The 72,089-nt window shown below is 41.3% G+C and overlaps 1 protein-coding gene across 1 annotated transcript; it reads left to right on the top strand.

Moving 5' to 3' along the window:
* Positions 1-55,701: 55,701 nt before the first annotated feature.
* TRHR (thyrotropin releasing hormone receptor) lies at positions 55,702-69,247 on the top strand. The gene is made up of 2 exons (XM_009467534.2): positions 55,702-56,496; positions 68,840-69,247. Exons 1-2 carry the CDS (start codon positions 55,702-55,704, stop codon positions 69,245-69,247), a joined length of 1,203 nt encoding a protein of 400 aa, XP_009465809.2.
* Positions 69,248-72,089: the final 2,842 nt, after the last annotated feature.

The following is a 72,089-nucleotide window of genomic DNA, read 5'->3' as shown; positions in this document are numbered from 1 at the left end:
TGGGCACGGTTAGCAGAAATTATATATAAGTTTCTTCAGACAAAAGCTACAGTTACGGTAAGGGTTTTTTGGGGTGAGAAACATCATAGAAAACTGTTAAAAAGTACTTTCTACTTTTTGTAAAAACCAGCAAGACAAATTTGTCACAGCTAAATGTTATTTTCTGTAGCTGGGTAGGTTGTTTATTCCTTTCTAAGTGACAGCCTTCGGATGGTTTTCGATTCCTCGAAGAGCCCACCTAGTACTTAAACTCTCTCCTAAGGTAAATTTCTAAGAATTTTTAGCACCAAGGTTCACTTATTCCAGGTAACCAGGGACAGATACAAAAAGCCAAGCCAAAAACCCAAACAGCATCCAATGTTTGCTGAAAGTTTACTGAATTGCCTAAGTTACATGGATGTTGTGTGACTATGAATTGACTAAACACTCACTGAAGTTAAAAACAAAATTTAGCTGAGGAGTTTATCAACAGGGTCTTTCTGTACTGCAGAAAATCTTGAAAGCGCTGGAAATGGCTGAATTGCATTAGATACCTGAGGACAGAGCATGTCTTACACACCAGCTTTTGTTTTCAAAGCTAATTGAGCAGGGACTACTGAGAGGTTTGTATTGGCCTTCAAATTATCGACTTGTCTTTTTCAAATTTACTGCACATGCTGATTTTCTGGCATGGGCATGCTCAGGCCCATCTGCTAAAGTGCCGTTGTGCTTCTTCACATCATAAACTGATGCATCAGTTGCAGATGCGCAAAGCTCTGAGCCCGCTTCAATACATGTTCTGGGATAAAATGTGCAAAATGCATATACGAGCTTGCTGGGAACAATGAGATGCAAATTTTGTCTATGTGCTTCCTAAAAACGGCCACAGCATGAACACTTGGCCTCTTAAAATTAACAAACACTAACACTTTTTTACTTAGCTACCTTCGCTGTACATTCCTCTTTTCACGTTTTCACAGGAAAGGAAAAGCAGTACTCTGGGTTATTTGGGAGCTCAAGTCTCTGCATAGTCACTCTCTGTGACAACTAAAAATAAGTGAGTTTTCAATACATTTTTCAATACAGTCTTTCTTTGTCACTCTGCAGGATCACTTAGAATACCAAAGTTTTGACACTTTTGTCAAAATCAGAAAATGTCATAACATGACTATCACATGTTCAGGATGAAGCATGCCCAAATCCATGCCTTCCAGCCCCAGCTAAGGCAGTAACTTTCCTCTTCTTTATTCCCTCTGTCTCCTCCTCCTAGAAATAAGGCAAATAGTACTATTTTTCCTTTCTTCCTTTCCCTCTGCCCAGTATAAACTACACATTTCACAGATGGGCCACATCTGCACCTGCTCAATATTTCACCAACACAGAAATGAGACTTACAGAATTCTGCATAAACCAGCACAAAAACAAACAAATAAACAAATAAAACTGATTATCCTGAAATGCTGCATGCAAAATGAAAGAAATAAGGACAGTGAAATATAATCCAAATGGCATGGAGAAATGTCTGTCTGCTGACTAGCTCGGAGCATAACTCATTGAACTCCAATTCTGTATAAGAAAACCCTCTCTGAAGCAGCTCCTGAGATAGGCATTTAAGAGAAAAGACACCTCAGATAACCCCTTTGAGGAAAACTCTTTTCTGTCTGATTCTAAATGAAAAGGTTTGCATCAGGGGCTGGTGATATGCACCCAGGCTGACAGTTAAAAATGTGGGTGAAAAAACATATGATAGAAAAGATGGTGCTGGATGGATCAGGAAAAGATGTTAATGTATTTTTGCCAAAGCTCAAAACATGCTTGGGTGGCGTAGTTCTTTTATGGATCCTCTGCCCCTTTAGCTTGCTATGGGGAGGATCTCTGACTTGCTGCAATGAGTGACAAAACTCCCGTAGACTTCCAAGAGGAAAGGATTGCCACCCTTCAGAAAGGGGCTACGTTATCAGTCTGTGCAGCACATAGTACAGGGAGGCCTCAATGTCCTCAGGGTCAGTAGGTGATACAGTAGTACAGCTCAGAAATTAGTAAGAATAAGCAGAATCCAACTCCTAAGGCATCTACAATCCTACTTTTGCTAATTAAAAGAGTATAAAAGGGATAGAAAATGTTATCAGGCTTTGAATACATTTTCCAGCAGTCTTTCCTGGGAGGGCCAAAGGGAATCATTCTGATAAGAGGGAAAATATAAAGGATGTTTTTCTGAGGTATTTTTTGTATTGAAATATGCACAGAGAAAGACTAGTCCTGAAGAACAGAAGAGGGTTTTTAAAATTGATTTCAGCATATTATTTCACCCACTGACTAAACTCAACAGACTTCCCAAAATACCCTTTCAGACCCATATAATCAGCAGTGGCTTAAGATATACTGATTGAAAGACAGGGCAGTTCATTGGGAGGAGTTTGTCTAGCATGAGAAAGGCAGAGCGATGTGGTATTTCGCTTCGTTTACCTCCGAGAGAGATTATCTGAGCCATGCACTGTAGGGCAGGCACTGACATCTATTCACTGTCCATGGCTGTTTCAGTTGTTGGACTACCAATGGCACAACTAACAAATCACCGTCATGTCAGTGAAAAAGGAGACAAAAACAACACAGACTGGAAGACTCGATCACGTTTCTGCCTGTGATATTTTAATGGTTATACAATGTGTGAATACTGTTAGTTTTTTGTAGAAGCCCTGCGATGTTGTACGTGCTTGCCCATGGGTGTGACATTTGCTTTAAAACAACTGCCATTTCTAAAGGCCAGTGATTAACTAAGGTTTATTAACTCAAGACGTAGCTGATGCCAACTGAGGAAGTTGTAATTATCTCAGCCTTGAGCCTGGGATGTGTCTCATCATATTCTAACCTCTTTAGCTCAAATGAACCATTTTTGATGCTCAGGTAGGCTGGGCTGCCTAGGCAGAGGGGCAAAGGCATGCAGCGAGAGGTTAAGAACAGCAGCATGGAGCATGGTCCCATCACCACCTCCATCACCTCACCCGGCCATGGCCAACTCAATGGGGATAACCTTTTTGTAGTATGTAGACCTTGTGGTTGAAGTGACAACAGCCTCTAAGCTGGATGATTAGAAAACGTGTATGTAGGAGGCGAATGGTAAATGAGAAGGCAGAAAAGTGACTAGGCTTCACGTAAATTCTACCAATTAAACAGACTATCTGTCTGAGGAAAGCTTTTAAATCCCTGCTTGATTTTCTTCCTAAGCAGAACAATACTTTTTTGCAGCATGCTCTGGCTCTGCAGTAAAATACAGTTGTATCTGCTGAGCACTAAGAAGCATTCAACTAGCTTAAACGATGTGAAAAAGAACGATGTATTTACACCTCGAGGCTTAACTTCTCCTAATGTAAGACTTGTATTAAAAACACCCTCCACACTTAAAAGCCTGACAGTTGTCTTCATTTTTGCCCCGGCATTCACACCTAGGGGTCTGTAGTGGGGAACAGGAGCAGATACACAGCAAATTGTGCCTTTCCTTCCTGACGATCAGCAGGTGCACAGACAGGAAGGAAGGCAGTTATTCTATTTTTCCACAGTTTTATCTCCTTGTAATTTCCCAAGGCCCATAAAAATAATGATGAAGAGATCAGTGATCCATTGAACAATGAACTTACTGTTTTTTTCTAGTGAGGGAGCATCTGGCCTTTTGGATTTTACAAAACAGGAGAGGGAGATTATTAAAAAGGTACAGTTAAAAATGAAAAGATCAGAAATAACATAAAGCTTGCCACTTAACTCTTGGGTTTTATTATACTTAGGGTGTTCTCAAACATATAGCTTGTTCTTCTCCCTTGGATCTCACTAGTATACTACCAGATAATGAAGAGAAAAAAATAAATGACTACTGCAAGTCTTAAAGTGCCTCAAATTTGCAATGACTTTTGGAAAAGTGAGTAGACCAATAACCATCAAACACCAAGAGATGAATTACACTACCCTCATGCAGTTACTGTATCTATGTGAAAAAGCTGTGCAGCAGATGGCAACTCCAGCTAGTCTTTGTTATGTTTACTTTATTTACATACAAATGAATGGATTCTTTTTTTTATTTATTTTCTTTTGCATCGCTAGCTCTGCCCAGACTTGGCGAGTGGAGAAATACAAATGACTTTGCACTACAGATAGTATTTCTTAACATAAATGAAGCCTGCTGTGAACTCCACCTTCTCAGTTCAAGTGGGACACGGAAAAGTTAGTTAGATCTGTACCCTCTTCCCTGTAACACTGCTTGCCTATCTGTGAAAGATGTTGCATGCCCAGATCTTTTAGTGAAACACCTGAATTCAAGAACAGAAATTATTTTAACAGTAAATATCAAGCAAAGGTAATAGTGCAAAAACAACCCTCATTTTCTTTAGAGTCACTGTCACTTCTGAATATGAACATGTTAGTTTGCTCTAGTGACTTGTGCCCTTCTATTTTTGGACTGATGCATGGGCCACATATTTATTTAGAGGTTTCTCTCCAAGGAAATAAGGTTTATTACTGAGGTGTTATGAAAACCTGAACTAATAACGCACACAATGTGCAGAAACATCCTATACAATTACTTGGTCTTTGGTAGCCGTGAAATGCCCCAGAAAGAGGGAAAAGCCATAGTGGAAGAATTCTTCCTACCATGTACAGCAATGTCAGAAAGTCTCATTCCCTGTGCTTGGTTCAGGTCATCTCTGGTATGGATTTGTCTGGTGACTAAAGGGTTATTACCACCTCCTTGTCCCAAGGATTGTTCCCAGATTGGAGCTATTTAGTGTCCTCCTGTGTCACCAGATCCAACTGTGGTTATGCAAGCTCTGCATTTGTATTGTGGCTGCATCTTTTGTCTCTCTGCACCTCTCTTTAAATATTTTACCTGTTTTTCCCTCTTTGCCATCTATTCTGACTGGAAATTTTCAGGGCAGAAGCTCTCATTTGAATGTGCACAGATGAAATCCACATGAAGCTCCTTTTTATAGCAGCAACAGAACACTGATGCAGAAACATGCTCCAGCATCAGATTACTGTTGTTTCATTCCTCACATTCCCATTGAGCTCTCTAACACCAGCCGGGTACAACAATTTGTTTTAACACCTTCCTTGTCACTGTTTTTACTCTTTCACCCCTAATACATGGATATTAAAAATTCTCTCACAACTATAATTGATCATAGCTTTTTTTCTCATCTTGTTATTTTATCTGTTAATTATAGATATATATTGAAATTATAGGTTTCCATGTCAACAAAGTTCCTCTCTTTCCATCCAGCAAGTGAGCTCTTCTTGAAAGCTGGCCAGCTGGCTTTGGTTTTTTACCTTGGCCTGAGTTTGTGGTGGAAGTAGAAGGCTTGTATTACTTTCTTAACCATTCGCATGGAGGATGAGTGCATAGTTACAAATGCAGGCATATTACTTTATATGACATATTCATCATTAGCAGAGGACATAGGTAACATCTCTTGGCCTTAGCTGTCCTTGGCTTCAAGCATATATTTGAAGTTTGCGTACTGCTGTAGTGTCCAGAAAAGAGGAACGATCTCGCACCCAAGTGTGTGAGGAGCTGTAACTGTGCTTAGGTTCTTTATAAAGAGTGAGATGCACCTAGAGGGAAGGTTCAACAAATCTGTCCTCCCTGTTTTATATTATTCTCAAATTCTTGAACCATCTGTCCCATAAGAAATGTTCTCCATTCCAGAAATGAGTCTTTAAAAATACCAAAAGAGTGATAGGATCAAAAAAAATACACTCAAAACATTTCTTAGGCCCTTTTCCTAGGGTCAGCAGCTCTTGAAAGAAAAACATTTCCATTCAGTGTTGGATCAGGGATTTACAACCCGGAAAATATTTGTTTCATTCGTATCCAAATGGTATGTTAAGGCAGGCAAGTGGGAGAACAAGGATAAGGCAGGTCGGAGCTGCTGGGGGCCAAGGCGGTTCAGTGGTGCAGCAGAGCACACTGGAGGTCCTCACCCACACTGGAGGTCCTCACCCACACTGGAGGTCCTTGCTGGCACTGGAGGTCCTCTCCTGCTCCCAGCTGGCCGTGAAACAGGAGGAGCATCTAGGCACGACAGCCTGGTGGGAAGGGCAGTGCTCTAGGAGGGAAAGTGCCATGTGGGTCATCATCCAGCAAGGCGAAAGGCAACACTCAAGCAAAGAAAAGATATATATATATTTATTTTAAATCATTATTTAGTCATTTGATTTGATTCATTCGATGTTATTTGCAAAATGTAACCTCTATGCCTCACGCACCCTACATATGTTTAGTTCTCAGTATAGGTTTTGCCAGGCATCCAAGTTAAGGGGAGTGAAAGTGTGGGGCTTCTGAAATTATACCTTCTCTGCTAAAGCATGCTAGAAGACAAATGTTTTCATTCCTGCCAAAGGAACAGAGAGAGTTAATAGATTAGCACTCACAAATGCAGGATGAAGCCTATGAATAAACTCTCTATGCCATTGCATTTGTATGAACAGCTAATGTAGTTGAAAGCAAAATACATCACAAATTAGAAGTAGAGAGCTTACAAGGATATTCATAAATGTAAATAGCTGTAGAAAAAATGAAATCTTTCAGAAACACAACCGAGGAAATGAAAAGATACAAGTAATTCAAACAAGCATCAAAGGGCTGAATTTCTGAGGAGCTGTTGCTAATGAAAAAACAATTGACTTCACAGAGCAGCTATGCTAATGAACTGTGCTTTATGGATGATAATGAAATATTTTTTATGAATGCCTAATAAAGACAAAACTCGTGAAACAATGAATAATAATGAAAATGGAAAATCTCGTAGAAATTAAAGGAATTGTGAACAAATATGTTTATGCTGTACTGAGAGCAATAATTACTTATGTTCTTTTTGCATTTTCAATAGTAAGAAATATAAAGTCCCAATTCTCTACAGTATTTAAGCACAAGCTTAAAGTGGAGCACTGGATTAAATTTGGATAGTAGTAGGCAGAAGAATGGCTTGGTATCCATGGAGAGTAATATACAACCATAGAATCATAGAATTGTTTAGGTTGGAAAAGACCTTTAAATCATCAAGTCCAACTGTTAACCTAGCACTGCCAAGTCCACCACTAAACCATGTCCCTAAGCACCACATCCACCTGTCTTTTAAATACCTCCAGGGATGGAGACTCAACCACTTCCCTGGGCAGCCTGTTCCAGTGCTTGACATCCCTTTTGGTGAAGGAATATTTTCTAATATCCAAACTAAACCTGTCCTGATGTAACTTGAGGCCATTTCCTCTTGTCCTATCGCTTGTTACTAGGGAGAAGAGACCAACCCCCACCTCACTACAACCTCCCTTCACATAGCTGTAGAGAGCAATAAGGTCTTCCCTCAGCCTCTTTTTCTCCAGGCTAAACAACCCCAGCTCCCTCAGCCACTCTTCATAAGACTTGTGCTCTAGACCCTTCACCAACTTTGTTGCCCTTCTCTGGACACGCTCCAGCACCTCAATGTCCTTCTTGTAGTGAAGGGCTCAAAACTGAACACAGTATTCGAGGTGCGGCCTCACCAGTGCCAAGTACAAGGGGACGATCACTTCTCTAGTCCTGCTGGCCACACTATTTCTGATACAAGCCAGGCCTTCTTGGCCACCTGGGCACACTGCTGGCTCATGTTCAGCCGGCTATCGACCAACACCCCCAGGTGCTTTTCCACCCAGCAGCTTTCCAGCCACTCCTCCCCCAGCCTGTAGCACTGAGCCTTGTTGAACCTCATACAAGTCCTTCTCTGTTCACAAACAACAGGTCCAGTGGGGCGCCTTCCCTAGTTGGCCCACTCACCAGCTCTGTCAGGAAGTTATCTTTCAAGCACTCAAGGAACCTCCTAGACTGTTTCCTCTCTGCTGTATTGTATTTCCAGCAGACATCTGGTAAGTTGAAGTCCCCCATGAGAACAAGGGCTAGTGACTGTGAGACTTTTCCCAGCTGCTTATAGAATACTGCATCCACCTCTTCATCCTGGTTGGGTGGTCTATAACAGACTCCCATCAGGATATCTGCCTTGTTGGCCTTCCCCCTGATTCTTACCCGTAAACACTCGACCCTATCGTCACCATCATTAAGCTCTAGACAATCAAAACACTCCCTAACATCCAGGGCTACCCCACCACCTCTCCTTCCTTGCTTATCCCTTCTGAAGAGTTTATAGCCATCCATTGCAGCACTCCAGTTGTGCAAGTCATCCCACCATGTTTCCGTGATGGCAACCACATCATAGTTTTCCTACTGCACCATGGCTTCCACCTCCTCCTGTTTCCTGCCCATGCTGCATGCATTGGTGTAGATGCACTTCAGCTGGGCTATTGATCCCACCACCTTTTTCAGGGAGAAGCCCTGATTCCTACTTGACCATTCTCAGGCGCTTCTGTGGTTTCTAACACATCAATAACTCTTTCTAACACATCAATAACATATCCATGGATAATCAAATGCAGGGTCTAATATGAATAAGCATGATGTAAGGCTGCTATGTGGGGCCATATGGGAAGCCAGTGGGCAAATATACTATGCTGTGTGGTTGGCAATGGGCAGGGTCTGCCCCAAAATTTTGGCAACCACATAGATGCTATGGACAAGGGTAGGCAATGGCTTGCAAACTCCCAAAATACAACATGGTGTTTGCAGTCAGGAGATCTACAGAATTAAAATACGATGCTTTGAACACAGAAAAGATCATATAGACTCTTACTTGCAGACTGTAGATTTTATGATCAAAAGCTGTGGATTTAGGAAACATTAAGACTATGTACATGACATTTTACAAATTGTTGACATTAAGGTATTTTTCAGTGCAATTAAAGATATTTTTTGCAGCACCTATAAGCATGGGAGCAGTTACCTGATATTTCTTTCCCAGATTGATGTTCAGCTGTATTATTAACCTCCTTCTGTTTTTAAGGCTTCTCCCTTTAGAACCTCTAGTAAAAATATTGTTCTCTACATCAACGTTGGTTTCAAGCACTCCTCAAAAATAAAATAAAGCAAATCAAACCAAAAAACTCTCATAAAATAAAATAAGAAGAAAGCGAAGAATTTTGCAGTTACCCAGGTACGCCACGAGATGTCAGAATCTGCAAGTGCTGGTTTCATAACTACTGCCACAACTTGAAATAACACATCCCTTTTTCTCTTCCCTCTGGATATCTGGGTTTTTTTTATTTCTAATCTTTACCTACTCTTCTCTAGACACAGTTATAGCATAAATACAGAAACCTCTTACTTGGGAATAACCCTATATGAATTATTATGGCTACCAAAGGTAGAAATAAAAATTTGTTTACCAGTTAAATGTAGAAAATATATCATGTTAATGTGAGTTTTAAAATGTTTCTACTGGGAAGCCACTGAGCTTTTTGCTCCTGGTGCTGAATCATAATTCTTGTTTTTTTCTCAAAAAAGCTCAGTTAGTTTCTGGATTTTTTTCCTGTTACCTTGCAATGTGATTTTGAAAGTTTATTTGCTCCAAGCTTCTTACTCACCTATTGACGGGTTCTATTATTTTTCAAAAAAAAAGCCTCTACCTCTTGTTGCCACAAGCACCATTTCTGCAGAACGAGAGCAATGTTCAGTCTCTGGGCCCATTCACTTTTTTTCCAGCGCAGCGTTTATCCGTGCTGAGGAACGTAGGACTCAGCCTGTGATCAGAGCTATTCCTGCCTGCCTGCAGGAAAGGCCTCAAAAGGAGATGTAGTATCCTCTGCTCTTCTAGAGAGGGAAACTTGTTCCCCCCAAAAGATGTCATGCTAACCTTACAGGACACTGATTAAGTTCTAAAAGATCTCTTTTCTGTTCTTTCCAGGACGTCTTTTTACTGAGTCATACAACTGTAAGTATTCCTGTTGACTGTATGTACTTCCAACTGCTTTTAGTATTTTCCATCATTCTTAGTCCCTGGGATCTTGGCACAATCATGCTTGGATAACACACAAAATCTTCTGTCTGTCCCTTAGCAAGCTCACCTTTAAGCCTACTCGTACGGATGCAGAGCACATGAAGATACAGCCCATGCTCGGTTGGCTTGTAAAATCTGGTTCGTGTGAGCTAAGAATAGCACTGAGGGCTTGACAGCAAGGACATCTGCACAGGTTGCGTAAGTCTTCTGGAGAGGCACATCCCATGCTTTGCCAACTGAGGGCTTTAAGCACGTGCTGAACTGCAGGAGCGCACTTAGATCCCACCAGGCACAGATCTGTGCAACTTGCTGAAGATGAGAAGGCTTAAACTTGACCTTCTTCTTAATCAACTGCTTATGTGCTTTGCTGGGCTGGAGCCTCAGGCTTTGGTGTCTCCAGCAGCAAGCTTTTAATCTTTTATTTTGGCATCTGATCTAGGCCGTTCTCTGGTGTTATTTAAGGGATCAACATGGAAATGTTGTCATTTAAGAAAATAATGTAAACTTTTCTCTCCTGTATTTTGGTGTAGCTTCCTTATGCTGACAATGAGGGTGAAAAACGTGTCAACAGCTACTGTTATGCTCTAAAATCAACAATATAACCTTGGTCACATCATTGCAATGTTTGTTTATCAGAAATGTCACTCTATGTAGTATATGCTTTAAATTTGTCCCAAACACATATGAACATCATTCTGAGCTTCTTCTCAGCCTCCCAGTTGAGTGGGCAGCCATCCACTCTGTTCTGTTTGTTAAAATCACATTGCTTTTTTTTTTTTCTTTTTAAATCTAATGAAAGCATCCAATTAGATACTTGCTTTTCAGTCTGAGGGCAGCCTGGAAACAAATAAATGAGACTAATGGAATCCTAATGGCCTGTAAAAATGAACCTTTTATTGTGATATTTTAAAGCGCTTAATGGGTTCTGTTGCTTCTGTAGCTGTCTAAGTACAGTATATGGGCACAGTCCTCTAACATGTCAAATGAACTTGTTTAAGCAAATAAATAGAAATATATTTAATGTACATAGTTAAACTCTGAAGAGCTCTTATTTTGGCTTGAATGACTAATAGAAACCGAGATTATAATTGCTAATTGTCTGTGTTCACGCTTAAGATGAGTAGGCAGGACTTGGCACATGCTCACTATATATCCAAAAAGAAATACATGTGACATTTTAGATGTTGACAGCTTAAAAAAATAGACCAGGGTAGCCAAGAATTATAGTATGACTTCAGTTATTTGATTTATGGGCTGACTTGTCTAATGCCAAGCTAAAGTGGTGAAGCACTTAAGTAAGACAGATGGTCAGCGAATCAACATTTCTGTGGAGAGTGATGCTCTTATCCATTTTTCAGTTCCTTTAGCATTGTTATCACAGTATTGATCCAAGCATTGGATTTTGTATCAATTTACATCACCTGATATCATATTATCAGGATAAGAGCAAACATAATCTTTCTGCAAGAAAGATGCAATTTTAATAAGGCTTCTGGAGAAAACAGCTGTGGCAATTTTCATGGAAAACTAGAGGTCAACCCTCTGTTTACATACATATTTAAACCCTCTAAAAGCATTCTCCTGCATACACATTTCTGTTACATTACTTTTAAAAACATTTTGTTCCTTGCTGCTTAGGAAGATGTCACAGATCCATAATGCAGGACCTCCTGTTCTGAGCACCACTGTACTAAACAGTACCAAACAGACTGCTGCTAGCCCTGTTTTATAATTTTTCTAAAAGAAATTAATTTAGAGGTTGGAGGGTTTTTTCATCATCACAATAAAACATGCAGATTTTTGTGAATTAGTAGCTTCTAAGATGGAAAATGATATAACTGTATTTTTGTGACCAGGTTTACTGCTCAGATAAGTGTTAATCTCTGCCTTTTCCTGCTCTGGTGCTCATGGCTAGAAACAAACAAACATTTTTTTAAATTCTCCTCCACACCATGTATGTCGGCTCTCTGGCGATACAGATCACTTGTGTAAAACAGGAGCTTTGGATGCCTTCTGCAGCTGGTGGGACTGCACCAAGCGCCTGCAGCAAGTGCTCATCTCGGCCGTGCCTGAAACGGGCACTGCTCTCAGCAAACCAGAGCCACATTCATGGTCTGTAAGAGGCGGCCAGGTTACAGCACACTGTGCTATTTCTGCAGGGGGCTTGTCCACAATTTTTACTTTATTATCCCTCTCCTTCATAGGCATGACATCTTCCCGATGTGGGCTGGTGAGCCAGTCAGCCCGGGCAAGGAGTGACTTCGGTTTTCTCCCCTTAGTTCCATTCTGTCACATAATACACACAACCTTCTCCATTTTGATTTGTTTTACTTGCTCCATATTTGCATTTTTACAAATGTTTTTTGGTCAGAAAGGTGAAGAAGGGGATGCCGGAGTAGAGCTTTGTAATTGCAATGAACTGTCTTTACTGGAGCACTGCAGTTCACCCCCAGGGCTTTCACCTGGATGTAGGGAGAGCAGGACATATGCATTATATAGTGCTACAATAATTTTATGTCCAAACCACTGTGTGCTAAACTGCTTCCATTAGTATAATCTCATGTCATGAAGGAAAAAAACCCAACTGTCTCAAGATTAAGCACCTTTTCCTTTACTCTGGCATTTTAGTAGAATATCAAAGCTAATTTAGCATACAGGTCTTATGCTTTCAAGATATCCAACCGTTTGAACCTACTTAACTTAAAAAAATACCAGAAGTTCCAGGAAAGGTAAGATAATTTACTTTATTCTTATAGCACCCCAGAAGCAGAGTCTTAGGTGCAGTTCTTGCAACAGACTGTTACAGGTGCTAAAAGTTTACATGGGTTCATGATTTGACAACTTCGTGGAAGAGAAATCCATTGGGGTTTCCTAAATGCACGCATATCACAAGACTTATGAAGCTCGTAAGCGGCAAATGACTAGAGAGGATCCCTAAGATGTGATGTGTGTGCTTGTCCTATTCTTGTGCTTTTGCCTAGACATCTGTTTCTGGCTTTGGACTGATCCAGTATGTTTGCTCTTATGCTCTTACTCAGAGAACTTTCTGGAGATCCAGTCCAAGGCAGAGAAAAGATTTTTCCCACGAACGTGAAGCACAGTGTCCTACACCATCCTTACGGAGTGAATGGTTGGAAACATTTTTCAAACGCTGTGTGGTTTGGCCTCTGGAAAGCTGCTGTCACCCGTGTTGCTGTGGTTGTCCGCACACACACACACAAAATAAAAAAATCCCTAGGAATTCTTGCTCTAATCTAAACCCAGCAGCAACCTGCTCAAACAAAACAATTTTGTGCACTCCCAAATTAAACTGTTTGCATGGAAAACAAACATTTCTCTCTGAGGTAAGCTTCAGAAAATATATTATGGATTGATAGATTTTGAACACGTCACTTAAAAAGCTATTGAAAACAACTTGCTGAGAGTGATGAGATGGTGCTAGAACTCATAAACATCAGACCATGGCTCTGCTTTGAATAAAATTTCATGAATTAAAACTCAAGGAGAACAATAGGAGTTATTAAAAAGTGACTGTTTCTATGGAAAGAGTGTTTCCTGTAGAAACAATCCCAGCTGCATGCATAATCAAAGTAATGGCAACAAAGATTGCCTCCTTCTTAGTACTTCAGCTTTGGTTTTGCTTTTTGACCTTGCAAATACAGTGTTGAAAAATGACTAAACTCAGCAATTACTATCCTGAATCAACATAAATGTTTCTCAATTGAAAAACAAAATCTCTCTCTCTTCTTTGTTCTGGGGTTTAACCATTAAGATCTCTGGATGAGAAAGGTCCTACTAATCAGTGCTGCACTGGAGCAGCAGGGTTAGTTGTAGACTCAGTGTGATTTCTCAGCGGCCGTGCACCATCGGGGCTGAGCAGCACTACTGCTGTTATTAAAACATGAAATTCCAGCGGTATACACCGAGATGAAGCGATGCACTTCAGCACTGGGGCCGCCCTCATTCATTACACCAGTACAGGTAAGGCCCCCATTAACCCCCATCTCCACCAGGCTTGGCTGTCACTGCTGCTGGCCGGCAGCCCCTCCTCATGGGCCACAGCAGTAGCGGCAGTCAGAGGGGTGCAGAGGTATGACCCTTAGTTGGAGCTCCTGAAACCCTCCGAGGCTGCCTGAGACAGGCGTCTCTTTCACCTTGCCCTTGCTACAGCTCTTGATGCACAGTTAGAGAAATCAGACCATATCCCAGGTTACTGTAGATAGTGTTGTCTTCTGGCAGTGAATACATACTGCAATCTAAATTTAATGCTAGCGGAGCTAACAGAGGAATTCTGGATTTGAGTTGAGCCAATGCAGGATTTTGGGTGAAAAAATCCAGGGAGAAATTCCACACCTCTAACACCTACTGAGCTGGGACTGGAGCAACTCAGCCCTGCCACAGAGCTGCTCTTCACTCCTGAGGAATCATCTAGAGTGGGTTCAGCTCTGGACTGGAGACTCTCGACGCCAGGTCTCTGGTTGTAAGTGTCTGCCTGCGAGCTAGAGGCTGCTACAATTCCACAAGGATCGATGTTTGATGCCATTTGAGATGCCCTGGAGACTTCAGCATGGGGCAGGTAGGAGGGCAGTGCAGGACCTGCAGGAAGCCCCGTGCTCCTCTGGGACAGCAGTTGGGTACCCGACAAGATCCCAAGTGGCATTAGGCACCTACGCATGGGCTGCTCTCCACTGACTAGAGCGGGGGCTTAGATGGCTGGGTCACATACATCCTATATTTAAACACATAAATGTCTGCAAGCCAAAGATGAATCTCACCTCTAGAGTAACAGAGAAATGAGACACAGTAATAAATAATTTTGAGATTCATGTACTATTAAGTATTTCTTTTAAGTAGTTCCTGAGGTCCTAAATCCTTGCAGTGATGAGGTCAGATTTTGTACTAGTGATGCTTAAAAGCCAGGTGTCTCTATGGAAAGGGTTTTGGGTACCAGGAGAGCAAGGCAGGGAGCAGGCAGCGGCAGGGAGCGCAGAAGGAAAGGCACAGGTGTGTTTAAAAGCTTACAAGGCTGAAAAATGGTTGGTCCCTCCTGCACCTGCCTCTTCCTGAGGCAACCTTTAACCTGAGATATGCCTTCGAGTGTTTGGTCTTTCACACACAGGTCAGAATCTGGACCCCTTCGTGTCCATGGAAAGAGTAAAGTAAAGGATAATACGAGGGCGGGCCTTCGCTACCTACTGCAAAAATGACAGACAATGGGCAGGTCAGTCGTACTTCAAGGGCAAAAAGATTGCTCTTTTGAAAGCAAGGAGAAAAATCTCTTTAACTCAGGTCTGAGACTTTACTTCAAACTGACCTGCTGATTTGTAGGCAAAGCCACCCAACTATTGCACTTAAAAAAAAAAAAAAAGGCTCTGTATTTTTTTCTTGGCCCGTAGTACATTTTAGCTATTTTTTCATTACTTTTTCTTCCCTTGTTAGTTCTCCCAAACAATAGATTTTTTTCTTTTCTTTCCTTTCTAAAAGAAGAATTTATTTCCTCCATTTATTAGCATTCAGATGATTCCTTATTCCTGGCAATTTTTGTTTGTTTATAATCTTTCATAGCAGATAGAATATTCTCAAGATTCAGAAAGTATTTGGTTATAATTTTCTTCTTCTGGCCAATAGATGGGACTCTTACCTCTGATATCTCTTCTCTCTTTGATCTTATCTCATAGATAAATAGTAGAAAATCCATTCCTGAAATCTGAAACCTGAGGGATACATACTACCCTATATCTCTGAAAAACATATAAACAAAGGACTGCTGCAGCTGTTGACAACTCAAATAAGCCAGATACGCAGGATGCTGGAGACAACAGAACCTCGGATTAGAGCAGGTTTATCTTTTAGACAAAACGTTTCATGAACAAATTAAAAACACTTACCGTTCTGTTTTTTTCTCCCAGGAAGGATGCATATTGTAGGAGTCGGTTAACATGAAAAATAACAAAAAAAACCAGCGAACAGGTCAAGTTAGGGGAGTTAATCTTGACTTTGTTCCTGTTGCCTTTTAATCTTAGGCACAAGACTGTCACACACATTGCTAAAGCTTATCAGGAGCTGGCCTGCACTTGAAACACTGGATTTTGTTGGAAATGGTTAATGGAAATAGCAGTTTCAGCAAGTTTCTGGTGAAACATAAGGGGGGCATCAGTGGATTTCAGCCTAATTGGAAACCCACCAGCTCCCGGGGTAGACCTGAGGACTCCCGTGTTTCCGCCAGCTTTCCTGGCTGAGAAATTGATGGTGGAAAACCTGGGATATTATCAGTGGCTCTTGCAGTCTGTGCCCTGAACTCGGTGGCAGGGAGGCTGGGACCTCTCTGCTGGCTGCCCTGGCCTGGGGGAAGCCCTTTTGCAGACAGTGAGGGAGCTGAATGCCTGGAAGAGCTGCTACAGTTAACCTGGTGTTCAGAGATTGCCCCTCCAGGTGTAATTTCCATTGCAATTCTTTTTTCCAGTGAAATGCTTTGAGTACTTTAACTTGTCTTTTCAATTTTGGAATGGAAAAGAAAAGATGAAGTCCTGCAGCAGAACTGCAGTGTCCCACAGCGGAATACATTTTATTTTCTAACTCTGGAGATGGCTGTGAAATAGTGAGTAGTTTTGTCTGCAAGGGTGCGTTGCTCTCTCTTGCTCTTATTGCAGTATTATACCTGCACATTTTCTTTTAAAGTGTTCCCATGTGTTTGGATCCCCTGTGTATTGTGCTTTGAGGGGCGGAGGGGGGTGCCCCGCAGCCCCTGCTCAGCGGTGGCCTGGTTAACACCACACATTAGGATACGAATGTGAGCGTATGCAGTGTGTGTGTGCAACAAATACACAACGCTGCCTCAAAGGCATTTGCCTAAAATTGATCACATTAAAGAGGATGATGCCATCAGCCCCCAGCTGATGATGTTGAAGTGGGAGATGACCATCAGCCAGATTAAGCAGCAACCAGGGAATTATGCATGACTTTTGACACAAAGGAGTCACCCGGAAAAGAGATAAGAAAGGCGCAAGAAAATTTGTGACAGAGAAAGCAAAGAGAATGCAGAGCCACAATCAGACTGGGTTTGACACTGCCAGGAGCCACCCCACCAGCATCACCACCTCTGCCTAGGCCAGACAGAGCATCATCCCTGTGGGTGCCGTGGGGTGCTGTGGGGTGCCTGTGCCCAGCTGGCGAGGGACAGGACAGCAGCACTCTGGGGGAGCCATACCTGTGCCGTGCAAACCTGAACTCAAAGGGTGCTGATGTTTATGTGTTTATTAACATTTCGATAAGTGTCTAGCATTGTGGATATTACTGATACCATCCTAATTTTACAGGACACTGTCGGGAGGTTTTGCCTCAGTGTGTGTCTGGCTGGACCTTGTGCACAGAGCGCCCACTGGCAGCTGGAGCGCCACAGCTGCACCCCTGGAGCATGTCTTCTGCTTTAATTTCCTCCAGATGAAATCAGTTTCATGCAGAAAGAACCCAGCGCTCCAAAACCATTCCCAAAGCATGGACAACAAAGGCAACCGGGAGTGTTGCTGGGTCACCCAGCAGAGCAGCTAGTGCAGATGTGCCCTCAGCCAAGTGGACTATGTTACCATCACATGGATGTCTCAACCAGCAGGTCAGAGGGAAGAATGACCTGTGGCTGAGGGGTATGGAAAATCTGAGTGCCGAGCTGCCTGCAACCAGCACAGCTTTGAAGACAGCATGTCTGCCTATGCCACCCGTGTTTCTCTAGCAAAATGAACAATGATGTCATTGTGGCCTTATGTATTTCTGTAATAAAAATCCTAAATAAACTAGATTGATATTCTAATTTATTAGAATCTTATCTATTCTTTTTAATTTAAAAACAGTCCTATTTTTAATTACAGGTCATTCAAGTCCCAAATGGCAAGGAGGAGAATGTGAAGTAACACACGACGGCTACAATACATGGCAATTCCTTACTGAGCCATCATCACCTGTGACTGACTACTGTAGGCCCGCAAAATATGTTCTTTATGTTTTTTTGTAATAACCAGTATGTCACCTTATCCCATCTTCATGCAGTAAATGAATTATTGTAGTTCTATGCCACAGGCAAACCTGGCACTTGGTAAAATGAAATATTAATATCTTTGGGTTTTACAGTCTCAACAGATTTTCCTTACTTTGAAGCAAGCAAACTCCACCACCTGCAGGCTAACTCCCAGGCGAGCTGGGTGTGCATTCAACAAAGGGGTTTTGGCAAGTCGTGCAGCATCCCGCTCAGAGCACACTGAAAAGGGGTGGAGGCTTTGACCATCTACTGGTTAAAAAAGAAAAAAAAAAAAAAAAAAGGTGGGGGAGAAGGGAATTTCTTGATCATGTTGAAGTTCTGCAAATAAAATGTGTTATTCTCTTTAATAAGGACTTTCATTTGTCCCCAGGCTGTAAGCAGGCCTGCCAGACTGCTTAGTCAGATCAAATGTCATGTCAAATGATCAAAAGTTGTATTCGTTCCAGTTCCCTGCTCTCAGCTGCCCTTTGCAATGCTCTCTAACTGTTGTTTGGACAAAGGCTTTGCTCAGGACTTGATTTTGCAGGCAAATGTGAAAGTGTATGTTTTTTACAGGGCAGCTCAATGTCCCTCACCCAAGTACTGTACAGCAAGCTTAGGCAACATACGTGTCTCTGTCGTCCCTCAGAGGGAGCACACTTCCAGCCCACACAAACACCTGCTATTGCCACATTTTGTCTGAAATCATTTCGTTCATTTTCTGAACGAAGACAGCAAGGTTACAGAATATTGAATTTTCCTGAATCTCTAAGTTGTTGTTAAATATTTTTCTTCTGTCCCAAATGATGGATTTATTTCTCTCCTCCTAGTTGCCTCCCCAGCACTCCCCAAAACATGTTGAAATTGATGACCTGAACATTTAAAGAAATGAAAGGAAACATCTCCTTATGTTGCACATGATTAACCTCTAACTTCACCAGTGGAGGAGAGCATTACTTCAAACACTACAGGTGTACTTTGAAAAGGGCAGAACAATTTTAATGCCTAATAGCTTTACAGACAAATTTAATAAATTAAGAGCAATCTGTCATTATTTTTTGTATTTAGTACTTTGAGGTACTGCATGGCTGTATTAGAAGCCAAGAAGCAATATAGTTTCCTCCAGATAGAAAACTGCCCAACGTATTAGCAATTTTTCCATTATACTTTCTCCAAAGTATAATCGTCAGTGTTGATGACCTGAAGCTGAGTTTATTGAAAGAATAATCTGAAATGTAAGGGCAAACAGTCCTGCTTCTCATAGGGACTTGAAACCACAATGAGATGCTTCTGACCTATGATGCATCTGTGTACACCTTTTCTGGCTTCTACGCTTGAGAGAATGATGAGTAAAAGAGCCTCATTAAATTGCTTGGTGGTGGTGGCTATTTGGGTGAGTGGTTCCTTCTGTACTGTAGCTGCGATGGGAGCTGGAGTCTGGAAGCCCAGGATTCAGGCAGGCTGTGCTGCTTATCATCTTCTTGACTCTGTGCCCTTTGCTTCCCTCCAAGGCCTCCACACATCATACTCAGTGCACAGGGTTTGAGGACATTTTACAGTGTTTTGTATTCCTGGGAAAGAGGAGTGCTAGGTCAAATGATGCTTTCAGCTATCTGTGGCTAGATATATCAATTTTAGTGTCGTCGATTAATGTAATAATTCTGAATTCATGGCACAGTGTTTCGCTCTCCTGTACAGAACACTTATGGTTTTGTAATGGCTTTCCTTGTTTTCCAAGTACACTTGAAACCTTCTGCACTATCCACTAGAGTGGATGAACTTCTTTGCCTCCAAGTTAGGTAAATTATATAACCAAACATTTCCACTGCAGTTCTCCAAAAAGATAAGAGCTAAGTCAAGCAAGCAATGACAACAGTGCCAAATAAATTGAGGACCCAGGATGGCCTTACGCAAAACTGAAGCTGATCAGTATAATCCAGGAGAGCCAAAAACCTTCTCTACTCTATCTTACTTGTATTTAAAAATAAATGAATTAATAAAAAATATTATAATTTCAATAAATTTTGTTTTTCTTCTGTATTTTCCTTATTAAAAATGCATACATTAATGAAACTTATCATAATTCCAATAAATTTTTACTTTAATTTTTTTTTTTCTTTCACTATTGGGAAACTGAGAGACAAGGAGCATAATGTGTGCCTATACCAGCAATTTGTAAAAGTACCCGCTTCATGTGGATTCCTGGCTCCCCAGATCTTGCACATTCATCTTTGCCTCCTACTCTGTATTGCTCCTTGCAGAGCAAAGAAGAAGAGCACCCGTTACAGACATAAGCATTGCACAGCTCAGTGCAGTTTCTCCCTCTGAGCTGACTCCTTAAGTAATGCACGGAGGCATGGTAGAAAAATCGATCTCTTTCCCTTCTGTGCATAGGTGAAATAACCTTTCAGATTCTTCACAGGGAAGTCCAAAAAGATCCCAAGATGTTTCACTTTTCACAAGAACCACTGAGCACATGCTGTAAAGACCTAGGACTAGGGTGCTATGAAACAGCCATGTCACTTTTGAGCATCGGCCGTACTTTGCAGCTCATTGTCTCCCACTTCTACATCTTACTGTTCCTTTCCTTTTGGTGGTTGGAGTTTTCCATCATTTCTTTTTGCTCCTTATCCTCAGGAAAAAGGAGATGTCCCGTCTTTTCTCCCAGTCTCGTTCGCAGGGATACTGAGTGGCCATTTGAGAGCTGGAAGAGACTGCTGTTTCACCACGCCGTGGTGGTGAGAGAGGCAAGGATTTGCTTCCACGAGAATGACCAGACTCTGTAGGAAAAGAGGGCTGAAATGCCCACCTCTACTGGCCATGACAGCAGGTGAGAACATGTTCAAGAAAATGCAAGCTAAAGAGGATGGAAGCTGCCTTTCTGAAGATTAAGACCCACTGCTCAGGGCACCCTGTCAAATATGTCTGCAGGTTTGGAATAAACTTGAATATGGTCTTCACTAAGAGAAGGCCACCCATGCTTCCAAGCTCCCTCGTCTTTAGCAGCCTGGCACAGAGGAGGAGCGGGTGGACTTCTGCCTGCCCTGGGAGCCTGGAGGGAGGAACACTGGCAGGTGGAGGCCACCTTGCATTTCTGAGTCTCCTCTCCAGCGGGCAGATCCAGCTCTGGGAGGCACCTACAGAGCAGGACAAAACATGAACACCTTAGTATCATAGAATCATAGAATTATTTAGGTTGGAAAAGACCTTTAAATCATCAAGTCCAACCGTTTTAACCTAGCACTGCCAAGTCCACCACTAAACCATGTCTCTAAGCACCACATCTACACAGCTTTTAAGTATCTCCAGAGACGGAGACTCAACCACTTCCCTGGGCAGCCTGTTCCAGTGCTTGACAACCCTTTTGGTGAAGGAATATTTCCTAATATCCAATCTAAACCTCTCCTGGCACAACTTGAGGCCATTTCCTCTTGTCCTATCACTTGTTACTTGGGAGAAAAGACCAATCCCCACCTCACTACAACCTCCCTTCAGGTAGCTGTAGAGAGCACTAGGGTGTTCCCTCAGCCTCTTTTTCTCCAGGCTAAACAACCCCAGTTCCCTCAGCCGCTCCTCATATGACTTGTGCTCTAGACCCTTCACCAGCTTTGTTGCCCTTCTTTGGACACACTCCAGCACCTTCATGTCCTTCTTGTAGTGAGGGATGCCTTGTTGTGCCAGCCCAAGAAGGAATGGTATGATGAGCGGCACAGGGTGGTAATGACGAGTGTCCTCCACACATAAGAACGTTAGGGAAAGCAGCTTCTGAAACCACCCAGCCAGCTTCTCTGCAGACAGTGGGAACAGCAGGCTACTTAACCTGCAGCTCACCATGCCTGATGTGCCCAGTATGTAGCATACCTGTATGGTTTGCTTCATCCTAAGGGGCCACTGGAATGAAGGTGGGACTCAAAGACACTACTAATTTTGCAAACAAATCAACAAACAAGCATTTGCTCCATCTGCAATGCACAAGTGGGTTTTTTTCCTTTTTTTTTTTTTTTTTTTCCTTCATTTACTTGCTAAACAAGCCAGCAGCATAAAATTATTTTGGAAGAAGGTTTTGTTATCATTTGCACACAGCTGTAGCTTAAAGGAGAGAAAACTCACTGAAGCATTCAAAACTGGCAGCACAACAGCTATGGTGGAGGTACCCATCCGCACCAGGTACGTATCCTGGTGTGGGTCTCTCATGAAAATCCTTTCATTGCAGATGGATTAGAAAGGACTGGCTATATCACAATACCTGCTATGCAAATTACTTACATTAATAAATGTCAGGTCTTGGGGACTGAAATAAGTGATTGCTCCTTCAAGAGAGGGCAGTATAGTAGATTTAGTAGACATTTTTGCTCTTTTATGCTGGAGAAAAAGATGTGGTCCTTTTCTCTCCCAAAAACATACAGTTAGTTTAATTAGCAAATGCAAAATTCAGTAACTGGCTTGAATTTCTCACATTGTTATTATCCATTCATTAGATTAACTCTTAGAGCAACTCCACTTAGTTCTTGGTGATATATAAACATACAATAAGGATCAGTCCCTGCCTGACAGTGGTTTAGAGACAACAGATACCTAAAGTAGGAGATAAAATCCTCAGTTATAGCTGGGGACCAAGGCACAGAACAGCTAAATCATTTGCTCAGGTCATGGATGGTATGGATAAACATTTCTTGATCCAGTTCAACTCTTAGTCCAGTGCCTTATACATTAGCTTTATGTACAAATTACCATAAATGCTCTTTTTAGAGTAATAATTTAGTATGATGAATGAGTGAGATTGAATGATAAGTTTTTGGACTAGAAGTATCATTATTACCAGATCAGTATTTTCTGTTGGCATAGCATAATGGGATATAGTCCTGAGCAGTCATACTTTTTTCAGACATTATCTTAAGTACTGTTTTTGTGATTAGCACCATTCTCCCCTCAAAGCAAGAAAAAGTATTTCAGCCACAGCTATTCTTTTCTGGAAAAAAAGAGTAGAAAATTATAATGAATGTGTCTATCTTCTCCTCCTTAGAAAAATCAGTAGTACAGAAAACAGGAATTTGTAGTACGTATAAAAAAAGTAGTGCTTTATAGAAAAAAAAAGAAAAAACTATTACTTTGCTAGATTTGCAGAAGTGTCTTACCAAGGCAAAAGAAAATTAAAGTAGCTAAACTATTTAAAGGTCCAAAGCCAATGCTCACAGTCTCTTTTGAGTCATATGAGAGAGCACAGTAAGAAAGGAAGGAAAGCACAATTTATTTAAGAAACTACTTTTTCTCTTTGCCATTTTTTCCCTACTTTTTCCTCCTCCCCAATGTCTTTTTCAGTGCTTCCTGTCATACTGAGTTGAATGCTGATGAGCCAATACTTGAAACAAATACGTATGACCAAGCTGAGGGACTTGAAATTTGTCACCTCTAACTTTTCCATCTGGAAGCTGACAAGTTTAGCAAGACCTGTGGTTTCTTGATGGACTATAAAAATGAAGAGCCAGTGCAGGAGTTATAGTCCTCATTTGGTGAAACTTCACCAGATGAAATAGTTTTTTTATTGAAATTAGAATAAAGAAAGGAAATAACAGATGTAAGGATGTGATAACTATCAGTAAAGGTGGGGGAGACTTCATAAACTCAGCACTGTTGACAGTCAAACCAGATAGTCAGCGAGTATCGAGGCTTTGCGTTCAAGTGTTGTATTTAAAAGGGAGTAAGTGAGTAACCAGTGTCTCCCATACCCAACCTCTGTGCCATGCTGTCCTGGCTCAGATGCGCAGAGGGAAGACCAGACAGACTGACCCACCTGGGGCTGAAGGGCCCCTTCTCCTCTGAGAAATTGGTCTACCACCCCCGTCAGCTAAGCTCCAAGGTTAGAAGAGCCATGGCTGTGTTAGATCTCCTCTTCAGGGACCCAGAGACATGGGCGGTCTTGATATACCCTTGTCTTCTGAAGTCTTTTTTCATCCCATTTTCACTGGCGATTTTCCCCTCTCTGCATCTTTTTTGATTCCTGTTGATTTTGTAGCATCCCTAGCAGACAGGGCTGGGGAAGGCACCGCTTATATTATGCCGTAACAAATTGGGCAGGGTCTATTTACAGAGTACCATCCATTAAAGAAATGAAAAGGAAAAATTATTTCAAGTCTCAACAAAAGACAAAAGAAAGCAGACTGAAAAAACTCAAATCTTGGTATTCATCTAAACAGACTCTGGCATTCCAAATACATCCTTGAGATGTGTACAAAGACAGGGGCGATATTGCTTTGTTACCTATTTTGTGAAGTTACAGGGGGTCTTTTCTTTCTGGTTGCAAACAGATGAGGGGAAAGGCTGTGTGATCCATTAATGTTTCCCTGGAAAAATGACAAAATTCAGATCATTTTGTACAGGATCTGGAATAACAGTTTTTAAATAGAGTAAATGAATTCTAATTGAAATGAACCTTTGCCACGAAGCTGCATGAAAAGTGCTGTGTTTCATTACAGACCTGTCACTCAGCTCATGGTCTCTGAGGTGAAAGTGAAGTATCCCAAGAGCACTGGGAACCACCTATTAATATTTTCTCAGCAGAACATGCATGTATTCTCTAAGTCAGTAAATCTGCTGAACCAGAGCTTCTAGGATAAGTCACCACCTTTAACACCAAAACCAGGATCCTTTATGCCTTTACAAAGAACTAAAGTAACCTCAAGGCATCTGGACTGAAGTTAAACAAGAAAAGCATTAAATATTGCTGCAAAAAAAAAGGAAGCAAGATCCAATTTGTTGTGTTGTTTTTTGGGTTTTTTTTTTTTGGGGGGGGGGGGGGGGGGGGAATTGGCCTACTTCTTATTTGCTGAATCAAAGAATCCAGAGTCCAGAACTATTGTCCTTGAGATATTGATAATTCATCTTCTGAACCACTCTTTTCTATCATGTATTCATATGGCTATAAAGTCTGGAAACAGTCAAATTCAAGTGATTTAAGCTATGCTGTATAATACAGAAGTAAAAGATAGCTCCTTTCCAGGAGTTTTTACAGTTAAACTAGAGACTACTCTTGCAACTTTATTTAAGGAGAGGAAAACCAGCAGACGGTAATTTTTAATTTCCTGTTAGCCCAAGAGGCCAGTTAGCATTTGGGATTCTGCAGATTTATTCTGTCAGAGGAAAAAAATGATTCTGGACCCTAGTTCACCCTTAGTATAATGCTGCCTGTGCACAAAAAGTGCAAAAAGAGTCTTGTTCACCCGAGCACAGAGGAATCAGGCAGAAGTAAGAATTTTCTCCTGGGTTTGGGGGTTTTTTTGGCTTCTTTTCAGTCGCCACTTTGACAAAGTTTGACCTTCCTTCAGGAGCAGTTAGTCACTATAGCTGAGCCCAAAGCATCGCTCTGCCTCCCACCCTTCCAGCCTCCTCTCTTGCAAGGCATCTGCCCTTCTTTCACTGTGTGAGACAGTTTGACTCACTCAACCAACAGTAAACTAATTCAGACTGAAAAAAAAAAAATACTTCAAGCAGGACAACTTAGAGACCAGGCAAGTGTCCAAGCGGGCGACTGGGCTGGGCCAGGCTGTGCACACAGGAGGGGCAGGAGCAGGCAACACAGCAGCAGGGCACAAGGGTGGCCCTTTCCACCACCATGAGCCATGGAGGTGGCAGAGGTCTATCCGCTGACTGAACAGGAAGGAATTGCTTTTTTTTGCCATTGCTGTCTCCTGAGTAGCTACAATACCACAGTGTCATACTTCTTTCAGTGATGCAGAGTCTTCTCTAGGAGTACTCCAAAAAACAGCAACAGACACATGTAAGCAAAGACATTTAAACGCAGAAGATGAATGTTGATCCTATTTTTACCTTAGGAAGAGCATCAAGGAAGGCAACAGATGGGGGAAAAAAGTCCATTTTTTAGTGATCACTCCTCAAGGAAAATTCAGTCCCATGTCACAGCCAGGTAGCATGTGCTGTGTAATGCAGAGTGAATGAAGAAGTGGCTGAAGTGTAAGCAACCTGGTTTCCAAAGGTCTATTTTGTGTGTTCCACTGTGCTTTGTATAATCACTTCAGAAGAGATGAGGACTGGGAATGAGTCAAATGTCTTTTTGTTCTTTTTCTGACTCTCTTGCGTATTCACAAGTTAAAAAAAAAAAAGCAGAAAAAGTATGTCTGTAAAACCATGATGTTGACAGTGGAGCCAGGAGCAGGTGAAATACATTAAATGAGTTCTAACTTAATGTCAAATGTTCTCTTTACTTCCATGGTAGATGTTTGCTTTTACTAGACTTTCAAAATGTATTGTATAGAAGGTTTCAGCTAATTAGAAGCCATCTAGTGCCCTAGTGCAAGTGTATCCTCCTGGGCTTTTATAAGCATTTTTGTATTTTTGAAAAGAGCTAGATCAAGCCTGACCAATTGCAAATTAGCTGCTCTTCTTGCATCTGAGCAGTAAACCAGGAGAGCAAAAAAATTCAGGTCTGTCCTTACATTTATCCTATAACAATTAAATAAGTGATGCATCTGTCGATGCAGACATGAACTTCTTGTTCTCATGCATAGATCATTAAATAACTGAGTATTGTAGTTTTGTAATATGAATGAAAAAAAAATGCTGCGTTCTTTCTGGCTCTTTTCAAATATGCATATTACCAAATTAGCAGGAAGGAAATCCAAGCTTGGTCGTATTCAGTTCACTGATCCCATTCTAACATGTTGGATTCATGTCACTACCTTTACAGACTACATTATTCCTTTTTTTTCTATACATATATACTGGAGCTAACATCTGTTACATTATGATGATTAACAAGCTGAAACCCTACACTTCTAATTGGATCTGGGCAAACATAAGAGGATCAATATTGTTCACACATTGTCAAGGTCTATCATATGTGATCTGAAGTCAGAAGAGAGACAGAAACCTAAGTATTTCTGCAGAAAGGTTAAAATATTGCTTAAGGAGGTCTGTGGAGTACACCCATACAATCAGAAGTAGTTTGCAAATTCCTACTGTCGAAATTTTGTTAGCAAGTCAAAAATATTTACTGGAATAATAAAATGGTTATTATTTACAGTTTCTAAAAGTCAATGGGGATACTATTTTCTTTTTAAGAGCCGTAAGGATTACCATTTGAATCTTGCTACTCTGCTCACAGTTTTAAAGTGACTTCAGTTTTAACTGTAGACTCCACCTTGGCTGGAAAATTGGTTTGCATTATTCTTGTCAGTTCAGTAATGCCAATTTTATCTGGTCAAAACCAGCTCGTGTGCTGAAAATATGTTGTTTACAAGACAAGTTTTTTCAGACAGACTTGTATGTTAAAGGTTACTTGGGTTAATCTTTTCTTCTAATTGGACAACTTTGTTACTATGTCAACAATGATATAATGTTTTGCTGAGAACTCATGCAAATATTATCTTTAGTGAATTTTCAGCTCACTGAAAGTCCTTTCAATTAATGGGTGCTTGCAAACAAAAGCATCCTTAATACATCTTTCCTTTGCCATTTCCTCACAAAATCCCCAAACAAAATGAACACCCCATGAGTCCTGGGGTTCAACTGAAAAACTCTCCTCTTAACTCCTGAATAATTCCAGAGACTCAGATATTCTGAAGCTACATACACGAAAACACTCTTTCAGACGTTTTCTCCACCTCTGCTTCTCATCATAACAAGTGGTTCAGGCTTCACTCTCAGTTATTCCTCCTCATGCTTGGAAGTGAAAATTCGCTCCCTCACCCCCTCAAAAAAAAAAAAAACAAAACAAAAAACAACACAAAACCAGAAACTGTACATCTGCATAAAGTATTCATTATGAGCTTTGTCTTTGATTTCCTTAAACATTCATGCATGTGATTCCTTTGACCAATGACATATTCATGGACAGCAAAAAAATGTTATGATTACTCATGTAAATCTGTCAGTATAAAGGTTCTTACATAGAGAAAATGAGTGGCCATTTCCAACGCCTCTTACTCCACTCCTTGTATTTGCTCAATTTCTGTCACCTCATCAGGGAGCAGAAAGTTTGCCATAAGACTTTGATGATAAGTCATACACAAAAAGCAATGGGCAGCGGTCAGATTCAGAGCAAGTAGATCAAAAGCAACTGAAGCTGAAAAATGTTTTTGTACCAAAGACTTATTCTCCCAGGATCTTATATGTTTTGTTTCTCTTTCTTTTCATGAGATCACTACTCTTTGACTACATAGGACAAACTAAGGGCATGAAGCTAAGCACACTCAGAATGGTTTGTAGGATCATTCGAAAGATTTCAGTTTATGAATGGATATTTAAAAGTCAAAGTATGTGAAAAACTGCCCAAGATCACACGGCAAATTACTGCCAGAGCTCGAAATAGTACCCAGAACTACCAATCCCCAATTACATGCTCTGTGCAGGGTGACCTTCAGGATGCAAGGGAGCTGCCTTGGGGTAGGAGGGAACGTCTTCTTGTGAATACATAATGAATTAAAAGACAGGAATAAATGGTCAGTTTAAGCAGGGAAGTCAGTACCAGAATTCCCCAGAGGTATGTGCTGATTCACATATCGATAATAAATTTAGAAAAGGGAGAGAATAAAGTGGCATAGTTTGCTGACAATTCTAAATTATTTTGTGTGATAAAAACAAAGGCTGCATAAGTTGTTGCATAAGTCAGATGAAAGTCAATGTTGACTTCTGTTGATGAATGTGAAGTGATGCATGCGTGAAAGTAATACTAACTCTGCACACATCGTGGAAGGCTCTGAACTGGCCACTCATATTCATGAGGGAGATTTGAGAATTATAATAGATCATTTTATGTTCAGTTTCAGTGGTTAGGAACAGTTAATTGTCATTATGCCACTATGTAAACTGATAGTGTACAGTTCGAAGACTATGCACAGTCCTGATGCTTTGATCTCAAAAAGGAGGTGGTAAAACCAAAAGAAGGCTAGACAACAGCTGAAAGGATATAAGGTACAAGGAATAATTAAATAGACTAATATATTTCAATTTTAAAAGGCAGTTGAAGTTGGATGCTAAAAGTCTATCATCAAATGGCAAAGAGAAGGCAAGACAAAAAGGAATATCTGTTCATTGCCTTTCTTGCAAAGAGAAGTAGAGAGGATCAGATGAAGCTAGCAGCTGGAAAATTCAAAATAAACTGAAAGACATATTTCTTCTCCTGACAGTCTGATCTAGTATGATTGATCTTGTATTATATTATAACCTAATTCAACATAAAACATCCAAACCTGTATTTCAAGTTTTAAAGTGTATTTGGAGGAAATATTTTCCAATAAGATAAAGCTGCTGTAAATCAAAGTAGCTTGACTGCATATAAACAAGGGAAGAAATGTGTAGAGACATGGAGGGAAGAAGGCAAGAAATAGCAGGTGAAAATATTTAGGTGGGCTATTGCTGTGGATGAAAAACTGCACATGAGCGGGCAATGTGCTCTCGCAGCCCAGAAAGCCAACCGTATCCTGGGCTGCATCAAAAGAAGCGTGGCCAGCAGGTCGAGGGAGGTGATTCTGCCCCTCTACTCTGCTCTGCTGAGACCCCATCTGGAGTGCTGTGTCCAGCTCTGAGGTCCTCAGCACAGGAAGGACATGGACCTGTTGGAGAGGGTCCAGAGGAGGGACACTAAGATGATCAGAGGGATGGAACACCTCTCCTATGAAGAAAGGCTGAGAGAGCTGGGGTTGTTCAGCCTGGAGAAGAGAAGGCTGTGGGGAGACCTTACTGTGGCCTTTCAGTACTTAAAGGGGGTTTATAAGAAAGATGGGGACAGACTTTTTAGCAGGGCATGTTGCAATAGGACAAGGGGTAATGGTTTGAAACTGAAAGAACGTAGATTCATACTAGATATAAGGAAGAAATTTTTTACAATGAGGGTGGTGAAAGACTGGACCAGGTTGCCCAGAGAGGCGTTAGATGCTCCATCTCTGGAAACATTCAAGGTCAGGTTGGACGGGGCTGTGAGCAGCCTGATCTAGTTGTAGATGTCCCTGCTCATTGCAGGGTGGTTGGACTAGATGACCTTTAAAGGTCCCTTCCACCCCAAACTATTCTATTCTATGCTTGTTTGTTTTATAATTCTTGGAGAAAAGGATGTAGGAGGGAGAAGGAATCAAACAAATTATTGCTTTAAAATAAATTATTAAAAAAAACATTTCCCACTTTCCTGAAATACTTTGATCTGTACTATTATTTCCAGGAAAATACAAAGTTACAGAGGTAACAATGTAACCACAAAGCCACAAAGGCTGGATCCCTTTGCTAATTTCTGCTCACATAACATGAATGATTTCCCTTGTTGCATGAACTGTTGCAAAGGGAACTGTTCTTTCCATTTCTTTCAAACCTCTCTTATACGTGATTTTTTTTTAATACAGCTCAATTTAAAAAGAAATACTTTAGTTCTCTTTTTTAAAAAACACAACAAAAGAGACCTAACTCACAGTATTTGAGTAAATTTCAAATTTTCCACAAGATATTTCCTCTCTGGAGGAAATCAGAGTGCAGAACCTATGTGTAAAACTGTTTTATTTTCCACAAGGGGTTGAGAAAGTTATTGCTTCAATTCTTGCATCAAGCTGACACATCACAAGGGAAAATATCAACAGTAGCTTAAAATCATATATTATTCCTTACCCCCCTTTGAAGATTTTGTGTCATTCACATTTTTCTTTGGGGGATATTTTATTTATCTGAAGTTTATGGATGCACAAACGAAAGTCAGATATTGTTGTGCTTTTAGCCAGAAAGACCTTTATTCTGTTTTAGGAAAATAAAAAACTAAGAACTGTCAACACTGACTCTACTTAAAGGTCTCCTGATCTTTATGAGATCAGGATCAATGTGTTTCATCAATAGCTGGTGACAGCTGAATACCATTAGGTTTGGATATAGAAACGACAGCTTCCAGCAGAGCAAGAAGAAGCTATTTCCCTTTGTTAAGGGGTAATACATGATAGAACTTCATGAAAAATATTGTTTATTTCCAGTTACAAATTTAGAGGTTCCTCTGGTTGCTTCTATTTCACCACATAAGTAGACCGCTGACAGCAAGACCTGCTTTTTCTCAAAGCCAAGCAGAGCAGGGACTAAAATCTTGGGATTTTAGGGAAACGGCAGGACCTAGTGTTAAAATTAGTGAGCTAAGAAGAGGCAATAAGCAGAAAGCTGGTGGGACAGTCTCCCTGGGGCTATTATTTTAGTATGAACTGCTGCAGCCCACCTGAAGAGAGGGCACGGCACATGGGGAAATCCAAGTCTCTGAGGAGGCTGAGCCCAGCTCTCCAACATGACCCTTGACCACTCTCTTGTAGTACATTTTCAAATTTTTTTGTTTAGAAGAATTAACCATTTTTTGACTGATGGAAGCGTCACTGAAGTGTTTCCCAACACCTTTAATACATAGCAAAAAAGTCATAATAGCTACCAATTACATTTTCACAGCTTGCTTATTTTTCTGTCAGGCTGTGCTTCTCCAGTAAAAGGAGAAGCATTTTAGAAGGGCATTTCTTCAGCTGTGACTCATTCAGCACACTAATATCTTCATTGTCTTGAGGCTGATAAAACATTTCTGTTGCTATAATTGCATAGCTCTTGAATTTGACTCCAGGACTTTCTTCCTTTTCAGAACTTTTTTTTCTATAATGTCTTGAAACTGTTTTGTCGTTTGGGTTTTTTTGTCTTGATGTGGGAACTGTTGTCTGTTCAACAACTCTGCCTTTTTCCTCTCCTGCATTTTTGAAGTAAAATCTTGAGTGCAAAGCTGTGGAGAATGTCTGCTGGAGATCCTTTGCCTTGGCCCTGATTTTTGTTTTTTCCTTGTTTGCTTTGAGTGAATCACAAGTACCTGCATTTCCTCAGTAAGAGATGGTGATGCAGGTGGACAAGAGAAAATCTGCAAATGATATTCTGGAGACTTCTCTGGAGTTACTTTCAACTTATTCTAATACCTCCTTTTTGTATCCAAACAATGCATTATCCTAATCCACTTATTGTTGCATGATAAGCAGCATTAAATAGACTTTGCTGAGGATTTTTTTGTAGCAATTGAAATTTCTCTGAAACAATTTGATCACTTCTGTCTGAAATTACCCTTCTCAGATAATTTATTCTGTAAAGTTAATGATGTATGTACTGTAACTGGTTTGCTAAATATGTTTTGAGTTCCCTATGATTAATGTGCTTGTTCTCATCAGCAAAATGAAGCTGTAGTCTATGCAAGGATCTCAGACATGCCATGGGGCAATTTCTAGAGCATTCTGGAAACCTCTTTGGAGCAGCCATGACCTGCTGAGAGAGCTTCATCCTGGTTCATCCTTTTTCTCGTGCAAGCAATGGCATTTGCAGTTCTGAGTTAGGATTCATGGGACTGCTCCTGTACCAGGACTGATGGCCTGTTCAGGCCCCTTGTCTCTGCTGCTGGACAGATTGGTCTTGGGGAATTTATTGTGGTTTTAGGGCAAGGCCTCTCAGAATATTACAGTTGCTGAAAAGGGCCCACACACACACTTCTTGCTAGAGCCTTCACAGTGCCAGCCTGCTTACTCACCACAAGCTCATCAGATTTTGGAGCAACGCTGGGCTAGCTTTAATGAAATAACACAGAGAGATGTGACAACAAAAAAAGCCCAAGCTCTTTGCTACTCTGTCACTGCAGGCTCCCAGCAAAGCTAAAGATTCACAGAAATTCAGATGTGTGAAGGTTGCCAGCTCTGCTCCAGCTCTGCACAGCTTTTCAAAAAGCCGTGGCACGGCAGCACTGTCCCCGGTTGCACATCCACACATAGTTGCGTCTTTATTTCAAGAACTTTAATCCTGGGCTTTTGAATCCTTTTAGTATCATCTCCGATAGATTTTATCTGCTGTTTGACTGGTGTTCAAATACCAGATAAATAGGAATGCTACCAGTTTTTGCTAAAACTTCAAACATAACAAAATCTTGATGTAAAGAAAAATGGCTGTTTCTTTTGTCCGGGGACTCAGAAAACTGACTGACGCTGCCTGAGAGAGACAGCACCTTTTCCAAACTGACTCATTCACTGTGAGTGAGGAGAGCTTCCCAGCTCTGCAGGGGCGAGCGGCGTGTCCTTGGTCTGCATCACCATCAGCAGGGAGAGGGGAAGTCTGACAGCTTCTGTGCTTTTATTTTTGAAAGATGTGATGCCTGAAACCATTGTATCGCTGTTCACACCCATTTCTGTCTCAGGCTTGAACATGCTGCCTCAGAGCCCCCAGATTTGGTGGGTCTGCCTCTATGAAGCTGCTTTGTGAAGCAAGATTAAAGCTTCTGGAACTTGCTGCCTTCATGCCCATACAAATTGCAGAGGATGCATGTTTCAGTGGGTTACAGATACTTAGAAAATCCACACAGCCTCCACGAGCCTTAGCTATATGTATGTATTTCACTATTTAACGTAATTTCAGCTGTGATAAAATTATCTGACCATTAATGCTGTGTTGTCAAGGAGATTATTTGGCCTTTCTCAGAGGGAGTTCACTGTGTGGAAAGCAAAAAGCTCAGGATAACAATTCATTTGAAAAGAGCACCCACGCATAATCATTTATACTGTACAAGAAGAGGCATACATTAATTCCTTGTTCCTACCTTCATAAAAATCAGTTATCCTAGTCGGTGTGTTTGCCAGTGCTCGAACTGGATGGGGTTTGAACTCCTAGAGAAGATCTCTGACAAAATGTTCTGGGTTATTTATGGCTGTCAGGGAGCAAAAGACAGGGAAGCAAATTGTAAGTGTGCATTACTGCGGTGGCAACAGCAGAGGCCAATTTATGAAAATGATGTGTTGTAAGTGCAGTCCAGCTAGAAAGAAAATATTTCTGATGCCTATGAATAACAGGATAGGAACCGTTTCTTGTGTCTCTTTGCACACTCAGGGTCTGATCCAATGTCTGCTGGAATCAATGGGGAAAACTCCCTTTTACTTTGCATTTTGGGTCCAATCTGTATAGAAACAAGATCATGACCAAAACGAAAAATAAAATGAGCCAGCCACAAATCAATGTCTTTAGAATCTGCAAAAACAACAAGCTGTGCACACTCGCACCACAACTTGTCGATTTTGAGGTTGAATACCATGTTTTTGAAAGAAAAAATTGGAACATTGACTGGAGTCATTTCGGATAGTTGGAGTCATTTTGGAGAGAAGTCGAAAAAAAGTGTGGTAATCCTGGCACCAGTCAGTGTTCCCAGTTTCTAAATATACTGGTCCATTGGCTGGATCCCTGTACACTGAGCGGCTGGATAACTACAACTGTGTGCTTCACAGTAGATGTCTGTTCATATGAAACAAGATGCATCATCATGGCCACACTGTGAAAAATTATCCTTTATCTCTTGCTGTCAGGAGTTTTTGTCCTTTCTTTTTCCCTGCCTTTTTGGTCTTTTTAGTCTCATATAGCCATTACATTGACCCTTCTCAACCTATTCATGGCAATGCCCCTTCATTTGGAGTAAAACCTCTTAAAAGCCCACTTAACATTTACTGTAGAAGTAAACCCAAAAATGTAGCAGTGATAGAAATGGTAATGCGTTTCATTTTTTTCAGTGTTGTTTCAAGAGACTGATAGACTATGGGTCCCTGAGGGGCAAGAACAGGGAGCAGAGAAGCAAGGTGGTCTTTGTCTTGCCGCAAGCCACCCTGAAGCCCAGCGTCCTCCCCTAGTCTTCGTGGGAGTTTGCACCTTCCAGCAGAGACACAGTGCGCAGGAGTGCCCATGCCTGCCCTGCTGTCTCTGCGGGACACATGGGCCCCCTCCAAGTTCTGAAGTGCCATGGCAAGAGGGCTGGGGCATGCGAGCCCCCTCAGGTAAAGCTAGGCTGGAAGTATCTCAGCTCTGCCCTGTGGCAGCTGCTGTTCTGGCATGGTTATCCACTGCTTGCTTCAGCTGATGCATAAAGAAATGTGAAAATGATTTTGAGATACAGGTTGTTCTTCCCACAGAAATTGTGGACTTCCACATCCAGGGTGTAAACAGCCATTGCAGGCAGGCAAAACACTCAAACAAGGTGTAAAGACACAAACACAGCCTCTAAATCAGAGGCAGGCATTCATTTTGAAAGAAAGACATTCCCCTGGCATGATATAAAACTAATTGAAATAATTAACAACCATTTTAGAGCTCTCCAACTGATAGATGTCATCCAGCAGTCCCAGTTTTCAGAAAAGTCACTATTTTGTTACTTTGTCAAGACTAAACATCATGAAGTTGGACTTAATGGTCACTCGTCAACACAAGGGGCTGTGTGCCCACCTGTCATCTCAACTGTGTAATGAAGCTCTGCAATGACATGCAATTCAAAATGCATTTCTCCAATTACTCAATACACATTAAAATTACCATCCTACAAAAGATCATGACTGAAAAGTGTGGTTTCTGAGCTGGGACAGTCAAAAAGAAATGCGCCCTTACAGCTTGCTGCATTGGGAACACTCACTGAAATAGGTGTCATCTTCAGACGGTGATTTCCATCCACAAACTATATCCAGGGTTCAAGCTTCAGGGTGAATCACGGAATTAGTTTGCCACCCTTCTTTTGGCAAGCCAGTAAAGCAGAAAAGCTTTTTAAAAATTAGGGCTTTATTTTTAAGTGTTGGCTATTTTACAGTTAATAATCTCCAGTGCTAATTTTTTCAACTAAAAATCCTTTGTACAGGACTTGGACTTGCTGTAATTGCCCCAGGAAAATGTAAGCAGTGGATGGATGTAAAATGTGATCCATTTGATCTGATTGAGTATGTGTTATGTTTTGCTTTTATGCACAATTTGCACACCTATTCCTAATAAGAAGGCATCAAATAACAATGATTCCCAAATGACACCCAGCATGTGCTCACACAGACACACAGACACGAAGAAGCACTCTATTCACTGTGTATTGTGAATGCCTGTCCTTCTTTTCTGAATTCATCACATTTCCAGACATTTTCTGATACATATATCACAGACAAATAGCTTATTCTTATTGAAACAGTTCATAAAGTGCCTGTTGCTAGGGTAACTGTACCTTTTTCAGCTGTATTTGCAAGGACGGAGGCTTCCTACCTCTTTGGTTCTTCATAAGCAGCTTAAAAATGAAGACTCGCCTCCCCAGCACCCCAAAGGCATCTGCATGGCATTGAATTAAAGAACCGTAAGCTTTAGTATGTTATTAAGTCTGACTTGGTATATCTTCATTACAACATGTATTAAAAGTACTGATCCATTTGAATATATTTATTCAACCAGCCTACTTTTTAAACTTAATTATAAATATATGGGGCTTCAGGATGTTAGTTATTCATTTGATATTGCTTTTACACTCATTCCGTGTTTTACACTGTTGGGGTCCATGTGCTTTTGTGCTGTTCCCTTCACACAGCTGTATGACCCTTCCCCTGGCCACCATTTTAACAAAAGGTGTATATACCACAGCTCCTCAAGCTCATGTGCAGTGCTAGGTCTTGTGGAACTTTTCCAAGGCTTCCTACCACCTTTATGAGCCGATTCCACCAAAAAAGACTATCGTGAATTAAAGGACTATATATCTTTCCTTACTGGCCCTAGCAATGGTGTGAAATGCAAAGGAAGACCATCTTGGACAAACAGCTTCTATGGCTGCAAATGGCCATGGCAACTAACATGCTGATTGAAAAACTGAACATGTAGCAACTGCAAAACAATGCTATTTTAGTCCATTATGGGCTCACGTCTTTGTGCTGTCCAGCTTTGTGAGTGTGAAGTGGCAATCAGGTTCACAAGAGCTGTTTGAAACTGGCTAAAATAGCTCTGTTTCTTGGAGTGTTAAATGAAGACAAACATGTGCAACTCACATTCCACCTCTGCATTTTTGCTACTGCTCCATCGCACGCACTGCCTCAGCAAGCAATGGCTGTTGAGACCTGGAGCCACAAATTTTCACCTTCTCATAGCAGTGTTTATTCTGTTCGTTTAGTTCAAATTCTGGGGTTCTGAACTGCTCGTTTGTATGAATTATATTTCATATTTTGTGGTCTATGTTAGGTAAAGGTTGCTTTTCTTTGCTGAGTTGAATGTCATTTTCCATTACATGGTTTAGTGGTGGACTTGGCAGTGATAGGTTAACAGTTGGACTTGATCGTCTTAAGGGTCTTTTCCAACCTAAACGATTCTATGATTTTATGGTTCTATCTTCTGCATGTGTGGGAACAAGGGTGTCACTTAACTGACTTGCAAAGGTAGCACGTGGTTTTTAAAAAATGGCCAAGCCTTGTCACCTGGCTGTGACTCACTATTTCTCTGCAATTACATGAAAAATAATAAGGGCCTGACAACCCCCAGAATTTTATCCACCTGGCAATGATATATAAGAAAAACTAACCTTGGTACTGTTGCTTGTGCTGCCCTACTGTGTCCTGACTTCACACCATACATGCACTGGTGTGTGATCCTTCACTAGACTCTGCTCAGATCTGCAATGCACCCTAATATAGGTCCTGGTACAGCCTCCCAGTCTGTGGGTCCGTACTCTGAGCAGGAATGCACCAGTCTTTTCCAACATCTCCCTTTAGTGCCGTGGAAGCAGGCAGGTGGGAAGGCACCTCTGGAGATCATCTAGTCCAACCTTCTGTGCCAAACATTCACAGGTGGGTCAGGCTTGCCCAGGCAAGTTTTGAAAACCTCCAAGGATGGAGGCTCCAAATCAGCTATCCAATCAGTTTTCCATGTTCTGATTTGTACCCATTGCCTCTTGTCCTATCCCTGTGCACCTCCGAGAGGAGCCTGGCTCTGTTGCCTCTGCACTCTCCCATCAGGTACTTGAGGACAGTACATTAACTCGGTTCTCTATTTCTTTTCCTGCAGTGGCTCCCAAGTGGCTTTCTCCTCAATGATGTTTGCAAGTCCCAGCTCCTGAAGGAGGAGACCTAGCTCCTGAGATCTCAAGTGCTTACAGAGAAGGATTGGTCCAGTCCATCAGTTGGATTTATTTGCAGTGCACAGAAGTCCCCAGAGCCACATGACTTTTGTGTCTGACCAGAAGTATTTGCAACTTTGATCAGTTTTGGTATGTCATCCTCTCTCTTCTGCCAGCTTGGCTACTTGGCCAGAGCAAACGAAATATAAACTTTAGAACAGCTGATGTCATTAAGGTCAGCTTTTGACTTTTGTCTTGATTTTTTAAAAATGTATTAACTGAAAGTGGGCTCCTAAATCCTGTCTACTTGCTGAGTGTATGTATGACCCATAACAGCAGGTCTGTCACCTTTGCTTGATCTTTTTCGGTCCAAACAATGCACCACTTATAGACCCTTTGGACACCTCTAAATGAAAATGTGAGGTGGCTTACAAATCCCCTATCTTTAAAGCATAGTTTTAAGAAGACAGTAAGAGCACAACAAGTAGAGTCAATAGAGGATTTAGTCTACAAGGTAGCTGGACCAGAGGAGTGGGCTCTACACACTTAGCTCAATGACTAGTGAGAAATCTTTTGGCACGACAAGCCTACAAGCGTCCTCCCAAAGGAACTGCAGATCTTCAGGCTGGTACACTCTGAAAATAAGTGCTGTTTCATGGATAACCAAATAGAGCACAGTTTCCACCCCACAAAATCTATCAAAGGTCAAGCAAGAAATGACTGAATGGTACATGCACTGGTACTAAAGGATCATCCAAGCCACCTTCATAGACACCATGAAAGCTTAATAAGAAATTTAAAATTCAAAAGACAACAACCTAGTCCCCTGTAGAGAAAGCTGCCGTGGAAACCATATTTAAGGGACAGAATTAACATGACATAATATACATTTGCAAATATTTTCTACTGAAACCACTGTGTAGCTTATAGGAAAGTCCTAGCTTCATTTTCGTGTAAGTTTTACTAAACTGAAATCCACTGTAGGTTTCCAAAGTAACAATGCATTAGGAAAAAAAGATTATATATAACAAAGTCTTGGAGACGTGTGACTAGGTAAGGGCGTAAGGGCAGTCACAATCAATAAGACAAAACAAAAGCTTCCTTTTGAGCTTGTAGGCTTTTTTATTGCCTCCTTTGTAACTCTTTTGGGAATGCGTAAAGCCAGGATGAGAAAACTGGCATGCAAATTTATGTGCAGAAATATCACATTTAGGGGAGGGAAAGGTGGAATTCCTGTGGAGGATGGTCAGCATCTGAGCCCTGGTGCTCACGGCTGTACAGAGCATTGGTGTGGGGAGTACTAAATGGCAGCTGTGGAGGGTGTGAGGAGTGCAAGGACAAAGCGTACCCATTCCAGCTTCTGGTAGTGTACACAGAAATGCCAGTCTGAATGCCTGTGTGACTGCAGCTCAGATAAATGCTCTCTGTACATTACTGTCTAACATGACTAATTGTAGTAGAAATGTTTTTTTTATCAACGACTAGTACCTGCTCTCTCAAAAGACAGTAACTAGTGACTCTTGGTATTTCAGATAGTTTCTCATGTTATTTTATTGCAGAGCAAAAAAGGATGGACTGAAACATAAACCAGCAGTTGTTCAGGTTTTTTTCCTCTTTGTCTTCAAAGCAAAACTTACCAGTGAGAAGCAGTGTTTCTCTCCCTACAGCCAAGTTTAATGATGCTTTGATTTGTCTGACTTGCTGGAAATCGTAATATTTTCTTCCAGGAAGTTTGCTTAGGGCTACAGGTTGAGCAGCCCTCCTGGAAGACCTGCTGCAGGTACTGCTCCTCCATGTGCTATGTCCCTGCCAGCGTAGCATAAACAAGCAACGTAAGTCACATCACGATTAGCTTCAAGCAAACAACACTTGCACCCATCCTTTTGGTTGCAGAGAGCCCCAACCAGCTCTTGGCTCCCCAGGCTCCCCTGCCTTTGGTACACACCTACTCACGTTTATACACACCACCCCCCCCACCAGAAACACATAGAGGACTGAAAAGATCTGCAGCACTGTTACAAAGATAACAACCTCTAATACGCAGCTCATGGCTCTCAAACACTGCTTAGTTTCAGTAGTGGGTATGGCCACATTAGAGAGGATGCTGAAACAGGCAAATAATATCAGATATGTTAGTAAGATTCTTTGAAGGAATGTTTCCATTAAGATCTGGCTTTCATTTCCCACAGAAAACACCTAGCCAAGCCTTCAAGGGGAAGCTTTTTTGGGAGGTTTATCAAAAGCAATAAGGGCAGGTTTGGTTTTGATGCCTCCTGCTTACAAGGAGTGTGAAATTTGCTGCCAACAGATGTAATTCAATGAATTGAGACTGGCAGAGAATTTGGTCCTGAAAGCCCAGCCTTGACTTTGTGGTGTATCGTACAGTTATATATTTCAGAAGCACTGCAGAAGTCTATGGACTGACTATGAAAGTTCATACAGCATGGAAAATGTCAGCTATGACCAAGGCAAGAAGCAACTCTTAAAATGAAAGAGAATCCACCTGAATAACAAACAGAGCAGTGCAAATAATCATCCTCTTTCCCTAGTGTCAAGGAAGGCAGAACTGGGTTTCAGCTAGTATCTGGTGAGAGTCACACCGTGGCTTGGCTACTGCTGCCCCATAAGCAGTACTGAAGACATACAATATCAGAAATGTTTTTAAGAAAACACAGGAAGGTACTCTTTCTTGGTCTGTTATTTTTTTAAAGTGTCTGTCACAAGAAGGCGAGGAAGCTCTTCATGTAGTGACTACCCCATCCATTACACTGTGTTTTGTTTCAGACAAGCACTGAGCCTGGGTGGGTGGCTGCTCCACTCATTTTCTGTTTCACTGTGTCTGTCTTGCTTTCTGCTCACTTCTGAACCTGAAACCTGCAGCGCAGTGTTACTGTGACTGAACAGCCCAACCTCATCCAGCACCACAGACTCACTATTGATTTTTGTGGAGCAGGATCCAGGCCTTCCTTCCCTGCATCCCACAGGTGGCATGCTGAGGACTGACCACCACGTGGCAGCGGGCTGTGTTTCTCGAGGGTGGAAAGCCTTCCAGATCTTTCTCCATGACCACCTGTGGTGGGGCTGGGCCTGCACACGTGGATGGGGTGAGTGGGGGGAGAGAAACAGCCCCGAGAACCTGAGCTGGGGCCTTGCTGGCTCTGTTCTCCACAACGAACTGTCGAGCAGATGCTCTCTTCTTTGGTTCACCCACAACCTGGTCTCCTCCTTCCAGTGCTCCTGTAAAGACCCACTCCAAAGCCCAAGTTGGCCTTTCTTTATCCCCACCCCCCCCACACACCCCCCCCCCCCGCCCCAGGTTTCTTTATTTTCTGGCTTATGTGGCTTTCTTAACCCTTCTGTCTCTCTAGAAAATGGCCATCGGCTGTATTTCCTTCCCTGCTGCTTGTCCCCCACATTTTCCTCTCAGGTTTCCTGGGCAGTTATTTATCATCCCCTTTTGCTGCTGGTTCAAAGGCTCCCACAGAAGGCAGCGAGGATCCCCCTGAACAGCCAGGCTTTCTCTTAAAGCCACCTCAGTGGCTGATGGCAGACTGACAGTGTCCATGGGTGAGCCAGGCCACAGGCTGGGTGCTGCTGGGCACCTCTGGGACAGCTGGGCGCCTGTACAGGTGCTCCGCCAGCTATTTATGGGATGATGCTGCTCAGCCAGGTCTATAGGCACGGGATTAACATTTATTTCAGGCTATAACAGCCATTGCCACTGGTACCCATGTCCTCCTCGCTCACCGTTTCTTGGTTCCTCCATCCTTGTTTTGTTCCACTCCCATTTTTCTCCCTGTCCTCAGGAACAGTAATAACCCTCTTAGACTCCATGCGAGAAGTAAGAAGCTGCAGTGTGAAGCATCCCTTCTTTGTTGTGTCATACATTCTGAACCTGTTCTTGATGGTTGCTTTTTCTCAGTAAAGCCATTTATTCTTCCACGTTACTGGCAAATAACAGAAACAGCTGTTTATATCCCCTCATGACCTCATTCATTGTACATACACACTATGCAAGTATGAAGCAGCATCAGAGAGACAGAGTCTACGGTTCCCTGTTACGGCTTTGTTGGTATTTATGGAGAGTTGATTTTTTCAGCCTGTGGTGCTAACATACATTTTTCTGGTAACAACTCATTACTAACACATGACAACTGAGTCTGGCAGTTCACCTCGAAGATAAAACCAAAAGATAATGAGACAAATGAGGAGCAGCTCCAGGGTATTCTTAAATCTACATATAAAATTACTGGAATGGCTACTAGGGACTGCAGTACTGCTCATTCATTTCAGTGACTGAGCTCTGGATTATATAGCCCTACTTCACTTTCTGTCCAATTTAAAATGTTTATTGCCTTGTACTTACCTTCTCTGTTGATAGGTTAAGAGGAAGCTACATCTGAGCCACCAACACCCCACTGTGCTACTGATCACTTTGGAAAAAAAAGGTAGAGCACTATAATCAGCTAAACCTCCACAGGGGGTGATACTAGGCTGAAGTCAACTCAGCAGGTATTTTTTACCCACTGTTTTCACTGTCTTAAGCTTTTCAACTGAATGGGTAACAATCCCATGTGCCTGTTACAGCTTCAACCATGTCACGTCGAGGGGAACGTGACAGACCTCTCCCTTCCCTGCTCTGTCCTGCCGTGCTGAGAGCAGCCGGAGCAGAGGAAGCAGGTCTCCAGCTTGATGCACACTGCTGTGAACTTGTCTTTGACAATACAGCCTATGATCCTCCCTGTTAAGATGGTTATGGAAAATGTCCATAAAATGTAACAGGCCTTTAGAGCTAAGGGCAAGGAGGAAGACAACAGGGAAGGATGTGTGTTGTACCATACACAGGCATAGATGGGTTTACGGAGGAAGAAGGATGAGAGGGGGGAGCAGAGGGAAAGAGCTGTGTATGCTAGAAAATTGTCTTTCAAACCATGCTATCCATTAACAAAAGCATGAAAGCATGTTTTTACAGTCTGGTAAAATAATGCATCAACTCTTAATTACTAATTCCAGAATAATGCATATAAATACATCTAATACATCTGAAAAATGTTGTCTTGCATATCTCCTAATGAAGATACTTACTTTGGTTAAAGGATATTGATATAGCTGTGGTGTTATACAGTGAATTAAAGCTATTTTCAGATGTTAGCTACATACTCACTGCTCATTCACAATACAATTATAACAGAAATAAATGAAGCTCAAAAGGAGCAAACTTGCCATTTTTTGCACCTCTGCATTCTAAGCAATAAAAGAATAAAAGAAAACATAAATCAAATCTACAGGAAGTAAACAACATTTGTTAAGCTTTATCTCTCAGGATTACCGCTTCAGTAGATTTTATTTGATTCAGACCTATTCGCTTATCTCTAATTAATAACACAAGTGATTTGTTCCTCTGATTGGCTGTTATCATTGTGGCTTTTTTAATTAGCTGTTTCACATTGATAAGTCACTGCGTTGTCCTTCAGATTGCATGTTTCATTATATTTATCAAATCTGCTCACTTACAAAATCAAGTGAACAGTTCTCTGAACAGCAGGAATAAAGTAGCTGGTTCTTTGCAGAAATGCATCTTTTAGTTAAATCCTCTGTTATCTACCAAGGCACAAATTCTGATCCAAGTTTCTCCCCTATGTTATGGTATGTATAATGGCTCTCTCCTGCATGGGTTTTCTGATATCCTTGTTCAAAACTTATTCCGTTCCAGATGCATCCGTTACCTCAGGCTTCTGTCCTTTATGTAGCCACTTGTTTTAGTATTTGTCAGCCTTAATGTATTTGAGACAGCTAACCTTCCTGTTAAATGTATTTCAGGTTCGTTAAAATTTCTAAGAATTACTTAGGTTGAACAAGCAAACAGATGAAGAGGCACAAGCTTCACTCCTTTCTCATACCAGAATGAATACCAGTAGGCTAGATTCTGAACTGGTCTAATTTGGTACAGGCCCAAGAGAAGGCAAAATAAAGCATCATACTGTCATTTCTTGCTGCCTTTGCCATGTACTCACCCTAATTCTAGCAACAACCACTCTCTGGCTCTGCTCTACTGCATTTCCAAACCTACTGTTTGTTCTACTTACTAAATACAGATGAGTAAGTGATTTTGTAATTTACTGTTTGCACACACTCAGAGAGATTAACTGAAAGTGAAACCAAAGCAATTGTTTTCAAAACTTTCATGAAGCCCAGAGTTATGAAGAAATAGATTTACATTTTCAACAATGGAACACGACTCTTTTTTTGTTTATTAGAAATACTTTAACATTTTGAAATTACAAAATACAACTGCTATTTTTTTCTTCCCAACAAAAGTACTTTACTAGGACTGAAACAAATTTGAAAGTTGTTTCAGTCATCCTGGCTGTATTTGTTTCTACAAAACTGATTTTTAGCAATCCCTTCACTCAGCTATAGCAGTAGCTCTGTGCCCTTCCAGCAGTGCCCCCATCATTACCCAGTGTCATGTGCAAGAAGTCGTGGTATAAACCTGTTTTCCACTGCCTTTGCATGACAGACCATACAACATGAAGCCAAGGAAGTAGAACAGCGTATTGTTTTCATATGCTTATACTAACAGCTTTCAGTCTGCTCCGTGTTGTAGCTGAACAACCAGCCACCCACAACCGACCATCTCAGGTGACTGCTAGAAGTCTTTTCAGCAGGTTTTTTACCATGGACTAGTAAATACACCACTGGGATCACAAACTCCCGTCTTCTACGTGGGTCACTTCTATAGTGTTTACAGTGATGAACAGCAAATAGCTGAGCACACCTGGTTAGTCGAACACCAGATGCTTACATGTTTTTTTGGCATAACTCACTTTTTCACTGCTAGTTAGGAAGAAGTTACCAAGCTTTACGTTAGTTAGGGATTGGGCCTCATAAACCTCAAACCAATCTGATGATCTTCTCCACACTTGGGCAGCCGATGGTCTGTGCTTCATCTGGACCCAGGCTGCTGCCACACCAGCTGACAGCTGCTCTCTCAGATGCTCTTTTCTAGTGCCTCTTTCTAAGATTTTATTGAGCTATTTATTGAGCAAGGAATAAAGTGCTTAGCTGTCAATTGCTTTGCAAGACCAAATGAGTCAACCTCCTTCCCAGCTACCAGATTAGCATTTTGAACCTGCTGAGCACCTCATTATGGATGTACTAAACTGTCTGTTGGTAATCAAGGTACTCAGGTAAGATGAGTAATTTTCACAGCAAGGAAGAATTTGCATTAAACATTATCAAAATATAGTATCTTAATGAGTGATTTAATATCCTTGTGTTGCATTTCTCAGCATAAGGAGCTGGTAGTGTGCTGAATTATGGTAAGGCTTTCTACTACAAACAAAGTTAAATGAATGTCCTGAAATTCTGTCTGATCATTCATTACTTTATCCTCTAGAATAATAGACAAGCAACTATATTCTTTATGACAAAACTCTATGCAGAGTCATGGTAGAATTAATGTTTATTCTCCTAACTTAAAGTTCTCCAGAGACACAAATCAGATGATAGGAAATTGGTTTTTCATAGAAACTAGGAAGTTCTGACCTTGAAGTAAAACTATGGGATCTGTGAGGTCTAAAACTCAAAACCACTAAAAGCAAGATTTCTGCTTTGATCTTTCAGGCAGTTACTATATTATTTTGTTTCAAATGTTGGATTTCTTTTATAGGCAATTAATTTTGATGCCTATAATATACATATGTACTCATAGAATCTAAACCTTATAGAATGAGATTCCAGCATAATTATAAAATACTTGGGTTTTTAACTAAGAATTTGGGAGTATAGTCTACTTTTTACCCATAATCACAAAAGTCTTTCCATCGTATTTTTCAAAATATGGGCAACAATTTTAATCCAAAGTATATACATGAAATAAAGCAGACTTTGACAGTATACATGTTCTTCTTTGAAATGATGTATTATTAAATAGCATTAATAATCTTGTTGTAAGGATGAAAATACATAATATAAGCCAAGCTTCTGCAGTGTTACTTTGGGATGAAAGCTCAAGAAAGTCCTTGTGGGAGAGGTAGGATCTTCTATTGTTTTCTGTGATGCTGACAGCTTCCTTAGCAGAGGACAATGCCCACCAGCTGACCCAATCCTAGATGTTCCCATTCCTTCTGCTGTGAACTCCTCCCACCACTCCAGCGTTTTCCCAAGGTAGCATTCATTTCAGTCATGGGACAAAATTTTAAATACAATTTTACAAACCTTTTTACTTTTAAAAGTGAGGTGGCCTATATTCAGGGGGGAATTGAATCAACACTATTGTAAAATCTCAGCACTTCAGGGAAGGAAGAACAGTGATTGTTTTTAAAGGGTGAAACAAAAGCCAAAGTTTTCCTTATTACATACAAACTACCTTCTAAAAGAGTTAGTTTATTCACCTTTCTACCTGCAAGAACTGATAAACAGTGTTGCAGAAAAACAAACACATAATGAGATGCTATATACAAGGCATCTGCTTCCAGGGATACAACAGGGAAAGACTTTCAAGAAAAAAATCTGCATCATTAGCAATCAATGTGATTGACCTTGGAATAATTCAGTATAACTAAACTTTTAAAATTCATAGGTTAGGTCATTCAGCTGGGATACAGAAACAATAGTGCATGACTCCATTCAGTTACTCACAACTGTGTGCGTGGCTCAGCATGGCTGTCTATCATCTACAGCCTTTTCAACTCCTGTCATCTTTTTGGTTCTTACATGATGAAGTTGTATTCGATAGAAGCTCAGTGTTGGAAGGCCCTCGTCCGAAGCTCACTGAAGTGCAATGGGAGTTTTCTTGTAATCCAGCCTCTTCCTAAAGACACATGGTCTGGGACAGGACACAGTAGTTAGTGCTCTTTCAACAGCAGCTTTTGTGTGGACAGCAGTTTCAGAAACTCTCCATGCTACTATGCAAAATTTAGGTTGGAAGGAAACTTTAGAGGTCACACAATACAACCTCCGTCTGAAAAGCAGTCTGCCTTCAAAATTAGATCTAGTTGCTCAGGGGCCTAGCTGAGTTTTGCAGCTCTCCAAGGACGGAGGTGCCAGCCTTTCTCCAGGCTCCGTCCCCATCCTCAGCCTCTCCCAGGGTGAGCAACTGTTTCCTGTGTTCAGCTGGACTTTCCCTTGCTGCAAGCTGTGGCTTTTGCTTTCTGTCCTTGCCCTGTGTGTCCCTGAGAGCTGCCTGCCTCTGCCTTCTCCATAACACTTCCCCCAACAGGTAAATGAAGGCTCCAGCTAGTCCTCTGCATCAGCCCTCTCTCCTTCCTTGTCCCATACCCCATGTGTATCTGCCTGCAAACCATCTTAGTGATTGTCTGCTGGACAACCTTCAGCTTATCAACACCCCTCTTGTAGTGGAGGCTCAAAACAGGACACGGTATTTCTCATATGGCCACGTGGGTGCTAAGGAGAGGGAAATAACTGTGCCTTCACCTGTTGTCTATGAGCTTATTAGTACTCAGCTCAGTACCCCCATGTAGGGGAGCTTAGGGATAAAGTACTGTTCCCATTTGTTTGCACCATTTCCATGTGCAAGATTTATAAAGAAAACAGAGAAAAATCGTAAAATAGACCAGAGTTTTCAAACTGTGCATAAATGTACTGGACTGTTCCTTCTGACTCAGCTGTCAAAGGTACTGGGCCTCTGTCTTTAGGTATCTGTGTTTAGGACAAGAGGGTCGGTGAAATACCCAGAAATTCTGGACTCACTTGCTGTTCATGAGGAGTCTCCAATGCTTGACTAACTTTGGATAATGCTAACCCAATTGTCTAGCTACTCTCTGCGCTCAAGTATAATTTCAGTAGATTGACTCATCCTTTTCCCTTCAGCACTTGCCATAATGACTTGAAACACTTACCTAATCAGGTATAACAATGATTAGCTTGCAGCCAAGCCATGATTTCTGACTTGGTGCTTCCACCCATACCATATCGCTTGCATCCCTGGGCCAGTTATGTATCTGCTATACACCCACCAAGCAGCTAGGATTGACCCAAGAAATTATTGCAGTGATGTGCCTTTGGAATAAATCATCCCAAGAATCACTGGTATTCTCTCCCAGTTAACACAGTGGTTTGAGGATCAGTAAATCCTTTGTCCTAAGCCTAGATGTTCCCGCTGACTTCTACTGTGGGCTGAGCGTGGACACCTAATCTCCTTGTTTCTCTCCCCAGGGAGCTGTAAGGATGAGCCTATCACTTGCGTAACTTTCCGAAGATAAAATGCTCCATAAGGCATTTGCCACACCATTACACCTGCTGTGAGAAGTGCCACTGGATCTTGAGCTCAGGCAGAATGTGGAGACAGGAATGGTGTACTGGGGCAGAATCCTTTGAGCTTCCCTCCAAACAAGGAGCTTTGGCGTGATGCCTGGAAATGCCTTGAAAATGCTCTGCTGGCAAACACAGAGAGAGAGGAGAGACAGATAAATACACAGATACTTAATTCTTGGTTGTTTCTTTCAATCCCCTTTCAGGGATTGAAAGTCTTCCAGGTTCTCTCCCAATTGCTCTGTGTTTCTCGTTTAAAATTCAGATTTGCAGCCTCTTGTTTTTCTTCAGTGATATTCTCTCTGTTACCATCTTATCACTGGTTTTCTCCCTCAACTCCTTTGGTGTTTTTCTTCTACCGTAAGTCTTTGTGATGCACTGCTGAAAACACAAAATAAAAAAGAACCCCTTAATTTTTTTTTTCTCTGTTTGCTTCAAAACTGACAAGTGTTTTCTTCTTTATTTTTCCTTCTGGGACGTTTTGTTATCAAATGATGTGTCTTTAGTTTCTACTTTGTCTTTTCTCCCCCTTTTCTTGAAATATGTGAGTTAAAATTTAAAACCACGCTGTAGGTATTCACTGTTGCTTTGTAAGAGGTGGGCAGGTGCTGTCAGTTTTCCTGCTCTGTATCCTGATGCTCAAGTGTGTGTGAGTACATAGGAAGGAACATGGAACTTAATTTTACAAGTAGGTAAGGTATCACTTAAAACATAATCATTATGATATATCTGCTTGGGTCTTGAGAAGATAATCCAACTAAATCATGCATATATAGATCTTACTGGTTTCTGAAAATTATTAGAAGAGCAGCTGCTTATCTATATAACAATGAGTTCTAAGTACATGTTCTGTTGAGTTTAAATTTCATCAATGGCTGCTAACTTCATCCCAGTTGTACTAAAAGAAATGAGACCCCAAAGAGCATGAAATTACACAATTAGAGTGCTTTGTCTACAATACTTGACATGCGCACATTTTAGACATCATAAGTCATGCCTTGTTCTTAGTGTTCTTAGCAACTTTCATGCACAACTGAGCACATATATAGAAATGTTATGAATCATCTTTAAATTTTTTTTTGGTCAAAAATTATGGTCTATACAGTACTCAGTATATTAAAGATATTAAATGGAAATATTTTCTGTTACATTTTAAGGTATAGTCCTTTATATAATTGATGTCTCTTTTTTCCTTTTCACTGTCATAAAATGACAGTTTCTTTACGATTCTAGTGCTTGTTATTGGGAATCACAATATCATTTTGATACCTATTTTCTTTTTTTCTTTGCTGGTAAGAAACACTTTATAAAATGGGAAAACAGGCAGGTTCAGATCCTTAGGCTGTTCAAATGAACATAGCCCTATTCAAATCAACTGGTGAATGATATCTCTGCTTTAAATTTGCTCCCAGAGCTGAGTGGCCAGTATTCAAGTAAGTGTCACAAGGACCTTTGATTGCTTTGGTGACTGCTTTCTTAGACAGCAAGTCTTTTAATGACCATATTCAGACAAGAGGTTTGGGCTGAAAAAGGCGGGATAACAAATGTGATCTACAAAAAATCAATTTTCCTTGATTATAAACTTTATTTGTAACTTGCATTCAATGTTACTGGGCACAGAGCTTTGCAGGAAGTCTGGAAAACACTAATCCCTTAAAAGCGTAGTGAATTTACCATGCCATGACTCTTTCTTCTGCTGCTCTTCAGCTGCTCTGGTTTATATCTGTGCCACTGAAATGTAGATGCCCATCCCACTGCGCTGTGGCAGCGCACACAGCTCAGTAGAGGCCCTGTGGTCCTTGTCAGCTGTCCAGCCTTCCCTATTTGGATGCTTTCCAGCTCACTGGGAAAGGGACTGAATTTCAAGACTGAAATTCCCAGCACAGGGAACCTCATTTTTTTAGAGTACATACCCATAGTTTGCCAAGGTTGGCAGAGTTTAGGCATTTCTCATTGCTTTGAACAGTGAGGCACAAATGTTATGGCTGGACTTTTCACCAGATACGAGGGACCTTGATCTAGTTACTGGAGTCCTGAGGGTAGTTCAGTCTTTCCCAGCCTTCACCTGAGGATCTTCCAAATCCTGTTGAAGATATGAGTCTCTGTGCCCCACTTTTCTTCTTGAAGAAGGCACAAGACAAATAAACACCAGCATGCCCAGGGATTACAGTCATGGAATCAGAGGGTGTCCAGCCCGTCCTACTGCTCCCAGGCAGAAACAGCCACGTCTATTACAGGTGGCTTTTTACTCATCTCTAATGCTGAAGCCTCTGGCTTCCCCAGGCAGACTATTCCAAAGCTTCATAACCTTTACTGGTAAAAGGTTTTTCCAACCTGAACCTTCCTTGTTGCTGTTTCAGAGGATTATTTCCATCATGGATGTGGAAAACAGTTTATTCATTTTCATTTTGCAGCCTCAATCTTCTCTTCTGAAGGGCAGATGGCATAGATTTGTTTGTGATTTTCTCATAGATCCTGCGGTCATAGATATTTCCTCTAGCTCTTCTCTGAGTTGTATCCACATCTCAGAAGGTGCCTCCCAAAACTGGACACAGCCCAGTGAGGGATGAGTTCATATATCGTGTTGGATACGATCCTGCTGATACACTCCAGACGAAAGTTTAATTTCACACCAGCTTCTCATTAGCGCTTCGTACTGGTGGGTTTATGGCTTGGAATCAGATGAGCTGCTTCTACAGAATTGTTCTCCTGCCAGTTATTCCACACTGGAATTGTGTACCTGCTTGCTCCTGCCAAAGCATACCACTTTGTGTTTGCTGCTATTGAACTGCACCCCTCTTTCTTCAGATCACTTTTCTGTGATGATTTTGACTTAGTTGATAGTATCTTGGAAAGTAAAGTCCAAGTGAATGCAGATAATTCAGCAAATCAAAAACTTTGTGAAAGCAGTGTTCCCCACCCATTCTTTTGTGTGATCTCTACATTTATTCTGGAAAAGTTCCTTCTGCTTGATCAGGTTCTTGTAACAGTTTCTCTCTGCCTGAGTTGATAGAAATTAGTGAAGAAAAGAGTAGACCTCTTTAAAGTCCTTCCAGTCTCCTTTGCCACATGATCCCAGATCTGTCTCAACAGACCACAGTATCCAGTGACCTTGTTGACAGGCAATAGATAAACGGAATTTCCCATGTAAGCCAATTGATTGCTTAAATCCATTTTTCTTACTTTTTGTGACAATTGTTTTTTCAGAATAATTAAGATAAAATTCCTTATTACCTGCCTTGAGCTAACAGCCAACACCAGTCCGACACAAAGATTAAAAGAAAACAAAGATGACTGATACAAAAAAACCTCACCTTTGAAACAGAATTTGCACTGTCGTGCAGATTAAAAGCCCTTAAATCAAATAGAATTTGTCAGACACACGTAGGATCCCCAAGTCATCCGTAAGTCCTAAATCACTTAGGCACTTTTGGAAAACTCACCCAGGATTTTAGCTGTACTTCAGTGGAGGTACTCTTCAGTGACAGACAGCAAAAAAATTGTTAGAAAGAAGGATCGCTGCCTTTGGTAATGAGATTTATCTCACAGAAAAGGTGTTTGGTCCTCTCACAATCTTTACTCATAAAAGGCTTTTCCAGGTGCAGATTTGTCCCACAAACCAAGCACTTTTTGCCACAGGCTCACTACACTAGCACAAAACCACAGATATGTGGTGCAGCAGATGTAGGAGAATAAATTCTAGTTGACCACAGCTACTACCATATTTAACCATGTCAAGTGTAAATACAAAACACATTTGGAGCTGATCGCGCCAGTAGCTAGTTACCAACTTTAAGCCAGCCTTTGGATGGTACTGAAGTTACATCACTGATGGTGACTTTTGTTCTCTACAAACTGCAGCCTTGGAGACATTTGTACAGCAGTAAGTGCCTGGTGCTCCCTCAGGGGTGCACACAGAGTAAAGAATCTGCGTTACTTATGATTTTTTATGAACCCTGAGTACAGACAGGTAATAGAGTATGAAATTGCCATTTTCGCAGAGCTCTGTTTCAGAACAGAAAAGGCCAGCTGGGGAAGCGATCTGAGTTAGAGAAACTGAATTAAGAATAATTTATAGCTAGTGGGGTAAAGTGTTTATAGTGATTCATTGTACCATCTCAGTGTGTGCTTAATGTTATGAGACAGTTTGTTATAGGTTTGGTGTCCCTCAAGTGAGCAGAGACACATTTTAATTGAGACAAATGGGAAAAAAATTGGACAAGAATATTGTTGGCTAAGTGGTATACAGCACAGGGTGTATCAACACGATGCCTCCCCATCTCCCTCCTACCCAAAGGGTTGTACCAACAGAACTGTGCTAGCAAAAGTCAGTACATTTCAGGGCCTTGTTTTTCTGCCTGTTGTTGTGGACTTGCTAACTGCATCTGTACTCATTTGTGCATGTAATGTCAATTGATGCCTGGACCAACAGGTATGTATATAAAATGGAGAAACAGATATGCAGTAAAAGTTTCACAGTGATCTCTGGTCCATCTGCTGTCAAAATTTCCCTGGCACAGCTGGTGGGCTTGCATGTATTAATGCCGAACTGCTTTTGAAACTAGCCCGTGTATTTTGATGGTTGCATTAACACAACATTAACTGGGAGAAAAAGCTGATCTTTTACTGACTCCTGGATTCAGTATATGACCTTTGACTGATGATCATGTTAAAAGGATAATTTTAATGTACCAGGTAATGTTCATCACATGATGTTTGTGCCAAATCCATTACACCAGATGCTTTAATTACATAGAACATATATTTACAGTCTTGAAATTCCTTCTGCAATTACTGTAGATTTTACAGAAACATTGTAGGTTGGGGAAGTACTGTATAGGAGGAAAAGGGAAATGCTCCATAGAGAATGTTAATCAATACTATCAAAATCCTCTGAATGCCTCCTGTAGACATACTTACCTATAGCTACCCAGTGACAACTCTATACTTTTTTCTTTACCGGAATGCAACACTTGGCAAAAAGCCATAAAAAGTGAACTACTGGCTGAGAGAAGGTGGTCTATCCCATCTCTGATACATATCAGTAGCAGATGCAAAAGATAGCAGATGCAGGAGAATGACGCAAGCATCAGATAATACATTTCTTGCACATCTTCCAGACTTCCCATATTCACTTCAAAGTCATGTGGGCTTTCAAATATTCTCCAGCTTCTCTGCATCCCATGTCCTCAGCCATTACTTCTGGCACTGCAAACACTTGCGTACTCTCAGACGTACGTGTTCTGTCTCAGTTCCTCAACCCCAATTCAGACCATCCACGTCACCTACATAAGCTAACAGAATACATGGAAACACATGGAACAAGACTTCATGGTGGGACAGCGTGGCAGAAAGGTATCAGTCACCAGAGAAAGAGAGGAGTCTATGGAGGTGCTGAAAACTTCTGATTCAGCTGAAGTAATTGAGGGTTAAGGGATTTATCCAGGATGTCAACTAACTCAGTTTCCTGGTTTGGACTCCGGTTCAACTCCCTGCTGGGTTTTATCGCTGTTGAATCCCTGGTTACTGACACTAAATCTCTGCTAGTTCACTCCTGGGCTCTATCCTGGTGTGTTTTATGCTATGTGGTTGAGCATCTTGGGCTACACACACTAAAGCCACATAGCTTTAAAAGCATAGATTGCTAATCTATCCAGTTTGAAGGATAAAATGTTATGGACTGTGAAGGGGGCTGGGAGGAATCCTTTTTCTGACACACAGGCTTCACACTAGGACTGGCCTTGTTCCTCTTTCAGCTGTGTCCAGAATAACGGGATCTGCAGATTGCATGGAGCAGAATCTCAATAAGATTCATGATACAGTTCTGTTGATAAAGCATTGGTCAAGTAACCAATAACCTGAATTTTCCCACAGGTCACTGCTAAGCCACTGGCAATGAATCTGATTCTTTTCACCCCTGATTCTTCATCTGTTAAATAGGAATAATGATATTTACTTTACTTTGTTAAGTACTTTGTTAAGTACTTTGGGATCTACAGATGAAAAGCATCTGATCACAAATGAAGTGTGAACAGGCAAATGGAAAAAATGACTGGAAAACTTAAACAAGTGGCTTCAAATATCTGAAATTGTTTGAGTCTAATTTCCAGCTGTGATTCAGGTGGTATCCTCTTTTTGTCACCACCTGTTGTTTCAGTCTATTTAAAATCCTAGTTTTGCAAACATTACACCCTGTGCCTATGCTAATCCCTTTCTCTTAACACTAAAATGTTTTGAAATCCAAGTTGCTTTTCCCCGGTTGTGCACAGCTGGGGTTTTTTTTAACCCTTCCTGAGCAAAGACCAAAAACAATTGCTGTAAATGGAGAAAAAAACAGATTTAAGGCAGATTTAATCTTCAACCTTTTAACACAACAGTATAAGGAAAAAAAATGGGTCGAAACACTGTGATGGGGAGTTGACAAGGGTTCTTTCACAGAGCCCTGCAGAAGGGTTTGCTATGGTTTCTCTCACTGAGGTATTATAATTGGCAGCAGGTGAGACAGAAAAGCTCTGCATCCATTTCCAGGTGCAGCTGGGCTCCTGAATACTGCTACTGCATCTGCAGGTCTTTCATCAGTGCATCACAAAGCAGTTATTTCTACCAGTTTTTGATTTGTCTGTGGTTTTACACAACCTGACTGAACAAGGAGGCGTTTATTCAACCAGAGGAGACTCTTCATTGAGGAAATGGTGGTGGATTAGTAACACTCCTTGTGTGTGAGTGTGTGTGTGCACGCACGTGTGTGTGACTGATCTCATTAAGAAGCAATTTGTGTTCTCATGGTTTTATTGTTGCTGTGCAACAATCCAGAAAAGAGCTGAAAGGGCTCGGGAGTGATGACAGCAATAGCAATAGAGAGTTTTGAAGAGAATTGTCTGTAAAGTAAAGAAACCCAATTTTTCCTGCTGTTTTCAAAAGTTGGAGTACGTTTCTTCCTGTCAGCTCTGAAGGGACTCTTACAGCTCCCTGCAAAGCAGGAGGCAAGTGTAAATTACCATCACTGTCACAAGGACAGGGACACAGGAGAAGTCAGAATTTTAGAAATTGCTATATATTTGTTGCCAGTCAATCTCCCTTTTGTTTGCCAGGGTGGATCAATATGATCGATACGTGAGATAGCCATCCAGAGAGGGAAAGCAGCATGAAGTAGAAAACCTGTGGGGCTTTACAAATCACTCTCCTTTCACCTCCCACTGCTGTCTCCACCCTCGGCTCGTTGTGACTCCTCCTGGAAAGTGGTGATGCTGAAGTCTGCCTGGGCTGGATCAGCTCAGTCCCGTAGCCAGCTGGCAGTGCAGGAGGGCTCTGCTTTCCCTGCTGCTGCCTCCTCCTCCTCCTCCTCCTCTGCAGGGGGGAAAGCTCCCATCTCCACATGCGGTGTTTTCATGAATGCCTCAGACTGGCTATGAGAAAACAGCTTTTTAATCTGTGCAAATGAGCTGGAGTCTTAGAGGAATTAACCTGTCTGGTAATTGAATTAACAAAGACTAAAAGTCCAGGTGCTTTCGGATGAGTAGAGGACAGTACAGGAATGGGACTGTGACTACATGGAGAATGTGCTCTGGGGCTACAGCTCACCCACGCTCTGCTCCACTCCCCCTTTTGCAGGGGACCATGGAGAACATGTGCTGAGACTAAGTGCTGGCAGAAGAAGCAGTGGGCTGGTGAAGATGGAGAATGGCACTGGAGATGAGCAGAATCAAACTGGGCTACCCCTATCAAGCCAGGAGATTGTAACAGCCGAATACCAGGTGGTTACCATCCTCTTGGTCCTCCTCATCTGTGGACTAGGCATCGTGGGCAACATCATGGTGGTTTTGGTGGTTCTCAGAACCAAACACATGAGAACTCCCACTAACTGCTATCTGGTGAGTCTGGCTGTGGCAGATCTCATGGTGCTTGTGGCTGCAGGACTACCCAATATCACAGAAAGCCTGTATAGATCCTGGGTGTATGGCTACGTGGGGTGTCTCTGCATCACTTATCTCCAGTACCTAGGGATCAATGCTTCTTCTTTTTCCATCACTGCCTTCACCATTGAGAGATACATAGCCATCTGCCACCCAATCAAAGCTCAATTCATATGCACTTTCTCAAGAGCCAAAAAGATCATTATTTTTGTCTGGGCTTTCACCTCCATATATTGTATGCTCTGGTTTTTCTTGCTAGACCTTAATACAGTAGTCTACAAAGACACTACTGTTGTGTCCTGTGGCTACAAGGTGTCCAGGAGCTATTACTCTCCTATCTACATGATGGACTTTGGTATATTTTATGTTGTGCCAATGGTATTGGCGACTGTCCTCTATGGCCTGATTGCTAGAATACTGTTCCTGAACCCCATCCCTTCGGACCCAAAAGAAAACTCTAAGACATGGAGGAATGACGTGGCTCACCAAAGCAAGCCTGTGAATTCCAAGATGACTAACAGGAGTTTCAATAGCACTATTGCTTCTCGAAGGCAGGTAGGAACAGAAGTTTGAAATGGCTTTCTGAAACCTAAAACCCACTTGTTTCAGAGATCACTAGTCTAAATCTGTGGAAGCGGGTAAAACATATTCTCCCTTTTTGCTAAGCAGTCAAGCTGAAATTCTGTGATATGTATACACATACGTATAAATATATATTTTTTCTTGCCTATTCATTATTACCTACAGCAAGGACTGAAAAACATATAGTATTTTATTTCCTATATCAAAAAGCAATTAGGAAGTGTCAATAAAGAATTAAACATTTTTAACTGTAGTTTCTTTACATTAAAGCCTGTTAGTAATCCTGCCAAATATACAAAGTGACTCTTGAGTTACTTTTGAGATCTGAAGAGAAGGAAATAGCCTGGGAGTTTGAGACTTGATATTTGTCCCAGCTAAGGCACTGTATCATTTTGCAAACACAGTGAAGTTGTTACTTTTCCTGTGTCTAACTCTCCTGTGAAAAGTCCACTTAAGCAAATCTGTATCTTTGTTATTTTGTCTTTCATGAAATATTTTTATGTATTGATGGCTCAAAACTGAGGCATAGGTTTGACTAGCTTCTTTTTATATTGTTAAATATGTATGCTGCAATGTGTAATTGTATAAGTAGAATATAGTTAGTAGATTAATTTATGGCTATTTGCAATAAACCATACTGCCTCATACTCACACAACATGCAGCAGGTAGCACAGTCGGGTGCAGTGCTGAGAAATGCAGGGTGCATCACTTTGCAGCTGGCTCTCGGGAGCAGGCTCTGGTTGGGTCAGGCAGCTTGATGCAAGCGTGGGGAAGCAATGCTCTACGCTGAGCAACTTGGCTTAGAGCCCCTCGGCAGCCACTACAAGGCACCCTGGGGGTTGCTTTGCCAAGTAGGATGCTTCTGCCTCCCTGCACTGTACAGTTCCTTCAGGAAGCAAAGCCGAGGTGTGCACCCTTTCAAGCAAGCTGAGTGCCCTCCTTGGGTGACAGGTTGAACTTTGCATTCTTCTTTTTTTATGTAGATTGCTACTGTTTAATGAGAGGGACCATTTTTCCTTATGACAGAGATGGCACTGACCTCAAAAGTTAACAACTGAGCTGCCTGCTTAGAGCACCAAGCACTTGCAGAGCACTAGAACCATGCTTTGAAACACACAACTGAAACATGTGGGCTAGGCTATATTTAATTATGTGTCTCCAATTATAGTTCATAGTCTGATTAAAAGTGTTTAATGTTGGATTTCTTTGTCCATTAATTAGTAGAAGAAGAAGATAATCTGCTTTTCAAGTTCTCAGTATCACTTTTGTATACGTGCTTGTTGATGTGTGCTTAGCATCACTTGAAAAACAGACAAATCTTTTACATTGAGCATTGCTGAATGTGGATACCATTATATTATGAAACCAAAAAGCGAGGATTATAATGTGATGTCTTTTATGTCTCGTAAAGACAGCAAGACATTTTCTAAAAGCCTAAGTAACCTGATTGTTTAAAGTAGCATCATTATGAGTAAAGCTAGCATTTGCATATAGCATAACATAGGAAGCAAAGCAAGGATAGTGTGCATTATTAGTGATATTTTTTGTATAATAGCAGCATGCAAAATATAACCAGTGGTGTAAAATGGGAAAACACAAGTCCATATTCAAAGATATCTACTGGTTAGTAAGGCACACAAGTGAAAATTTCCTGCTGCTATGGCAAAGACATGCATAGCTGACACTATAGTTAGGCTTCATAGTGAGTTCTGCTGTCACATAAAACTGTTTATATGCCTTCTTGGAACTGTGCTTGCACTACAGTGATGGAGTTGCATACAATGTCCACCATGTGATCTGCAGAAAAAGTGAAAATGTGGTGTACACTTCCTACTTCTGTGGCAGTTCTCATACATTGCTCTCTACAACTACCTGAAAGGAGGCTGTAGTGAGGTGGAGGTCGGTCTCTTCTCCCAAGTAACAAGCGATAGGATGATAGGAAACAGCCTCAAGTTGCTCCAGGGGAGGTTTAGATTGGATATTAGGAAAAATTTCTTCACCAAAAGGGTTGTCAAGCATTGGAACAGGCTGCCCAGGAAAGTGGTTGAGTCTCCATCCCTGGAGGTATTTAAAAGACAGGTAGATGTGGTGCTTAGGGACATGGTTTAGTGGTGGACTTGGCAGTGCTAGGTTAAGAGTTGGACTTGATCTTAAAGGTCTTTTCCAACCTAAACAATTCTATGATTCTATCATTTATCCAAGAACATTTCTACAAAATGAAATTTGTGCATGTTCCTGTGGTAGGTTGGCTCCGGCTGGCAGCCAACATCCACCCAGCTGCTCGCTCACTGGCCCCCACAGCAGGACGGGGGAGAAAATGGAAGAATAGGAGTGAGAAAGCTCATGGATCAAGATAAGGACAGGAAGATAACTTATTAGTTACTGTCATGGGCAATGCAGACTTGACTTGGGGAAAATTAACTTCGTTTATTGCCAATTTATTGCCCCATGTTGTAGCCACAAGTTACACTCAGTCCCTTCTGTGAGGCAACCAGCAGTGTGGGACAGGGGAGTGTTGTGATCAGGTTGCAGAGGTTTCTCTCTGCCACTCCTTCCTTTTCACTCTTTTCCTCTGTTTCAGTGTGGGTCCTCAATGGGCTGCAGTCCCTTCAGGTGGTGCTTCACCAAGGAGTGCCTCCTCCTTCTCTGACTTTGGTGTTCCCTCTGTTGTTTCTCACCCTTTTTTTCCCTTCTCTTCTCTCTTCCTCTCTCTTTCCAGCATTTTTTCCATTTCTTAAATATGTTTTAACAGAGGTGCCACCAGCTTGGCTGATGGGCTCAGCTGAGTCCTGTGGTGGGTCTGTTGGAGCTGGATGGAACCGTTTGTGTCTGGCACAGGGCAGCCCTGACCCTCAGAGAGCCCACCTCTGCAGCCTCCCCACTGTCAAAATCTGGACATGGACATTCAGTACTGTTCCATTGAGTGGTTATAATTAATTATTATTATAATTAACCTATTATGAGTTCACATTTATGTAACACACCAGAATGAAATAAGTTAGATAGGTTTCTTCAGCCTTCATGAAGATTTAACTCAGGAATTTCATAACCATTTTTGACAGTGATTAATCCAACATGGCAGTATGTGAATTGATTTACCCACCTAGTCTGACCTGGATTGCTTGACTAATTTGGATTTAGTTTGACCTAGACTGCCAGGTCATACCATTGTCTTTAATTTCCTTGGGACTTCCCATTATCAGTTTTGAAAGTCTTCCTTTGTTAAAAACATTTGTTGAAATTTGTTTTTTGCCTGGTTAAGAAAGTGTTTCGTCCCCTACCTTGTCATACAGTGGCTGTGTTTGAGTTGAAGAGCACTATCTGAAGCTGTTTCCAACTCATGGCTAAAACAGATTCCATCCTCCTGCTGTTTTTTAGACTTTTTTTTTAACCTATATTGTTGTGTTAGCATATAGCTACCTACACTGTCAGGTTTGTGTTTCTGTATCAGCTTCCAAGAATCCAAATTCCAAGAATCAGCTTCTATATACAGTCAATACTTTCTATTGTGAGTCATACAGTTATGCAATTTCAATTGTTTTCTTCAAAAATGACAATATGTAGTTTAGGTTTCTGGTATGAGAGTTAGCCCAGAATTAGAAGCTGACAGACTGAAAATGTGAAGAGCAACTTGGAAACCATCCTGGATTCAACACCTAGGATGCTTCCTCACACCTGGCACCAACAGAAAGAGTAGGGCAAGAGAGGAACACCCCTGATATGGCATCTAGGATATATCTGTGCTAAGGGAGGAAGCAAATACAGAGTAAAATAACCATTTCCTCACAACTGTAGATGACTGCTACCTGAGCTGAGGCAAGGGGGCTGGGGTGGAAAGCTCAGCAGTGAGATAAACAGGAAGGAGGGAGGTGTCTACTGCTGAAGGAGAATAGATGGACCATGATCAGTTTTGTTAGAACATGTATTTTCAGTCTCTGGTGTAAACAGACATAATTCCAGCACTGAAGGGGAAAAAAGTGGTCAGGTGGTCAGAGGACTTCTATTTTGTTTTCAAAACAGAATGGCAATTTAGATCATTCTATGATTTAGAAAGAAGGCCGGGACTATATTAGAATAGTGAGTCAAGCCTATTTTAACATATTTTTCCTGAGAACTGTCTAGGGATGAGCTCAGAATGAGGCTATATTACATCTCCAGTGAATGAAAATCAGCTCTTCCAGGTAGAAAGTGATCTTTTGCTTACTCCTTCCATTCCCTGCCTTCACCCTCCCACCCACACCATTTAAAAGTCACTGAACTATGTTAGTTCTAGGAAATATTTATTCCGTTCCAATGTTTGGAAAGCTAACAGGAACAAAATCTGTTTACTAAAGGTTCAATACCCCCATATCAACAACCACCAACGGACAAAGCCTTCAAAGTACTCTTCAGGGCCCCCTGAAGTTTTCATTTAAAGCACTGCAAGACAAAACTGAACAGGGAAGACAAGCGAAAACAACAGGCATAAAAAGCCAATCCTTTTTCTTAAATGTCAAAAGAAAGGGAAAGGCACAAAATAAGCTTTCTTCTCTCATAAAGTATCTCCATTTCCTACAAGTCAGTAGGCAACACCTGACTTTCTCCTGATGGAAAATCTCTGCCAGAAGGTGGGGAGATATTGGTATGCTCCATTTTCAGTGGAATCAGTGTGTGCTCAAGGCTACATGGCACTAGGCTCTGAAGAATCAACTAGTGTTACACTTGTTTTTAGTATTGAAACATGCAGGTAAGCCTTCAAGCATATGTTTAGTTTGTGACTTAAAGAAAAAGCTTAAACACCTATTAGGTCTGATGGAGCTGGTGATGACTGTGTTGAATGGGCTTTCAGCTATGCTTTGCAAAGAAAATAACCTTGCTAGACTGAAGTTGGTATATAGGTGAACAATACTGTGGGAAAGCATTTGACTGCCAATAGGGGGTCTCAGTGATAAACAGTGACATAATGGTTTTTGCAACAGAAGATTAGGAGAAAATGAAAAGGTGAGTAAGAGTAAGGTGAGACCTCTTTGACCACAGAGAAACTATAGAGTATTTCTGCTGAGTGATTTGCACAATTTGAACCTGAGAAAACAGAGTGAAACAGTGCTGGTGTACACATTTCCTCAAGTTAAACAGGAGGGAAGGTGAGAAAGCAAAATTTTCCAGCACTCTTCAGTTGAACCCAGGTCACAGTAGCTGAAACTTCAAAGCTCAACAGAGGAAAGATCAATATGATTAGAAGATGATATAACAACAAAAAGTATTTGTTAAGGCCAGACAGTTCAAAGTCCTATTTACTCAATTCAGAGCCAAAGAAGGAACTTCAATGCAAATTCAGTGTTAAGATTTATTTAACAACTATATGATAATTTGGAAAGATGATCACAGTCCCAAGGAAGTGAATTGAAGTTGATTTCTACTCACTCACCAGAAAATACATACTATGAATTCGGAGCTGTCCAATTAAACACATAATTTGAACGTGTAAGGAATCCTGGACCTCATGAAGCACTGGGAAACTGTAATTGTTGTCATGAAACTAGGGTAAAAACTGCATGTAGTGGCAAGAAAGATTGAGTGTGATCCAAAGGATTATGAACCAACATGGGACTTTGTCCCAGATCCCTCAGTACCTTATATTAAAGAAATTCCTCTCCAATACTTTGTTATAATTTCACAGAATCATTGAGGCTGACAGGCACCTCTGGAGATCATCCAGTCCAACACCAGTGGACTTTCAGTGGTGCAGTGGTAGGCTGAAGACATCTGGCTTGTTAGACTACTAGGTAGCTGTTCTTCTGCCACTTTTTTTTAGTTTCTTCATTGCAGTTGCAAAGGCAGATGCAACAGTTAGATCTCTTATTTTTCAGGCATGCATATGATTGCATTAGCTTACCAATTTTTGTCTTTGCTATTTCAGAAAGGCCTGTTACTGGTACTGGTGAACCATCCGTATTGTTAAGTCTTCCAGGAAACACATTCACTGACTGTATCCTAATCAAAATGAATAGCAATTGAGAAAACATTAACTGCAGTTACAGGCATTTATCGGACATAAATAGCAATATGTGTGCATAAATTCAATCTGGAAAAAATATAAGTGCCTATACCAAAGGTTTGACCAGATTGTCCATTACCAAAAATCACAGACAAACCGAAATCAATATAATCAGCTCATTGCCTCTTTCAAGCTGCAGTTCATATTCAACCTACATTCACATGCATTACACCTTCAACTTTACACATGCCTGAAATTCAAACTAATAATTCTTTAGTCTTTACTCATAGTCTTCCTTTCTGTATCTTTACACCACAAAGTACCACAATTATAAAAATAAATCTCAGCACTTCTTGTTCTTTGCTATTTCATATGCAGCACCACCACAATTCCACTTACTTCTAAACTGCCTTTGCTTGCAGAAACAAAAGAAATAATGGTTCCTATTTGAACTTTGGAAGGTTTAGCTACTTATTTTATAGTTGCTGTTTAGGACAATGAATTCAAAGCAGATGTGTACCTGCGATACTAAACGTTGAAGGCTGATCAGTTTTGCCTCTTGTCCATTTTAGGCATTCTATTCCCAAGTCTTTTATTAAAAAGACAAGAGGGAAAGCAAGATTTCATTTCATGAACAGAAAATGTGTTGTTCAAAGTATTCAGAGCAGATTTCACAATAAAACAAAGATTCACTAGCAAGTTACACCAACCAACATTAAATGTTTCTTTACAGCATACGGTATGAGGGAGAAAAGCTGTTTCTGCCTTTTTTTTTTTTCCTCTGGGTGTTTAATTTTGCTCACAGGGCTTCTTTTTTTCTAGTGACACAGGTACTAGGATCTATCAGCATTTCTAAAACATTAATTTTAAAACTTTTTCTTCTGAAGATTTAAATAATTTTGTTCTGTTCAGAAGCACAAAAATGTCCTGAAGACCCAGGCATTGCAGATGAAGAGAGTGAGAGAACTTAAAACTGAAGGATAGAGAAGGGATTTTCCTGTCCCACAGAAACACATTGAAAATGTAGGGAAAATTAAATCCTTTTTTCAAGAGTACCTGTTCTGTGAGCTACCTTGGCAAGCAGCTCATTACCTTTTAAAAGAGAGCAAGAGGCCAGGGGAAGCAGATGGGAAGACAAGGAAGCAACCTAGTCTCCTTTTTATAGCAGCTAAGAGCCCATACATTCTGTGCACACAAGCACACAAGCTGTGTGCTTCCTTTTCTCTTTCCCATATGTTCCTCATCTGTCCGGTCCAGATCAGATCCTGGTTCTGGCTCTCCCACACTTCCATTTTATCCCACCTAGCTCAGCCAACAGATCCCAATTTTTTTTATTGTCCATCCATAATATGAATACAGAATTACATATTTTCAGGTAGATTTCATACTTTCCCCAAAGGAATTCCTAGTTTCCTCAGGTATCAAGGGGACTCTGGAAAATAAATACAGCCTTAGATAGCAAATCTGTTTGTTTATACTTGAGATGGGATCCAACTCACTTAACTTTATGCGTATCTAACAAAGTTAGTTGCTTAGTCCAATCAAATCATCTAAGATCCCTGCATGGTCAATCAAAACAGGTAGGTTACTCTCTAGAGAAATTCCTCTCTTAGACGTTGATGCAGTGCGTGATGATCTGCCCCCCCGAGAAACCCCTCTGTTCTCTCACAGCAGAGCAAGCACAGATTCCAGCTTGCAATGCAAGATAAGTTTTCTATGGCTTACATGAAATCCTCAATCATATCGCTTGGTTTCGCTTGCAGTGTTATTATATCAAGACCTTAATCCTTTTATTTATTTAATCCTCCTCCTCATTGTACAACTTCTTTTGGATTGCGCAATCATGGACTGGCATATACAATCTTTGTGCATTGCAATGAACACCACCAAGCACAAGAAAGACAGACACAATTACATGTCTTTAAAACACCAGAATGACTCTATGGCACAGTAACTTAGTAATTATGACTATTACTTTTATCTATCAATGTAAGACAGATTAGTATTCAAAGGAGAAGGAAGCAACTACCAAACTGTGAGTACCATCGTAATGAAAATGTCTTGTAAAAGCACTTCCTTAGAATGACAAGGGTTTAGAGGAAGAAGGAAAAGGAGAATACTAGTTCAGAATTAAAATATTGGGAATCTGTTTAGTAAAAATAATTTTAAATATTTTTCAGAACATTCTCAGAAACCAAAAGATAGGGCTTGAAGAGCGGTTGCATGCAGCCAGGAACACATTCAATCTCAAGCACTTTGCTATCATTCAAAGTACACTTGAAATTTAGAATAAAATGGATTTGCTCAAAGCCTTTTAATCATGTTTTCAATTTCCTTAACTAAGAATAATTTGTACTCTGAGTATAGGATACGCAGTGCACATCCACAAGAAAAGAGCAATCAGTGTATGCTTGCCTTCACCTGAGTAATGAATGAGGATGCTGGTGCCTCTGCTTTCAGGGAGCTTTGGCATACAGTTACAGGGAATAAAAAGCATGTTCTTAAAGAAATTTGTCCTCTTAGCACTCCACTGACATCAAATAATTAGCCCCCCTCCCAAATGATCATAGAATGCTTTGGGATGGAAGGGACCTTTAAAGGTCATCTAGTCCAACCCCCCTGCAATGGACAGGGACATCTACAACTAGATCAGGTTGCTCAGAGTCCCGTCCAACCTGACCTTGAATGTTTCCAAAGATGGGGCATCTAACACCTCTCTGGGCAACCTGGTCCAGTCTTTCACCACCCTCATCGTAAAAATTTTTTTCCTTGTGTTTAGTCTAAATCTACCCTCCTTTAGTTTAAAACCATTACCCCTTGTCCTATCACAACAGACCCTACTAAAAAGACTATCCCCATCTTTCTTGTAGGCCCCCTTTATGTATTGAAAGGCCACAATAAGGTCTCCCCACAGCCTTCTCTTCTCCAGGCTGAACAACCCCAAATCCCTCAGCCTTTCCTCATAGCAGAGCTGTTCCATCCCTCTGATCATTTTTGTGGCCCTCCTCTGGACTTGCTCCAACAGGTCCATGTCCTTCCTGTGCTGAGGACTCCGGAGCTGAACGCAGCACTCCAGGTGGGGCCTCACCAGAGCAGAGTAGAGGGGCAGAATCACCTCCCTTGACCTGCTGGCCACGCTTCTTTTGACGCAGCCCAAGATACGGTTGGCTTTCTGGGCTGCGAGAGCACATTGCTGGCTCATGTCCACCTTTTCACCCACCAGTACCCCCAAGTCCTTCTCATCAGGGCTGCTCTCAATCCCTGCATCCTGCAGCCTGTATTGATACCAGGGATTGCCCCGACCCAAGTGCAGGACCTTGCACTTGTCCTTGTTGAACCTCATGAGGTTCTCACAGGCCCATTTCTCCAGCTTGTCCATGGCCATCCACGGCCACATGCTTCTACCTCTTCTCTTGCACTGACTGTAGACTCTGTAGCATCGTATGGGTACGTGACTTGGATCATTGACCTGAGCAAACCAAAACCCAGCTCTACAGAGAAGTGTTTAGTTTTCAGTTGGACCAGCAGTCTGACCTGACCTACCTCTTCATCTTTGGGGCCAGCACAAGGAGGGACAGGATTGCTTTTTTAGCTCCAGTCACAGGTTCCTTTGGCTTCAGTTTATGTCAAGACCAGGAAATCATGGAGTCTGAGTGCTGCAAGACGATGTCTTACCTGGCATAAATCCTGACAGTGTGATGCTAACCTCTTGGCATTTTTAAACACATTCAAACCTGCAGGCTGAATTGATCTCAGCTCAGGGCACCTTGTGCTGTGACCATGATATTTTTTATCTGCTGCTACAAGCCAGTTCTAATATATTGTCAAATCACAGCCTTAGTAAGCTGAACATGGCAGCAGTACAAGCTGGTGGTTTTAGATAGAAGGAAAATGCACATCAAGCTGCCAGTATACATAAATTCAGCTAATAGTTTACACACGACATACATATATGTCTTTGAGGCATATAGGGTGCAGCCACTTGAAGAGTAACAGCCTTTTTTTCATTGCTGTAAAGTATTATTTGTGTGACTCTAAAATATCCCCTTCCTGACAGTAAGATCAATTTGCTTCTAGTTCAACCCAGGATTCAAACTGACAGCTGCACCATTGTAAGTGATTCTCTGAGCAATTGTTCGTTAAAGACATGCTCAGAAGAAATGTAAATTGCCAATGATCAGTAGGTATGATAACAGAGTCCCCTGCTGAGCTTCTGGTAGCAAAGTACTTTGATGCTTGTGTAAACTATTATCCACTTGCCCTCTGAATACCTGAGCCAACGCAACACATCTGTTAGTTGGGCTCAGTCTTATTGTTAATCCAAGCTCCACAAATGGTTACTTTCTTCCTTTAAATGTGGATTATTTTCCATGATGAATGATTATTCTCAGTTGAATGGATTTGCTCAGTTTGGAGGCACAGGCTGGAGCTTACCTGGAGGGAGAAGAGGCAGCAGATGAGGAGTCCTGAGTCTTCCTCAGCCAGAGTGGGCCAGCACTGGGTCACCTCGCTCTTTGCAGCCATGTTCACAGGACTAGTCCTTTTAGAAGTGGTTCAGAGATAAGGAAAAATCATCCCTTTAACTACCTGAGACATTTCCATTTGCATTTTGCTCTATTACGATGATTGTTTGTGCACAGCAAACAAGAAAGGCAGTCTAGAAGTCATAAGGAAATGTATCAGTCAAGTGACAAAAAAGGAGATAATATTTCTCAGTCTCATTTTTTACTTCTACTGAACACAGCTGTAGGGAAGTCAAAAGTGAGGGTGAAGGGAGGAGAATTATAGGATAAAATCGTAGCCTTTGAATACGTACGTTTAAAGATAGATACCTAGATAGACAGACGAAGATACGACAATTTGTAGAGTAACTTTGCTCTTCATCCCATTCTTTATCATAAAATCTGTAGCAAAAACAATAAATCGGGTTATATCTGCATGTGTCTTTCTAGATAGCTAGAAGAAAATACATCCCTTCCTTAGGCAATGAGACTGCAGGCTTCCTATACAATGAGCTATCTGATCAGAAGACAAGAGAATTATATACTCTCTTATAACTTCAAACTAAAAACCACACCCAAAACTAGCATGTATATATGAGTGATTTTAGTGGAGTTATCTGTCTGTCCCCCTGGAAACAATTAAAACTCTTATTGATCTACACCTATCCTTTCTGCAAGCAATTAAAGTACAACCCATACAGCCAGAATGTATCCTGTGGTTAGAGGAGTTGCTGTTTCATTGAAGTATAACTTCAAGTAGCCAGAAGGAAGGAATAAAGCAAAGGTAAAAAGAAGTTCTTTAAACTAATCTGTCAATAAGCAACAATAGTTTTATAACAAGAAGAAAGGCAAATAGTAAAAAAAAATCACAATCAAAAGAGGCAGTTGTAGCTCACCAAAATCAGTGCCAATGTTTTCCAGTACATGCAGACACAGTTAACCAAGTCATCTCCTGACTTACCTGAGGCCGTGCCACCATACTATCCCACTGTCACATCTCACTGTACTTTTTACCTTGTTTATTAACATATTTCAAACTTTCTTTAATGTAGAGACTAGGGAATACCATATATACTAGAATTAAATTATTTACAAGAGAAGGACTCTTTTTACAGTGGTTTTTTTTTTTCTAATTTTTTAATTATTTCTTGTTCATTTAATTTCAGCTATCATAGCTATCCCCAAAGGCTGTTTTCTTCTTTATTCAAAACAAATTTACACAACAAATGAAAGTTCTTATAATAATCAGTTTTTATTCATAATCACTTTTTTTCCTGGCTCTGTAAACTTTAATTGACTTTCAGAGTAAACATCAAATAATGAAGAGCTAATCAAATATTGAGGATTTGATGAATAGGAATAAATCTAATTCTTCTTTTTTTCATTATTTTTAGCTTTTGGAAATTCTTTTAGGGTGGCTGCTAAAGCAGATAATCTAAATAGGCTTTAGGTTCAATTAGTCTACAGACTATACTAGTCTAAAGGAGGAGATCTAATGTGGTTGGAACAAATGGCTTTAGATCCCTTTTTTTTCTATTTGAATCAACACTTCCTTCCAGCTTGTGAAGTTTCAAAAAGTCTGAAGTCTGCAATCACCTTACAGGGATGTCACCTGGAAAGAGTCATTTAACAAAACTAGGAGGAATTTGGAGCCAGGGGGTTTTTGTCCTTCTTACTGTAGAAAACCTTTCTGAATCAAACATTGATCAGAAGTTCCCAGCTGAAGAGTCTGTCCATAGTTTTGCTTTGGTCCTGGAGATGTAGGGATGTACATGTTCCTTCCAAGATGAGTACTAACCTTCTGCCCCTCTTCTGTCTACCTCTGTGTTCCTCCAGGTTACCAAGATGTTGGCTGTGGTGGTGGTCCTATTTGCATTTCTGTGGATGCCCTACCGCACGCTGGTCGTGGTCAATTCCTTTCTCTCCAGCCCCTTCCAAGAAAACTGGTTCCTGCTATTTTGCAGAATCTGTATTTATTTAAATAGTGCTATCAATCCTGTGATTTACAATCTCATGTCCCAGAAATTCAGAGCAGCCTTCAGGAAACTCTGCAATTGCCAGCAGAAAGGGGAGAAGAAACCAGCCAATTACAGCGTGGCCCTAAATTCTAACGTCATCAAAGAGTCTGATCACTTCAGCACTGAGCTAGAAGATATTACTGTCACCAATACCTATCTGTCCTCTGCAAAATTGTCCCTTGGTGATACGTGTTTGTCACCTGAGGTAACAGTTAATACATTTTAATGTTTGGTGTAGAGTCCTCATGAACCAGAGCATGTTCATGTGAATGGGGCTGTGCTGGGCTAGCTTTCATCTGGGGCAGCACAGCGAAGGACCAGGGAAGGCTGGCGGTGACAAATGATGCACCACCAAACAGGGCATGGCAGGGAGGGAGAACTGCCCGGCTCTGGAAAGTGACGCTCTCAAAGTGCCTTGTGTCAAGCATGACGTGACTGGGAGGATCTGGGGTATGGGGAAGGATGAGTAGAAAAACATAGGTTAAGCCTTACTCCCTGAGGAGCAGAGGGCAATGGTGGAGCACCAGAGAGTGGCACTTGGGCATGGTGCCTCATGCACATATCTGGCAGGACGGTGGGCATTGGTGTCTGAGCTCAGTGATTCCTCCCAGGTGTGCTCTGGCTGCCTGCAGGAGGGCAATGGGGGATTTTCTTGTGCCTCACCTCCTGGCTCCAGCTTGGGGTTAACTAGCCCAGTGCCACCATGCAGCTGGGGCTAAGAGAGGACACAGATCTCCCCCACACCAGCACTCTCATCCTGAGAGTGCTGAAAGCCACATCCATTTCCATGCTACCTGCACCATCCTCGTGTGTAGCACATCTCTAACCCAGCTCTCTTCTACATGATGGTGCATGTTACTGTTTTCATGATGCTTCTTTACACAATGCTACTTTAACGGTTGGACTCGATGATCCCAGAGGTCTTTTCCAACCTTAATGATTCTATGATTAAATGCTGTTCGTAAACCTGTATACCTTACATTTTACAATATAGATGGTCCACAGAGAGGCTTAGTTTTTCATTTTCTTTTGCAAATGATATTAGAATGAGAAATATTTCTTTCTCAGTGTGCTTCTTCTCTCCTTATTTTCAGGCCTGAGGCCCACCTTGTTCTGAGTACGCAGTCATATAAAACCTTTGGATGCTCTGTTCCCACCAACCTGTATGAAACGTAAAGGCATTTCTTCTCACAGAATTGCAGGAGTTACCATATAGCTCTACACACCTGTCTGCGTCCTACAAGAAAAAGCAGCCTCTTGGGGCGTGAAAAGAATATATTGTTGAGTCTAACTGAAGAAAGCATTTAACACAAAATAACTTTAAGCAGGTGAGTTGGCTTCAGTGGAATACCCAAATCCTTCGTCTCATGTATTGGCCAAAAAGCGGTCTGCGTTCTCAGAAAGAGCAAGGCTGCCCTGGACATCTCAATGGACACAGAGCGGGGCAGTGGGTGATGCTCCCAAGGAAGGTGAGAGGCGAGGAGAGGAGCTGCCCTCCTGTGTGGCTGCCCTGGGCAGTACCAGCGGCGCCGTCCGACAGCAGCCAGAACTGCTGCCAATTACAGTAATTACCCACCATTGACTCCCTCATCCCGCAGCAGCGCAAACCTAATTGCAGGCATCATAACATGCTTCAATAAGCAGATATCTGATGGCAAAGAGCATGAAATCTTTTTTTTTTTACCTTGAACAGCATGAAATAGGAAGACCATTCAATGAATTCGCAGCAGGGAATAAACAAAGTAAAAAGTCAGTAGGAAGCTTTAAAAAAATCTTATTTTTTTCAGCAAGCTAGTTTAAAGATGTACCACTTTAAACATAAGTCTTGGCTAATACTGAATCCTGTTAGAACTTGACAGGTATTGAAGAGTATTGGACAGGATTTTACCAGTTAATTTTATCTTGGTTCAATAGTAATTGTGTCTCAGACTGTTACATGGAGTTTATAGCTTCAATATAGATCATGTCTAGGGAAAAGAGGAAAATTCAGTGAAAAAATGACACTTTTTTTCATTTTTCATCTCAAATGTTATCCATTAGAATACTTCAGGGCACAAAAAGTGTTGTCAGAAGAGAAGTCACCATGGCTTCTCTCTTGGCAGCATAGCCGCTTGCATGCTTTTCCCTCACAGGCCCGTGAGAAGAAGCCTGGGGCCATGATCACCCCATGTAGCTGCAGTCAAAACACTGCTTATCACTTTGGCTTTGCTCTAGACCAGTTTGTGTTCTTGCTAGAATTATAGTTTCCCATTCCTGCGCAGCAGTAACAGAAATTCAGGAAGATGCCTGCGTATTCTTGTTTGTTATGAACAATTTGCACAGCTTCTGTACATGACATTTAAAAAGCTGTAAAAAACCTAATTGTTCTAGTAAAAAACCTATCCAGTGTGGGATGAAAGAGGTAGCCTCACTAGCTTTGTAAGGCTTTCCTATCCAGTTTTTCTTTGCATATACAGCACTTTCCCAATTCAAACCACTTTCACTTACATTCAGCCATATTTGCAAACTTAAAGAGAACTAAAAATACCCCAATAGGCCTCATATTTAAATTTCAATGTGAACCCATGTCTGCTGCATCCAAAAACCTCTATTCGACGTTCTCTGGATGGCAAGGAGGAAGCGAACAGTCTGTATCCTGCTCTGTCTGCCTCCTTGTTTAACTCCGGTTTTAAGCTAGCAGAGCTCCACAGGTACTTTCTTGTTCAGCAGAATGATGGCAGGGCATGAGGGGACCAACAGCAGGAGGTTTTTAACTAGTAGTACAGACATCATAAACTTCCTCCAGAAAGCTCTGTCTTTTATTTCCATCAGCACTTGCCTTTTCATTTTGGCAAGCAGAGGGAGTGAGACCATGGGGGTATCCTGCTTCTTGAGACTTTTACCTCAAATTACGGGGAGTCAGTTTTAAAACCAGGCAGAACACCATACCTGTGGGCATTCGCCAGGGGCAGGCTGTATGCTGGAGCTTGTCCTGTGAAGCACAGGAGCTGGCAGAGCTTTGGCTGGAGCAGAGCCAGCAGCTGAACCCATGCAGCCTGTGTTGCAATATTTTCTAAATCCTCTGCATT

Source organism: Nipponia nippon, unplaced genomic scaffold (genome assembly GCF_047370975.1).
Source record: "Nipponia nippon isolate SJK-2023a ecotype South Korea unplaced genomic scaffold, ASM4737097v1 scaffold_1, whole genome shotgun sequence".
Lineage (NCBI taxonomy): Eukaryota > Metazoa > Chordata > Aves > Pelecaniformes > Threskiornithidae > Nipponia > Nipponia nippon.
This window is presented reverse-complemented; position numbering and strand designations above follow the sequence as displayed.

What these genes read in the sequence shown, in the direction of transcription:
- TRHR (XM_009467534.2), top strand. Translation starts at nt 55,702, where the DNA reads ATGGAGAATGGCACTGGAGATGAGCAGAATCAAACTGGGCTACCCCTA. An exon ending in CTATTGCTTCTCGAAGGCAG is followed by an intron (nt 56,497 to 68,839) that starts GTAGGAACAGAA and finishes GTGTTCCTCCAG; the next exon opens with GTTACCAAGATGTTGGCTGT.